The sequence below is a fragment of the Cornus florida genome, unplaced genomic scaffold (genome assembly GCF_030987335.1).
Source record: "Cornus florida cultivar Cherokee Brave unplaced genomic scaffold, ASM3098733v1 CherokeeBrave_3.0.0_Hap2_Chr04, whole genome shotgun sequence".
Lineage (NCBI taxonomy): Eukaryota > Viridiplantae > Streptophyta > Magnoliopsida > Cornales > Cornaceae > Cornus > Cornus florida.
Window position 1 is genome coordinate 82119620 of NW_026775574.1, and position 72089 is coordinate 82191708.

The window sequence follows — 72089 nt, forward strand, 5'->3', positions numbered from 1 at the left end:
CTGGACCTGCCTCGTCGTCCAAACTCTGCCTGCCCCTGCGGTGATTGTGTCCGCGAGCTACAGTCTTGACCCTAGCCATGGCCTGCAAAATAAAAGGAAAACTTGCAAAATGGGAGTCAGTGCCAGCATAAAGAATTAAAGCACAATTTATAGAATCATGTATGTTAAATAGGATAGATAAAACAGATAAGGAACATGAAGCTATGCAAGTGACAGGGAATGAGTGACATGATGTGAAGCATGCTAGACAGTATAAGTATGGAATGCATCCAATGTGGAAAACACAGGCATTGGGCATGTATGAGATAGCATGAAACACAAAAGATGGTGTGTGAAATGTGTGAAGTAAATCTGTGAAGTTCGATCGATTACAAAAATGTGAGATCGATGCAAGTTCGATCGATCAAGAATAAGTGATAGATCTGTGACGTGGATGGCACGGGGCCTTCACGAACATGGTCGTGGGCCCATCAACACAACAAACATCAATCCTAGTCACTGGATTCGGCCCATAACTCCAAAAATCAAATAAAATCCAAAATCTATACAAAACATAAATACATATATATACACATATATACACAGAGCTCAAAGCTTCATCAATGGAGATATTCATCATCATAACAACTTAGATCTAACATTTAGAGCAAGTATGCATCAAATCGAAGCTTGAAATCACAAGAGTAGGATTCGGATCTCACCAGAATCAAGAAAGAAGTGGAGATGCGAAGGGGGAGAGATGCGAATGAGATCTACTATGGAAGAGAGAGGATCGACGCCTGGGATGGTTGCCGGAGTCTCGCCGGAGATGGAGAAGAGTTGGGATGCAGCGGCGAAGGGTGAAACGAGGGTTTGAGATTGATTCATGTGAAATCGATCGAATGACCCTAAATCGATTTTTAAAAACATTCCCTTGCTAGTTCGATTGATCGAACTGAATCCTCAGATCGATCGAACTGACATCAATCTCTCCTTTTAAGTGACAAAATTTTTTTGGGATTTTTGAAAAATAAAAAGTAAAAATAAATAAAATAAAAAGTAAAAATATTTTTAGGATTTTTTTGAAAAAGATTATATATATATATATATATATATATATATATATATATAAAATTTATTATTATTAATTTATTATTTTTGGAAAATAAAAATAAAAATGACAATAAAAATTAAATAATAAAATATTTATTTATTATTTTTTTTTTGGAATTTTTGGAATTTTTGAAATTAAGAAATTAAAACAAAGTCAAAACAAAGTTAAAATTGAAAAAAAAAGAACAAAGATCGATCTCTCCAAGATCGATCTCAGAACGCCTTCGATCGATCAAGAATGCAAAGATTTGAAGAAATGTTCGATCGATGAGACAGAGAGGCTTTTGGATGCAGGTGATGCAGGTTCAAAAAATTTCTAAGTGTTGGAACTGCAGATTGATCCAAGATAAAGTTGGATCAATCGAAGAACTAAAGATCGATCTAGGAACAAGTTCAAACGATGGGACAAAGCTGAAATATGCAGGTTTTGTTCAAATGATTAGACAGAGAGTGATTTGGATGCAGGTTTGATGCAGGTGGGAAGTTCGATCGATCGAACTCATTTTGAGATCGATCGAACTTATGCAAAATGCTCAATTTTAAGATAAAAGTGCATGCAATCCTAATCATAGTTCCTAGCAATGCATATGAACCCAAAGCCAATATCTAGACTTCACAAGAAATGAAATTAAAGGTAGAAATGAGGGAGGAATAGGGTTTTAACACCCTACGAAATGTCTTACTAGTCTTTAACGTCTCTAGCAAGACGTTGGGCTTTTTTAGCCCAGATCAAACATCTTGTAGTGCATCCCCTCCTTAATGGGGTGATAAGTGCTTCGAACTCCACCCAACAAATGGTTCTTTAAGGAACTTGTTGGATTAAGCTTAAAAGACATTTTCTGTCCTTGGTCAAAACAATCTTTGGGCTTCCACGCCCTTTCAAAATAAGACTTTGAAACAACTTTCTTTGGTTTCAAGGTTGAAGGTGGACTTTTTGAAACTTTGGTCTCATATAAAAACTCAATTCCTTCACATTTAAGGTCATGACATTTCTCCACAATATTAACTTCTTCATGCTTGTCAAATTAATTGGGGGTTGGATTTAAAATATTCAACTTTACCTTCATGTGGCCAAATGAAATCTTCATTATCCCCGTCCTACAATTAATGTTGGCATTCGCGGTTGCCAAGAAAGGACGGGCAAGGATAACGGGAATATGGCTCTTAGGATTTGGAACCGGTTCCGTGTCAATGACAACGAATGGGAAAGAAGAATTTACCAATCTTAATCAATACGTCATCAATGATACCCCTAGGCTTTTTTATGGATCGGTTGGCAAGTTGCAAAACCACCGACGTCGGTTTCAAGTCTCCTAAGCCTAATTTGACATATATCGAGTTTGGAAGAAGATTAACACTTGCTCCTAGGTCAAGAAGAGCCCAATTAATGATATGATCTCCAATGATGCATGAAGTGGTAGGTAAACTGGGCTCCTTAAACTTTGGAAGAGTGTTATGTTGCAAAATTGAGCTTACTTGCTAAATTAAGACCACTTTCCGAGGTGCTTGGCTTTTGTTCTTCCTCTTTTGGGTGCACAAGTCTTTCAAGAATTTGGCATAAGCCAGAATTTGCTTAATTGCATCTAAAAGTGGAAGATTGACTTTCACTTGCCTAAACACATCCATAATTTCATTTGCTTTGACCTTTTGCTTGTCATTTGAAATGGATCCTTTTAAGGCATCCGGAAATGAAGCTCTTGGCTCAAAAACCTTTTCAGAAATTTTCTTTGAAGTCTCTTCAACACAAGAAGTTATGAAATCATTTTGCAAATCTTGCTTTTCAAAATCACTTTTCAAATCACTTTTCAAGATACTCTCATTTATATGGTCATGCATATGCAATGAAGGAGGAATAAGATGAGAAACGGGACGGGTGTCAACTTGTGGTTGCACCGGTTCACTCTCTTCATTGGACATACCCACTTGGTTGTCCACAATCTTCCTACTTCTCAAGGTAGTCACCGCATTAACATGCTCTACTGTGTGACCTTCCGATGAGGAATGAGTCTCCACAACGCATTATTGCTTTTGTGGGGCATTCAAAGGCATTTTCCCTTTCTCTCTAGCATTCAAAGTACTAGTTATTTGCCCTACTAGGGTTTTTAGCTTAGCAATGGATTGAGAATGAGAATGAAGCAATTGAGTGTTCGCCTCTAGAGTGCCTAGAGCGGTCAAAACTTTCTCTTCAAAAGCGGGACTCCTAGCATTTCCTTGAGAATATGATGGTTGATTAGGAAAATGAGAATTAGAGAATTGATTTCCTTATGATTGAAATGGTCTATATCCTTGGGAACCTTGGCTTTGCATTGGAGGTGGGACATATTTTCCTTGGAAACCACCTTGGGAGGGTTTGAGCCTTCCCTTTGGTTTTTCCAAGAGAAATTCGAGTGATTCCTCCAACTGAGATTATAATGATTGCCATAAGGATTGTTCACTTGACTAACGAAAGCTACATTGACTTGTTTATGATGCTCACTTTGCACATGTCCATGGGAAAAATTAGAAGTAGAATGTAAAACACTTGAACAAGTCATACATGTCTCATTAGATGCATGATGAGAATGGTTAGGTAAGGAAGATACGTGATTTGCCGAGTTTTGGTTGATCAAGAATTGATCAAACCTTTGAGATAAGGATTTCATCTCGGCGGCTATGTCATTAGAATGGTCGACTTGATGTAAGCCAACACTCTTCCTTCCACTTGAATTTCTACCATTCTTGGAAGATAAAGTTTGATGCAAAGAATTCTCACTCATGCTCTCATAAAGACGCCACACGTCATCCTCATGCCTATCAATGTAAGAACCACCCATGGAAGCATCAACCATGCCCTTGTAATCGTCCAATAAGCTCTCAAAGAAATATTGAACTAATTGCCATTTGGGCATGTCATGATGTGGACACTTCCTAAGCAATTCATTGAATCTTTTCCATGCCTCATGGAACGTTTCCCCATCCCCGTGTGAAAACTCTCGAATTGAGGTTCTCGTGGCATTGGTCTTAGAAACCGGATAGTATTTCTTCAAGAACTCTTGTTGCATTTCTGCCCAAAAAGTTATTGAAAAAGGTCTAAGATTGTTAAACCAATATTTTGTCTTGTCTTTAAGAGTGAATGGAAAAAGTTTAAGCCTTAAGATCTCTTTCGGCATGTCCGTGTATCTCATGGTGGAACATACTTCAAGAAACTCATCCAAATGCTTGTAAGGTTCTTCACTTGGAAGTCCATGATAGTTAGGAAGCATTTGAATGGTTTGTGGTTTGATCTCATAGTGGTGTGCTCTAAATGGTGGCAATTAAATGCATGTGGGTGCATTGTATTCATTAGGCACATAGTGGTCTCTTAAAGTAAGGGGAGGATTAGCAATTGGAGGTGCAACATGGGCACCTTGATTGTCTTGAATGATGGGAGGTGGTGGAGCATAGATTGGCCTTGGCATTCCCAATGGAACTTGGCTTTGTTGTTGTGGTGGATGAACGAATGGCCTCAGCATGCCTAATGGTACTTTCATGTTATCATAATGCACATTGGGGTGGATGATACCTTGTTGGTCTATGTAACCAAGGTCCTCCACGTGGTTCTCATTATGTCCTTCCATTGATGAAATGGATTGACTAGAACTACCTCTTCCCCTAGGGTTTCGAATAATGGATTCAAGATGAAAATTTAGAGGGACAAGAGTGGGTCTCAATGATCTACGACCATGCACGCACAATGCAACACAATAAGCAATAATGACAAACACTTCACCTTCATAACAAATCAACAATCAACAAACTTCCTCCACATACAATGTTCCCATACTCCCATGTTATCAACAATATGCAAGAAAAGTAAATTGCATCCACGTAGGCTCACGATTTATCTAAAAATTGAAATACAAGCCTCTACGCGGGCCGGCGATTTAACTATAAATTGAGTAAGAAAAAGCTCACAAAGGTCCTTTAGCACTTCAACTCCAAAAATTTTTAGCCTTGCAAATTTTTAGATTTTTGCCTTTTCCTTTGCTTTTGCTTAGCTCTTTTGCTTGGATGCTCTTTTGCTCACCTTTTTGCCCAATGCTCCTAATCAAATAAGAACCAACACAATAAGTAACCAAAATGAAAACAAAGTAAAGACACAATCAAAAGAGTACTAATCCCTAATTGATCCACAAATACGACGCTGCCTTCAATCAATCCCCGGCAAAGGCACCAAAAACTTGGTGTGGCCCGGGTCGTCACTCCCGAACCCACACGGTTTGCAATACCACCAAAAGATAGTGGTATAGAGCTATGATGAATGTGGCCAAGTTTTACATTTAGAAATTGCCACTACTACCTTTTACTAAAAATATAGCTAGGGCAAGTAGGGATCGTCCCAAAGGATTGTAGGTCGTACTAGATTAAGGAATCAAGATTAGGGTTAGTAGGTCGAGTGATCAAAAGATTGGTTGGTGGTTGAATTACACTAAGATGCAATTTAAACTAAAGTAAGCAATAAAATGTAAATAAGAGAACATAAGAGAGAGATCTTGGGGTTTAGAAATCACCACTAAGTATAGCTTTTCTACACCCTTAATGAATGATTAATGAGGGGGAAAACATGTATTGGAACAAAGTATGTGTATGTGGTTGTTTCAATAAGCATGGATGCCAAATTAAGCATATATTGTCTAAGCAGCATGGTGGATAGCACAACATATCAAATTAAGCCGTTAATCATTTCTTTAAGCTCACAACCAAACACATCACAAGGTTAGAGATATATGTTACTTGCTTTCATAAGTATAGAACATCAAACAACAAGCATGGATTGTCCTCCCATTTAACATCTAAACTACAACTACACTACAATTAAGCTAATGACATAAAATTAAACCAATTAAACTAAGTGAGAGGTAGAATCCATCAAGAAATGAGTATAAACCATTAAATAAACCACAAGAATATTCCATTGAGCACTATGTCTTGACAATCTCTAGATCTATAGCATTAATACACATAGGCATGTATCAACAACACAAGAAATAGAGACAAATACATGAATATCTATTCTAGCATACATAGATATATGGAAAAAATGGAATGATCAATTGGAAGCATTAAACCATACAAATCATTGAATAAATAAGATCTATATATATAAAAATGTCAAAACATATATCACAATACAAATCCCCTCAAAAATACATAAATTAAGATGTAGAAAGCATGCTTAAGGCTAACTCTAGCCCCAAGAGGATGTCTAGCCACTCATAGATGGTGTCTTCCAACCCTCAAGGGCAAGCTCCATGGAAGAAATCTGCTCCTTGATTAATGAAGAACCTCCAATGGTGTTTTTAGCCTCCTCTTCTCTTTTGCTTCCTCACTAAGAATTCTCTCAAAATCTCCCTCTATGGTTGTGTGTGAATCCCCCCTTCCCCCGGAAAAGTTGCTCAAATCCTCCTTTTTGGTAGGTTAGGTGACACCTAAAAATGATCTGGCACGTACTATAATATTCTCCCAATGATTAGATAAGGGTAACTTTTTATGAGCTGGCAATTTAACTTTTTTGCACTGGAGGAAGTTTGATCGATCGAACCTTGACCTTGGATCGATCGAATATGGCTGAGATCTATCGAACTGAAGCTGGATCGATCCTCTATAGCGGCGCCTTTTTGGTAAAAATAAATCTGAGATATTTTGAAGATATTTTTGGGAAAAGGACAAAAGTGGTTGGTAGGGTAGTACAGCTGGATAAGATCAATCATTTGAATAAGGACAAGATGGTTCGATCGATCAGAGAATGAAGTTGGATTGATCGAACTTTGAGATCTTTGAATAGGGACAAACATGACTCAGATCCATCTTAAAGTGCTAAGATCGATTAAAGTTGGATCGATCGAACTTTTCTTGAGATCGATCGAAGTTGCTGAAATTCCATCGTTTGCTTCTTTTTGCTCTACTTTGCTCCTTTCTTTGATTCATCCCAGAATTGCTTCATTTCTGCTCTTATTTGGCTGAGTTAGCTTATTTTGGGGATAAGTACCAGAAAATGGATATTACATGAAATCAATACAAAGCGGGAAAATAAGATAGATAAAGGTTCTAGAATACCTAAGCTTAAGTGGTTTAAATGCGCACTTTTCAGCGCTCATCAGCTAGACTTGTTGCCCAAGGTTACAATCAAGAAGAGGGAATTGACTATGATGAAACCTTTACTCCCGTAGCAAGGCTTGAAGCCATTAGAATGCTCATTGCTTTTGCATCTGATGAGCGCTGAAAAGTGCGTATTTAAACCCCTTAAGCTTAGGCATTATAATACCTTTATCTATCTTACTTTACCGTTTTAGATTGATTTCGTATTATTTTCATTTTCAGGCACTTATCCCGAAAATAAACTAACTCAACCAAATAAGAGCTTAATTGAAGCAATTCTGGGATTAAACAAAGAAAGGAGCAAAGTGGAGAAAGAAAGAAGCAAATGAAGCCAAAGGTAGGAAGCAACAAAGTTTGATCGATCCAACTTCAAGGTTCGATTGATCGAACACTGATCGATCTCAATACTTCAAGATAGATCTAAACCTTGACCCAAAGCAGAAAGTCCAAAGTTCGATCGATCCAACACCACCTTTCAATCGATCGAACACTTTTGTCTTTATTCAAATGATTGATCTTATCCACAGCTGTACCACCCACTAACCACTTTTGTCCTTTTCCCAAAAATATCTCCCAAAATATCTCGGATTTGTCTTTTCCCAAAAAACTCAACCAGTTGGATCGATCCAGCCTAAGTTCGATGGATCTCAGCCAAGTTCGATCGATCCAAGTCCAAGGTTCGATCAATCGAACTTCCTCCAGTGCGAAAAAGTTAAAAAGCCAGCTTGTTCAATCTGTCCTCTATCCAATCATTAGAGAATATACTTTGCATGACCCCAGCTCATTTTGTGTGTCACTTGACCTACCTATAAAAGGAATATAATGCACTTTTTGAGATATACACAATTTTAGGGATTATTCTCAAAGGATGCAAGCTTAGAGGAGGAGGAGGCTAGAGACCCCATTGGAGTTCTTCATCAACAATAAGCAGATTTCTTCCATGAAGTTAGCCCTTGAGGGTTGGAGCAACATCACCATGAGTGGCTAGACATCCTCTTAGGGCTAGAGTTAGCCCCAAGCATGCTTTCTATATCTTAATCTTATGTATTATTGAGGGATTAGTGTTGTAATTAATGTTTTGACACTTTGATATATATAGATCTTGATTGTTCAATGATTTGTGTGGTTAAATGCTTTCAATTGATCATTTTATTCTATCCATATGTCTATGTATGCTAGAATAGATGTTTATGTGCTTGTCTCTAGATTTTGTGTTATTAATGCATGCCTATGTGTATTGATGCTATAGATTTAGAGATTGTCAAAACATAGTGCTTAATAGAATGCTCTTGTGATTTTCTTGATGGTTCATACTCATTCCTTGATGGATTGTGCCTCTCCCTTAATTTATTTTCATGCTAGTAGTGTAGATGTAGTGTAGTTGTAGTGTAGTGTTAAATGGGAGGACAATCCATACTTATTGCTTGATGATCCATGCTTTTGAATGCAAGTAGCATATGTCTCTAACCTTGTGTTGTATTTGGATTGTGAGCTTAATGAAAGGATTAATGACGTGTTTTGATCTATTGTGCCTTTCACATGTTGTTTAGACAATATATGCTTCATTGCTTAGATATATTGTGCCTTTCACATGATGTTTAGACAATACATGCTTGACTAGTCATCCTTGCTTGTTGAATCAACCAAACACACAAACACACACCAATATTGCAACACATCATTTGCCCTCATTAGTCACTAATCAATGGTATAGAAATGATTGCTTAGTGGTGATCTCTAAACCCCAAGACTCTTTTCTCTCTTATTTGTTCTTAATTGCATTCTTTTGTTATCACTTAGTTTAATTTAGTTGTTCTCTAGTCTAATCAACCAACCAACCAATTGTTTGATCACTCGACCTACTAGCCCTAATAACGATTCCATAACCTTATTCGACCTTCACAATCCCTTGGGACGATCCCCACTCACCCTAGCTATATTTATAGTGAAAGGTAGTAGTGGCTTTTATAAATGTAAAACTCTTGGCCCTCGCCTTAATGCACACTCTCCAAACTTGACGGTAGTGCGGCAAACCGGTCAGTTTTTGGCGCCGTTGTCGGGGATTGATTGATTTGATTAGGCAACATCGGAATTGTGGAATCAATTAGGAATTAGTACTCTTTTGATCGTGTCTTTACTTTATTTTATTTTTCTTTTTGGTCACTTATTGTGTTGTTCTTACTTAACTAGGTACATTGTTGGAAATGAAGCAAGCAAAGGAGCATTCAAGCAAAGCAAAGAAAGTAAAAAGCTAAAATTTAAAAATTTTTTTTGCTAAGCTAAGCTTTAAATTTAGAGTTGAAGTGCTAAAAGACCTTTGTGAGACTTTCTTTACTCAATCCCTTAGTTAAATCGTCGGCCCACGTGGAAGCTTGTTTTTAATTGTTCTTTGCATCATTGTTGTTAAAGCATGAGAGAATGAATTAAGTGTTTGTGGAAGAAGTCTAATTGCATTGTTGTGAAGTTGAAGTGTTTGTTCATTCATTGTGTTTTTGTGTTTTTGCATTGTGCATGCATGGACGTCATTCATTGAGACCCACTCTTGTCCCTCTTGATTTTCATCTTGAATTTTTTGTTAGAAATCCTAGGGGAAGAGAAAGTTCAAATAGAACCAATCTATCAATGGATGACCATAATAATGATCATGTTGAGGACCTTGGTCACATAGACCAACAAGGTATTCTTCATCCAAATGTGCATAATGAAAACATACAAGTACCATTAGGCATGCCTTGGCCATACATTCACCAAACACCACAATAACAAGGCCAAGCTCCCTATGGAATGTCAAGGCCAATATATGCTCCACAACCTCCCATCATTAATCAAGGAATTCAAAACCAAGGTGTTCATGTTACACCTCAAGTAGCTAATCCACCTCTTGCTTTAAGAGACCATTACGTGCCTAATGAGTATAATGCACCTACATGCATCTAATTGCCTCCATTTAGAGCATATCATTATGAAATTAAGCCACAAACCATTCAAATGCTTCCTAACTATCATGGACTTCCAAGTGAAGAACCTTACAAGCATTTGGATGATTTTCTTGAAGTATGTTCCACCGTAAAATATACGGACATACCAGAAGAGGTTTTAAGACTCAAACTTTTTCCATTCACCTTAAAAGATAAGGCAAAGTATTGGTTTAACAATCTTAGGACTTTTTCAATCACTTCTTGGGTAGAAATGCAACAAGAGTTCTTGAATAAGTACTATTCGGTTTTTAAAACCAATGCCATGAGAACCTCAATTCGAGAATTTTCACATGGGGATGGAAAAACATTTCATGAGGCATGGGACCGCTTCAATGAGTTGCTTAGGAAGTGTCCACATCATGACATGCCCAAATGGCAATTAGTTCAATATTTCTTTGAGAGCTTATCGGACAATTATAAGGGTATGGTTGATGTTTCCATGGGTGGATCATACATTGATAGGCATGAGGATGACGTGTGGCGTCTCTATGAGAGCATGAGTGAAAATTCTTTGCATAGAACATTATCATCCAAGAATGGTAAAAATTCACAAGGTAGGAAGAGTGTTGACTTACATCAAGTCGACCATTCAAATGAAATAGCCGCCGAAATGAAGTCTTTATCTCAAAGGTTTGATTAATTTTTTATTAACCAAAACTCGGCGAATCAAGTATCTTCTTTCCCTAACCATTCTCATTGTGCATCAAATGAAACATGTATGACTTGTTCTAGTGTTCTTCATTCTACTTCTCATTGTCTTCACGGACAAGTGCAAAATGAACCCAATGAACAAGTCAATGCAGCTTTTGTGAACCAAGGGAACAATCCTTATGGTACTCAATATATGCTTCATTGCTTAGATATATTGTGCCTTTCACATGATGTTTAGACAATACATGCTTGACTAGTCATCCTTGCTTGTTGAATCAACCAAACACACACACACACACACACCAATATTGTAGCACACCATTTGCCCTCATTAGTCACTAATCAATGGTATAAAAATGTATTGCTTGGTGGTGATCTCTAAACCCCAAGACTCTCCTCTCTCTTATTTGTTCTTAATTGCATTCTTTTGTTATCACTTAGTTTAATTTAGTTGTTCTCTAGTCTAATCAACCAACCAATCAATTGTTTGATCACTGTACCTACTAGCCCTAATAGCGATTCCATAACCTTGTTCTACCCTCACAATCCCTTGGGATGATCCCTACTCGCCCTAGCTATATTTATAGTGACAGGTAGTAGTGGCTTTTATAAATGTAAAACTCTTGGCCCTCGCCTTAATGCACACTCTCCAAACTTGACGGTAGTGCGGCAGACCGGTCAGCATCCCACAAAAATTTTAAGTTATATCAAATGGATGTAAAAAGTGCTTTCTTGAATGGATTTATTGAGGAAGAAGTGCATGTAGAACAACCACCGGACTTTGAAAGCTATGATAGTCCTAACCATGTTTACAAATTGTCAAAAACATTGCATAGTTTAAAACAAGCTCCAGGAGTTTGGTATGAAAGACTAAGTGGATTTCTACTTGAAAATGGTTTTATTAGAGGAAAAATTGACAACACTCTTTTTACTAAAACCATTGATGGCAACTTATTGGTTATTCAAATATACGTTGATTATATTATTTTTGGATCATCCAATAGTGTGCTTTGTGAAAAGTTTGCCTCTAGCATGCAAAATGAGTTTGAAATGAGTATGATGGGTGAACTTACCTTCTTCCTAGGATTGCAAATCAAACAAACACTTGATGACATTTTCATTTGTCAATCTAAGTATGTTAAAGATTTGCTAAAGAAATTTGGTTTGGAGAAAGTCAAACATGCCAAAACTCCTATGAGTTCATATTTAAAACTTGATAAAGATAAGAAAGGCAAAGATGTGGATATTAAGAAGTACAGAGGTATGATTGGTAGTCTTTTATATTTGACCGCAAGTAGACCAGATATAATGTTTAGTGTATGCTTATGTGCTAGATTTCAATCTTGTCCTAAAGAATCTCATTTGTATGCCGTTAAACGTAATTTTCGTTACTTATTTGGTACAATAAATTTGGGTCTTTGGTTTCCTAGAAATACTTTTTTCAATCTTGTAAGCTATTCGGATACCTACTTTGCCGGATGTAGAGTTGATAGAAAAAGTACTAGTGGCACTTGTCACTTCCTTGGTCAATCTCTAGTGTCTTGGTTTTGCAAAAAGCAAAATTCCGTGGCTCTATCAACGGCGGAAGCCAAATATATGGCAGCTGGAAGTAGTTGTGCTCAAATGCTTTATATTAAGCAACAACTTGAAGACTTTAGACTTAATTTTGACCACATTCCCATAAAATGCGATAACACTAGCCCATTTGTATTTCAAAGAACCCAATCTTGCACTCTAAAACCAAACATATTGAAATATGATATCATTTCATTACAGACCATGTCTCAAAATGTGACATTAAACTAGTGTTTGTAAGCACCGATAAGCAACTTGCAGATATCGTTACTAAACCTCTTTAAGAGGATACATGTTGCTTCATCAAAAGAGAACTAATAATGGCCTTTGAGGAGGATGTCTTCTCCAGTGGGTGAAATTGAGTTAAAAGGCATTTCAGCTGGCCAAAAATTCCTTCTATGACACCAAATTCCTTTATAGAAAGGTTGCTCCTAGGAAAGTTTTATCAAAGACTGAGGGTAAATCCCTTGATCTTAACACTTATATATTGCCATTTTATGATAATCATTACTTCACTATGTTAAAGGATATATGCTAAATGAAGTTGCTTAAGCCTCCCACCTTTTTGAAATGACAAAGAGGGAGAAATATGTGTGATATGATTCAAATACTTAACAATCAAATGTTTGATGTTATATATATCATTATTTTTATATTTACATGATATATCCTTTTTGACAGAAGCATGTTGATAAGGGGAGATTTATAGAAATCTCTTAGAGCTTAAAATTAATGATCTTGTATGCATATAAATGTCTAAAGTTTATTAAGAATGTACAAGCATGTTATTTTATAACATTATGTTCAATGAATGCACTTTGACAGGGGGAGCATTTTTCAAATGCTACTCTATTTGCTTATGAACACATCAATATTTTGTTATCATCAAAAAGGGGGAGATTGTAGACCTTAAGAATTTCATCAAAGGACAATCTAGATGTTTTGATGATCACAAACAATTAATGGTGTTTAAGGACTAATGTTTACATTGAGTGTTATATACATTATTCACATTTAAGAATGATCTTAATGAAGCTATAAAGATCATTCCAAGTATTCCATTACTCAAAATCACATCAAAGAAAGAAATGAATACAAAAAAGACTTAAAGTTATAAGGAAAGATAGCATAGACTACAACGAGCAAGAAAGCAACTCTAAGAAAGGAAGAAAGCAAGACTACCTCAAAGCCTACATGATTATGGACAAATCATGAAGAAATGGGTAGATAGGTTGGTGAGTGTTTAGAATTCATTGTCAAGGTATTTATGAATCCATTTGAAACTCATCTCTATAGGACCATGTATATCATTCATCATTCATATATTCCTATATCCATTAACAATAGACTATGCATTCCATTTATATATTATTGACATATGGAGTTTTTGCTAAAGAATGAATTACTTCAAGCTCGCTTAAGATTTGAAAGAACTTAGCACTTGTGCTACAATGCTAGGACCATGCACATCAATTACATGATTCACTTTGGTCTCTAGAGAGTAAAGGTAATGGCTTAGAACTTATATTGCTCACCTATAAAAGCCTTCATCACCATGACTTGGTAACGGACTTTATGACCCTGGAATACGCCTCATGAAAAACTGTGTTTTTGGCTAAGTATGAAAAATGGCTAAGTGTGAAAAATGGATTTTTGAGATAATGATTATTTCAAAATAATTTTTCCCGGTAATAACTCCTTACACTTCAAATAGCCTAAACTGATTTTATGGAAATTTTTCATCAATTCTACATTAGCCTACACGGAGGATCAAGTTTTACTAAAATTGCCGGGAACCCTAATTTGTACTAAAACTGAATTTCTACATTTTGATTTAGTTGGATTTTAATTTTCTTATATTTTTTATTGAATCCAAATGGGGGGTACTTCCTTATTTATATTGTAAACTTAAAGTAAATGGACATATAAAAATAGTAAAGACATTTACTCAACAGTACTGTACTTAAATAGTAGTATACATGAACAGTTTTATATGAATAGTACTATACAATTGAACAATTTTTATTTTTTGGACAACAACAGTACTGTACGTGAATTAGTAGTATACATGAACAATGCTATATGAATAGTACTATACATGAATAATACCGTATGTGAACAATACCCAAACAGAAATACCGTACGTCATTGCATACCTCACCTCTCTGCAGATTTCATTGCATACCTTACCTCTACTAACTATATTGACCTTTTCTCATTATAAATATGGGTTGAACTTTGAGAAATAAACACATAACAATTGAGAGTATTCTTGAGAGCATTCAAGAGCATTTAAGAGAATACTTAGGAGCATTCAAGTTCTTATTTGATCATTCACTTCAAACGATTTCATTATCTCATATCATCTTCGAGATTTAAGCTTTATTTGATTCATATATCTACTCTAGTTGTGAGCTTACATTTGTACATCTATCTTGAGAGAGATTATAACTTTTATGTCAATTATATACTTTGCTGCAAACTTATAAGGGTTGGTGTGACCCAAAAGAAGCTTAGGAGAATGGTGTTCTCCTAGCAAGAAAGAGAAACAAGGGTTTGCTTCACGTGAAGGTTTGTTCTCCACCCTTATGGAGAAGCCATAGTGGATTGAGAAGTCTCAAGAGGGGTCTCGAGCCGAAGAGTAGTAGTTTCTGAACCTCGCTAAAATCACCGAGTCATTATTTGCAATTTCTCTTCTCTTATCTCTTTTACAATTGTACTATTAATTGTTTACTTTCATATCTTGATTATTGCATAATTACTTAAGTTGTTGATTAGAAATTGTAAATCTATAAATTGTAAAAATTGTCTATGACTTTATTCACCCCCTTTAGAGTGAATTAGTGTTTAACAGGCTACATTTTGCATAATATGTGGTTGTTTGTGCACTAAAGTTGTTGTTGAAATATATCAGATTTCCCTTTGTTTAATGATGTACATCTTGGAATTCCGAGCAGTGGAGGTTAGTGGTGGCTGTTGGCTAGGGGCAGCTCGATGTAAATCGGGGTCTTAGGCGAAAAATAAAAAATGGCATTTTCATATCATAATATGCAATATATTAATTATTAAATAATAATTAATTAAAAATCATCCTCCTTGCTTTTTGAAGGCGTTTTTATATCATAATATGCATTATATTAATTATTAAATAATAATTAATTAAAAATCATCCTCCTTGCTTTTTGAGGGCGTTTTCATATCATAATATGCATTATATTAATTATTAAATAAATAAATAAATAAAATAAAAATATAAAGAATATGGAAAGTTTCTTTACTTTCCCATACAATGGCTAAAAAATTTATTGCGGTGCAACTTACCAAAAAAATATTAAATATACAAAGTGTTGGTGTAAAAAACAAACGTGTATAAAACCATCTCCGATGCAAAAATGTCTATTTTGCATGCTAAATTTATATTTTAAGAGTAGCTACAGTGTCAAAATGCTATATTTTAGCAATTCTGCTCCAATTGTGCATTTCATCCAAAATGTTATTTTTTGACACAACAACCATTATTTTTCAACTATAATTTTCAACAACCATTTTTTTTTTTTTTTGTGAGTGTTTGTATTTTATTTAGATTATTAAAAATAAATAAATAAAAACACTAACATCTATATATATATATATATATATACACAAGTACAACAAACATATATATATATACACACACACATAACACTAACATATAGGGTAATTTACACGACCTCCCCTATGGTTTGACATAATTACAGGCAGCGCCCTTCCTATTTCAAAAATTACGCCGACCTCCCTTATGTGTGACGGACTGTCAAATACACTAACGGACCTGGCTAATTTACTGAAATGTCCTTAATTTTCTATGGTAAATTACTGAAATACCCTCTCTCTCTCTCTTTTTATATCTATATATATATATATAGAGAGAGAGAGAGAGAGAGAGAGAGAGGCGATCTGAAGAGACCGATGGTTGGTCACTGTCAAAAAATTTACCAAAAATGTCTTTGGCCTGATCCTAAACAGTTCGCTGTACCGATTTTGGGCGACTACAACGGCGACGTGATTTACGGCGGTGGTGGCTGTGAGGTTTGGGGTTAAGGTGACAATGTTGAGGTTTGGTTCATGGCGATGATGATCTTGGTCTGGGTTTTGCAACGATGTTAAGATGTTGGTTCACGATGATGGTCTAGATTTTACAACAATGTTTGTTCACGGCGGCCGGCGGTAATGATCTTGGTCTGGGTTTGCAATGATGTTGAGATGTTGGTTCACAACGGCCGGCGATGATCTTGGTTTGGGTTAGCAACGATGTTGAGATATTGATTCACGGCTGCCGGCAATGATAATCACGGTGCAGAAAAATGGTTTTGGTAAGGGAGACAGTATAGCTCAAGAGATGACGAAGAAGGTGGATTGCAACCTTATTGGAAAATCTTAATTTCGAGACCCATTACAGTGATGAAGTTGGGACAATTGATGGTCCCAAATTAGAAGTTAAAATTTTGAAAGTGCAATGAGGGGTTTCAATTGAAAATCAAGGATGTCGGTGATGAAGTTGGGACAATTGATGATGTTCATGTAATGGCTCTCAAAGATAAAATCATTGAGAAGATTTAAGATAATCGCGTCACTTTGATAGTCGGTGAAACTGGTTGTGGTACTTCCACACATACAAACACACACTCTCTTCTTCATTTACTCTATATTTACTTGTCAATTACTTTTTGTTTGATTTGAGTGGAGAAACATGGCTACATTTCTCATTCTTTCTCCGAATTTTATCATTATTTGTTGATTAATGAACAAAAATTACGAGAAAAAAAAAAAACATAAAAGATAAAAAAAATATATTATTTACTCGGAATTAAATGAACTGAAAGCAGGTTTTCAACACTTCCAATCGGTAATTCTTTACTCGAAATTTCTTTTTGTTTGTTTTTTTGTGTTGAAACAATGGGTAGATTTCTAGTTCTTTATCCAATGGTTCTGTTTTTAGGGTTTGAATTAATATAGAAGCTTCAAATGCTAGAAAATTTTCATTCATTTGGATTTGATGTGCTTATTAGTTGTTCATTCTACAGGAACTTTTCACTTTCAATTATATAGCATCAGTGTGTGTGTGTGTGTGTATATATATATATCAATCGGTAGGGATAAAGGTATTTTAGGAATTTTTAAAAAATTTGTAGCTGACATCATCAATTTTCATCGTTGATTACCGTCGACTCTAAGGGGGATCAAGGAAGGTTCGTGTAAACTCTGAAACAGGAACGGTGCTGCCTGTAATTATGGCAAACCATAGGAGAGGATTATGTAAGTTACCCTAACATATATATATATATACAAGCACAATTAACATATATATATACACAAGCACAAAACCAAATTGGCAGTCCATGCGAGAGAGAAGAGAGAAGGAATAGAGCAATAATAGATTTGACAATAGCTATATGTTGTGTTATATTTGGCACACCATTTGGCAAAGTTAAATTCACATACTAGAAATAAAATATTAATGACATATTTTAGAAGATAAATAAAAAAAAAAATGAGATATTTTAGGAGATAAATAATTTCTCTCTTGAATGATGATAAGGAGAGGGAGAGAGAGAGAAAAAAAAAAAAAAAGGAGTTATTTTAGGAGATAATTTTTTTAGAATTAATGTTCAATAAGGAAACAATTACAATATATCATATACTAGGCAACTATAATATTTTGGGGTCTTTTTATTGATTGGGGCCTTAGGCGGCTGCCTAACTTACCTAAGGCTCGAGCCGCCCTTGTTGTTGGCCTTTTAATTTTCCTTTTCTTTTCCTAATTTCTCTTATGCTACGTTTGGTGTGCATGAATGGAATGAAATGTAAGTGGGAATGGAATGAGAATGGAAATGGAATGGAATGGTCATTCCCATTCTATAGTTTGGTTGTAAATATGAATTGTGTAGGAATGAAATGATAATAACCATTCTAGTGTTTGGTTTGACCAATTTAAAATTTAGAATGGAATAAATTTCTAATTGAATTCTCCAAAATATCCCTCTTAGTAACAAATAAATTAAATTAACAAAATAATATTATCTAATAATTTTTTAAAAATAAATGGTGGCAGTGGCGGTGGTGGATGGTGGAAAGCGGTAGTAGTGTAGGTGGTGGTGTTGGAAGGCAGCAAAGGTGGCAATGGTGGAAATTGGTGGCAGCAGTAGTGGTGGAAAGTGGCAGTGGTGTTGGTGGAAGGCGGTGGTAGTAGTGTGGTGGTTGTGGTAGAAGGAGATAGTGGTGTGACTATGGTGGTGGTGGAAGGCAGTGGAAATGGCAGCGGCGGCGGTGGTGGTGGAAGGCGGCAGGGGTGGTGGTAATGGTGGTGGAAGGCAGTGGTGGTGGTAAAATGTGGTGGCAATGGCTGTGGTGGAAGGTGGTGGTGGTGGTGGTGGTGATGAAAGGTGGTAGAAGGCGATAGCGGTGGTGGAAGGCGATGGCAGCAGCGTTGGTGGTTGTTGAAGGCGGCGTTGGTGGTGGCGGCGGTGGTGGAAGGCGGTGTAGGGCTGAGGCGGCGGAAGGTGGTGATGGTAGTGAAAGGCGGTAGCAGTGGTGGTGGTGGCAGTGGTGAAAGGCGATGGCGGCGGTAGTGATGGAAGGTGGTGAAAGGCAATGGCATTGGTGGTGGTGGTGGAAGGTGGTGGCGGTAGCGGTAGTGAAAGGCGGTGGCGGTGGTGGTGGAAGGCGGTGGTAGTGGTGGTGGTGGTGGTAAAAGGCGGAGATGATTGTGGTGGAAGGTAATGGTGGTTTTTGGATTTGGAATATGAGGGTGTTTTGGGAAGTCGATTTTTTAAAATAAATTACTTAGGAATAGAATGGCCATTTCATAGGTTTAGTTGTGGAATAGATTTTTATTTCCAAGAATGGATTTTCATTCCAATGGAATGACCATTCTCACTTTAAGTTTCATACCAAACAAAGGAATGATTGGAATGAACATTCCATTCCATTTTTGCACACTAAACGTACCATTAGTTTCACTTGCACCGAAAATCGTGGTGCATTGGACAATTTCTCGGGCTAGTTTCTCTTATTCAATGTTCTTTACCTTCTAAATGGATTTGATGACTCAGTGAGCGAGTTTCTCCTTTTAAGTAGTTTTATGTTTTATTTTTTTTTCATTGTATTAATAAGAAAATGGCTTAAGCCTCTAGACAATCATCAAGGGGCACTCCCAGCTATAGAAAAAATCCAGCAATTCCAAGCACACCAGTGCTGTAACGAAAAAATAATAGCACCCATGAGCATCTACATGTATACAGTAAACGGGAATATCAACAAAAGCCTTAGTACTATGAGCAAAACAGTAGCCACACCCCTCAAACCACAAAAAATTATCTGAGATATCATAAGCAACTGGGGCAAATATAACAGGTATTTAAGAAGAGCAGAGCTAAATGATGAAACTCCATTTTAGTTTTATATTATGATATCTTAAAAAAGAGTTAGTTTTTGGCTTCTGATTTTAAAATCATCCATTTACGATGACTATTTGTCTATATGGTATATTTTATAAATTAAGTTTCATTAGAAACTTTCCTGAGTCATTTTATTGTCTATGGTAGAAATTCCTCCAAATGTAGCCATCAAATCTGTTTGGGTGGAGGTGGTGTGGTGGGGGAGGTGGTGGCGGGGCAGAGGTGACAGTGGCGGTGGGGTGATCACAGTTCATAGTTAAATATATATATTTTTATCTTCAAGAATGTATTCAGTATAGTCATTTCATAATTAATGGCTAATTAAAATAATATTAATTTCTTAAAATAATTATTCTCCCAATAGCTATTGGATTAGATTCTAAGGCTATGAGTAAAAGTGAGTATATTACTCCCTGCTCACCAGGGAGTAATTGAACGCTATTGATGATATACATATGTTTATTTTGTAATAAGGCCGTATAAATATAAGTGTAAATAAACATTAGTTGTACGATGCATTCGATAGTTTTGTTCTACAATATAATGGGGAATGGATGTTTTTCATTTAGTTTCTTGTTTTTGTTATTCAATATTATATTGGGTTTTAAATTTAAGGGAACAATATTTCTAACAGAAAAATATTCAATGTCTTTTCTTACTTCCACCCCTAGAAGACTCCGGGGTTTTTGATTCATCCGAATGAAAAAAATATATAATAATTGACAAAGAAGCCACTAAACGAAAATGAAAAAGTAAATTAATAAAATTCTAGTAAAAATAAAATAAATGAAAAATCTCTCTACTTATTTCCCAAGGTTCAACCATCCAACATATAATACCAAATAAACTTACAAGGGAAGGATGTACAAGCCATAGCTTATACAAGCATATAATTAAATAATTACCAAAGCTGCTCTAGCTTATACAAACATATAATTAAAGAATTACCAAAGTTGCTCTAGCGGAAAGTTTGGTGCCAAGGTCTCCATGAACTCCCATCGAGTTCCTATTAGAGGTGGTTGATAAGGATCAAAAGTAATCTTGAGAGCACTCTCTTAATTAAATACATTGCAAGCTCAACATCACTTATAAGCCCAACAAAATTAATTATTTCCACCACCTTAAGGTGCCTCAGAGCATGGGTTCGGTTGTCCAAGAAGGGCCAACGACGCAAAGGGAGAAGTCCGCGAGGAAGAAAAGATTTGAGATTCATTCCTCAACAACGGCGGAAGGAGAGCGCTCGAAACTCGCTCACAACAGCTTGAAAAATGAGAGGGAATGGAAGAAAATGACAGCTCTTGGTCCATTCAAAGAAGATGGTACGATAGGGATTTCTCTAAACATTCTTGGTGCTCAAAATCTTTGGACACCCTCGAACTGGCGCCTAGCTCTTTCGCACCGTTGCCCGTACTCGTTCCGTTAAGGGCACCTCTCGCTCACGACTCTTTGAAAAAGGAAGGGGGGGATCTTGGTAATAACAGTGATAGCTGCTGGCGGGGAGTTGACTTGAATGAACTTTTACTTTAGGCGCTTGAAAAGCCCTTCCATTTCTAATAAGTGGTCTTAAGCTGTTCGAAACGTCACAATAGTCTAGTCGATGGGGCTGAGATGTAAACTTACCTTGTTTTATTTCCCAATGGTCTCGCACCTTTGCAGCTGTAACAAGGAGGAATGAAGTCACATGGTGGCAGGGCCGGCCCTTGGGCCTCAAATTTTGAGGCCCATAGGGGATGGAAAAAAAAAAAAAATTTAGGTTAGGACACGTCTGGTTGGGCCTCAAATTTTGAGGCTAGGGGATGGAAAAAAAAAAAATTAAGTTAGGGCAAGTTTCAGACGACACAATCTGCTTCGACTCTCCGCAGCGCAGCCTCCGCTATCGCCTCAGGTGACAAGGTATATTCATCCTCTCTCTCTCCTTTGCATGAATCGATCTTTTATAATTGTTTCTTTCTTTCGTTCATCTCATCATTTGATTTGTTCTAACTTTGATTCGTTTGATTCGGGTCTTTACCTTTGTTCCAATAGTGAAAATTAGCTTCCAAACCATGGCGATCGAGTCCATTATCTATGACAGGTCCTTTTTTTTTTCCTCTCCCTAAGTTCACTCCAATCTCACAACAGCAGCAACCATACCCCTTTTCCTCATAATTTTTTGCATTTTCACATTCAATCCCACGAAAATTAAAGATCCCTTCTACAAGTGGGTTGAGGTAATAATTAACTTTTTCGATCTCTAAATTATGCTAATACTTAAAAGTGCCAAATTCAGGGTTTTTTTTTATTTTTATATGAAGATGCATACCACCATTATTGATGTTATTTGAAGTTGGCTCAGCTAGAATTTCGGTTAATAATACTGTCAAAGCACTTGCCATCAGAATGTACAAACACATGGAAATCAAGAGCAGGCTTTAACAAAACAAAAGTTAATGGTTTTCTATTAATTTGCACAGGTCTTCTGTGGCAATGATCAACCAATCACTGCTACTAAAGTTGATTCCTCATCCTGAAATCAAGAAAGGGGTAATTGGCTCCCAAAAAAAAAAAACAAACACAAAGTGTAGTGTAGTTAATACAATACTATATATGATAGTGGATGCCACATATAACCTAAAAGTCCCACTACTTCTTCAGTACTACAAGTTCAGCGTCCTATAATATATATAGTCACCTCATCTCCACATTCTGTAATCATCAAATTTTAGTAGCTATATAAAGAATGAATGTAAAAGAAGCTGCAGTTTTCTGTTCTCTAGTAAACTGTTCTCTTCATTTTTTATTTTGTGCCTGTGAAAATTTCGCACTCTTTAATTGATAGATTTATTGTTATTAGTTAGCTGTTTTATGTATATTGCACATGCGCATAATTATTTATTGGTGATGATAGATTCATACTTATTAATTAGTTGTCTTATGCAAACTGCACAAGCGCACAATTATTTATTGGTGATGATAAAAATTTATAGTTATTAGTTAGTTGTCCTATGCACACTGTACAGGCGCACAATTATTTGTTGGTGGTGATAAATTTATAATTATTAGTTAGTTGCCTTGTGCACAAGGCATAGGCGCACAATTATATTAGCTATAGAATTTGAAAACATCGTGTGAAAATTTCGCACTCTTATAATTTTTTTTTGCACGTGTGAAACTTAAGGGCCTCACATTTGAAAGTTCGCCTAGAGCCTCTCAAAATATTTGGAATCTCATGGCCGCCCTACATGGTGGGCAGATTATTAGCATACAAAACCAAATTACCAAGTATCAAATCATAATTGTTAAAAGTTAAAAACATGACATTGCTAGAATCAATGGAATAGCCACCACAAGCTCCAACAAGGCTGTTGTACATATAACTGAAGACCATTAGCATAAAAAACCAAATTACCAAGTATCAAATCATAACCGTAAGTTAAAATCACAACATTGCCAGACTTAATGGAATAACCACCACTGGCGAAATCGATCGCGTTAGATATAAGAAAACAAGGAATTCACACTGTTCTTAAGAGCAATAAGAAGAATCTAACCGAATAAGGTGATAGACCTCAAGAGGTCCTACTCCGGGAGGAGTTCTTGAACTATCATGAAAATAAAGCAATCTAAGAACATGCAACATATTAATGTCATCGAGAATTTAAAAAAAAAAAAAAAAAAACAAAACAAAAACACAAATTTTTAGAAAATTATAAAAGATAACTTGTTCTCTTCTAAGAAAAAAAGAAAAAAAGAAAAAAAAACAACAACAACAATTTGTTAAGAAAAGTATAAGACAGTTTTAAGTTTTAACGTGATCGATCGATCACGAAATCCGATCCACAAGAAGGAAAAAGAGCAAATACAGAACAAATTTCATGATGAAAGCACAACTTACAAGATCTTATATACTCCTATGGTAGATTCGCACTGCAGATGCCGCCTTAAGTCAAAGGCACATGCATGCGTATTATCATTACTCATTTAAAAGTTTTAATCCCATAGGAGTACAAGTTTAGCCCCAGCAAACATTATGAGGCCCAATCCATTAGAGATAAGGTTTAGAATTGACAATCCATTAGCCCATAATTCAGATAAGATTTAATCTCAGCCATTAAATTGTAATCCGTCTCAACCGTTGGTTTGCTAAACTTTAAGAGATAAGAATAAACCCTCCAACATCTTCTTCTTATTAAACCCTATCTTATTAAATATCCACTCAACGTTTTACTTCCTCTTCTCTTATTTAACTAAATCCATAGTACTAGCTTGTCGTTCATCCATTTTTTTTTTTTTTTTTGGTATACTTCAATATCTTAAATTGCATTTAACAGTTTGATCCTCAAAGTCATGGAACTTTGAGTAAGACATTGATTTCTCAAAATTACCAAAAGTATGTATTTAACAGATTGATCCACTACCACTTTTGTATTCTTGTATTTGAAAATCTACAATACAGAATTTTATAACCAAAAGTCATACTTCAATCCTCCATAATTCACACCAATTTTTTTATTTTTTATTTGGTATAGTACATTATCTTAAACTAAGTTTAATAGATTGATCTACCACCACTTTTGTATTCTTGTATTTTAAAAATTATTTAAAAAATCTATAATACAGAATTGGTCCGATCCTCCATATTTCACACCAATTTTTTTGTTTGCTATACTCCGGTATTTTTTTTTTTGTTTTGTCTTCTTGATTTAACTTTAGAGTATATTTTACAATAAAATAAATATTTCATTTATTATTTAAACAAGGACAAAAATGATTTATATTATTTTTATTCAAAATCCCATTTTAAATTCAATTTGTTTCAAATATATAAATAGAATTTCATTTTAATTGCAATTCTTATTCCTTTTTTTTTTTTTTTTTATAAGTAAAAATATATTTAAAAAACGATCAAAAGGAGAACGTGTCTTTAATACACAAAAACGAAAAAGCAAAAGCCAAATCTACGGACCAACAATAGAACAAAAAAATCATCAATCGAGGAGCAAGCGCTGCCTCTAACATAACAGAACAGAAAAGAGAGCGAAGAATAAGAGACTTAAGGTTTGCAAAAGACGATTCCTTCCCTTCAAAGTTTCTGTTATTTCTCTTTCCAAATACACCACCAAACACAATGTGGGGCGACCCTCCAAAAATCACGAGCATGACCAGAAACAGGGCAACTTCTCCAAGCGTTAATAAATTGGAAATAGTGCTTAGGCATTACCCACTGAACGCCAAAAATACTAAATATGAGATTCCAACAATCAGATGCAACAGAACAATGCATAAGAAGATGGTCCACGGACTCACCATCAGCTTTACAGAGACAACACCAGTTAACAATGGTATTACCTCTCTTACACATATTATCTAATGTTAGAATTTTTCCCCAGGTAGCAGTCCAAACAAAAAAGGCAACTCTAATAGGAGCTTTAGAGCGCCAAATACACTTCCATGGGAAATTATGCCCAATAAAATTAGACAAACACAAGAACATGGATCGAACTTCGTATCTACCATGAAGAGAGGGGGTCTACAAAATATCATCACAACCTCTGCCAACATCCTTCTGTCTATACAACAGGTCTAAAAAGACGCAAACTTCTGTTATCTCCCAATCTTGAAAAGAACGTCTAAAATGCACATCCCACGTAACTCCACTGTTATCAAGATGATAACAGTCAATTACATAAGCATGCTTATTCTCGGCAATGCTAAAGAGACGAGGAAAGGAAAAAGACACCAATTGATCACCACACCATAAGTCTTCCCAAAATCTAACATTCATACCATTACGAACCTTGAATCGAATATGGGTGGAAAACACATCCCAACCTTTCCGAATGAACTTCCAAATGCCAACTCTCCCAGTAATAGAAACAGGACAAGAGGACCAACCTCCACTCTCCTCCCCAAAACGACACGAGATAACTCTTCTCCATTGTCGATGACGCTCTTTACCGAACCTCCATAACCACTTCCCTAATAAGGCTTTATTAAAAGGGACCAACTTCCGGATACCTAACCCACCAAACTTCAACGGTTTGCAAACCTGCTCCCAATTAACAAGATGATACTTAAACTCCTCTCCTTTTCCACCCCAAAGAAAATCTCTCTGAATTTTTTCAATTCGTTCAGCAACAGAGCATGAGATTTGAAACAAAGATAAGAAATATGTGGGAAGGGACAAGAGGGTGCTCTTAATAAGAGTGACCTTCCCCCCTTTCGAAAGATACTGTTTTTTCCATCCCGCTAATCTTTTTTCATACCTGTTAATCACCGGATCCCAAGTCCCCATTCTAATGGAGGAGATTCCCAAAGGTAATCCCAGATAAGGGAGTGGAAAAGCACCCACTCCACACCCAAGAACAGCAGCTAAAGAGGAAATATCGGAAACCTCCCCAACTGGAACAAGCACACTCTTTCCAACATTAATCTTAAGACCAGACATTGCTTGGAAGCATGTAAGAATGCACCTCAAATACCTGAGTTGGGAAACATCAGCATCAAAGAAAACCAAGGTATCATCTGCAAACAACAAATGGGATATCGCAATCTGGTTAGCAATATCTCTACCAACAGTGAACCCCCTTATGTACTCCAAATCCTCTGCCTTTTTCATTAATCTACTAAATCCCTCCACGACAATAAGGAAAAGAAAAGACGACAAAGGATCTCCTTGTCTCAAACCACGCGAGCTCAGAAAAAAACCAGTAGGAGAGCCGTTTACAAGCACAGAGAACATAACTGACGAGATGCAAGATTCAATCCATTTTATCCATCGATCCCCAAAGCCCATTCTCCAAAGCAAGTAAAGAAGAAATTTCCAATTCACGTGATCATAAGCTTTCTCGATGTCAAATTTGCATAAAACACCAGGAACTTCACTCTTCAACCTGGAGTCGACACATTCGCCTGCGATTAGAACGGAGTCTAAAATCTGTCTACCACAAACAAAAGCATTTTGTGACTCTGAGATAATTCCATCCAAAACATTTCGCATTCTAAGAACAAGGACCTTGGCAATAAGCTTATACATACACCCCACTAGACTGATTGGCCGGAAGTCCTTAATGTCAGAGGCGTTGCCCTTCTTAGGAATAAGAGCAATGAAAGATGCATTTAATGATTTCTCAAATGTGCCATGAGAATGAAATTCCTGAAAAGTGCCCATTATCTCATTACGCACCACCTCCCAGCTCTCCTTCAGAAACCGCATAGTGAATTCGTCTGGCCTGGAGCTTTATCACCATAACAACTGGATAACGCCTTGAGAACTTCCTCTTCAGAGAACGGAATCTCAAGCATATCACTATCCAGCGTAGAAATGGCATCGAAATGCAAACCATCAAGTTTTGGTCTCCACTCTAAAGTCTCGGTATAGAGCTGCTGATAAAAAGAAACAATACCCCCACGCACCTCGTCTTCTTTCCGCAACTCTAAACCATTCACACGAATACGCCCAATGTTATTGTATCTTCTATGAGCGTTAGCAAGCCTGTGAAAGAATTTAGTATTGCAGCCACCTTCTTTAAGCCACAAAGCCCGAGATTTCTGACGCCACGAAATCTCCTCCATAGTAGCAATCTCAGCAAAATCGCCTAATAAGACACTCTTCGAGAGCGTAGAGATTCCGTGACTTGCCCTGTCTCATCAAGACGATCAATCTCAGCAATTTCAGCTAGGACTCTATTTTTCTTCCATTAAAGATTCCCAAATACTACTTTGTTCCACTTCTTAAGCTCAGATTTGAGAATCTGAAACTTCTTAGCAAGCACATAGCTATTAGAGCCAGTAAACACTGCTTCCTCCCACCAGGACTGGACCTTCCCTTGGAAGTCCTCAGCTCTCAACCACATATTTTCGAAACAAAATGGAGTCCGTCTAGATCTCATACCTCCACAATCAAGAACTAAGGGCACATGATCAGACGTGACTCTAACCAAAGCTGCCTGAGTGACATCCGGGAACTTCTCCTCCCAATCTCCAGAAATCAGGAATCTGTCGAGCCTCGATAAAGTAACTGATTCTCTGCCGCTAGACCAAGTGAAAGTTGCCCCTTGCAAAGGCAAATCAATAAGAAGGTGACCATCAATAAAGTCGGAGAACTGGGTCATCTCCGAAGACCACCTCCCCCCTGTGGATCTCTTAAATGGAGACCAAACATAATTGAAATCCCCGCCTAAGCACTAAGGCAACGACCACAATTCCTTAATGTAGCTAAGTTCTGGCCAAAAAACAGGTCTATCACAATCAATAACGGGTCCATAAACTCCAGAAAAGACCTAACTGAAATTATCATCTTCCATCTGAAACACACATGACAAAGAAAATAGCCCTTTCTAGATATTCGTTTGGGACATCCATCTACGATCCCACATAATAAGAATGCCACCTGATGTACCAGAGGCGTTCAAGGCTTCCCAATCCACGAACCTACTTCCCCAAAGGCTTCTAACCACATCATCAGAAATAGAAGCCAACTTGGTTTCTTACAAACAAATAACATGGGCATTCCACTTCTTCAAAGCAACTTTAACCACCTTTTTTTTGTCCGGATCATTTAATCCACGGACGTTCCATGTAATAATTCGTATCTTCATTGAGAACCAAAGATGATCAGTGCCCCTCCTCCCTGCTTTCCAATTTTGGTCCTTCCCCTTTCTTTATTCACCCCATCCTTCCCTTCGTAATTTACATTAGAAATAAGGTTCTTAACCTTTTGATCACCTTTCCGATGTGCATGTTTCCTATTTTTAACAACTTTTGTGCTTTTAGAGGTCTCTGTATTATTGTTTCCTGCCACAATATCATGAAGAATGGTTTGTGTTCGATCATCATCTCCTTCTGAGGAGACACCCAAAGCTTCGTTGACCTTGCCAATATTATCCAATACCCAGTCCATACCCAAATCGTTAACCGTCTCTAAGCAATCAGGGTGTACAGTTGCTAAGGGTTCTATAATGTCCACATCAGATTGATCAATATCCCTGGCAAGAGGACAGATCTGTTGAGACTGATCTTCAAAGTCCTCCCCTTTGCTTTCAACACTATTCTGATACAAGTTTAATTGCAGATTCAACTCTGTTCCAGGGTCATCCGTAAAATTTGTCATCAAATCATGGGTAGAGTTTGTCCCAGTAACGGAGGGTAGACCATTTAAGCCTTTTAGAGCAACACAGAGCTTGAGTTCATTAAGTAAAGACACGGCTAAATCATCTGTCAGCTTAAAATGAAGGTCTCATCCAACACAAACTGTCTCCCCTTTGGAACAACCAATACTTTCGGACTTAGTCAACAAAGACGGTGATTCTGCATCCCGTGGAACAATGGCTTCAGGAAGACCTCTCCTTTGATCCAAACGATCCTCCACTCCACCTTCACCATTTCCCATCACCTCACACGAAGAAGGGGTAGAAGATGAGCTCTTAGGATGAGATACAGAGGTCGAACCTGGAGAAGGAGAAGGAGAAGGAGAGCGCGCTACCCATTTCTGTTTTTCAGCATGAGTCCATTGGGTACCCTGTCGACTAGCTGAGGCAACCGGCCATTTCCACTTTTCTTTCTCAGTCCGACGCTGAAATGAAAAAGAGGAGAGATTTTGATATTGGGTTTGAGTGTGAACATGGGCTTTCCTTGGATCTGATTCGTTAAGAATTGAAACAGAAAATGAGTTGGGTCCTTTAAGAACCCGTCTTTTAGTGTGGGCTGGCTTAGGCCCAAAATCAGGCTTGAATCTTAATGCCTTAGTTTGCCCATAACCCCTCCGGCCCAAATCAACTTTAGGCCAATCTGTGAGGCCCAACCCAACTTCCTCACCCTTGTAGATAAGGATAGGGTTGAATCTGGAATTGAGGCTCTATGAGCACCACGTGTAAATTTATCCTTGTCAACTATAATCGGCGCGTGACCGGCGCGTGTCGTTTACTTGATCTTCCTCGCACCCATTCTTTCTCCGGCATATGATGAGGCCCGTCGCCGCCTTCAATACTCTCTGTCGAGGGAACCAACGCCGGTGCAATTTCTTCCCAGATCGCCACCTTATAACAGAAAGTATCATCATTAATAAACACAAATTGCGGACAGGTCGATCCTATTCTCACTGTAATCCAAACACTTTCGGCATCCCTTGTTTCATCAGCAACAGCTCCCACAAATCCGCCGCACAACTCCCCTACTTAAACAAATAAAGCATAACACCATAGGTGAAGGGGAAGTCCAAACAGCCGGATCTGTTTGAGACCTTTTTCTCTAAGGACGCCGCAACAACCAACCCTAAAAGACCATACATTGATCTGTAGGGTTGCAGATCCCTATTGACGTCGACCTTCCTTCAACACACGTTGGGCTTCGGTCTAAGAAGGAAACCTAAAAAGGAGCAGCGAATCAGATAATGGAGTAACCCCCACTCTATAGGACGTATTCCATGCTCTTGTAGCACATTCCTCCACACGATCACAACCCCCAACTTCCTTGTCAAAACGCCCGACCAAGCAAGATGAGAGAACTGATTTCCTCCCTGCGACGAACTCCCCGTCGATGTACAAAGACGGTCCTCGATGTGGAACTGCCGATTTCACATCCCCAGTTATTGAAATTCTTGGAATCTTTGCAGTCTCTAAATAAAATTTCATCATGAACGGAAACAAAAAAAGAAAGAAAAGGACAAAGTCACTATCGCCTTAAAATCGCCCACGGTGACGTCATCAAAAGAGTACGAGTAGCTCACTTGATTCCAAGATAACTGTTTTTTTTTTTTTTTCTTTTCTTTTCTTTTAATCAATTCTTATTCTTATTCCTATTCAGATTCCTTTTCCAAATCCTAAAATAATTGATTCCAAACAAAGCGTAAGAGATAAGAATCAACCCTAGAACTAGAAGTCTAGAGCGGGCATGTGCTCTTCAGATTCACCGGTACGATCTCGAGGGCAGCCATCCAAGTCTCTATCAAAAAGTCAAGCACTACATCATATCTGCAGATCGAGTCTGTGCAATCTTGTAAAAAGAGATGGATGGTGATATCGTGAAAACTGTGTCATCTATATATATATTTGTGAGAACCAACCTTCTTTTATAACTTTCTGAACATTGTTTTTGTTTTTTTAAATTTTTAGAATCGTTTTTCTAAATTTGATCTCAACATGTCATAGTACTTTTGAAATTCTGAAAAAGTATTCTCCAATCCAGTGCCCCTCTTCAAATTTACAACCTGAGTTAGATCTTTTCAATCCGGCCTGTGAATTCTCTGTCTAAGCAATTATTCTTTCCCGATTTGGGACCTGCAATGAACCCTCCTAAAATTAGTTAGTTATATATATTTTTAAGTTTGAAATTTTAAGGATATTCATTAAAAATTAGAAAAACCTTCTTTTGGCACAGGTATTGGGAAATAAACATACAAAAATAGTACTACAATTGTTTATTGTGCAAAATATAGTAGCTATTAGTTTGTGAAATTATCATGATAAATAACTTATTTAATTTATTTTCTTTCCCAATACTAACCTTTTTAACCTCTCATGGTAACTTAGTTACCTAATCCCAGTAAGATATGAAAAATGAAAAATAAAAAGTAAACAGAAAACCTAAACCTATTTCCTAAAAACCCAATTTAACATCGCTTTTAACATCGTATAATCAAATTTCTCTCTTTTTCTCCAAGCAAGTGAGCAAAATTGGTCTTTTTATGAACCTGACTTTTTTATTTTTTTATAGACAAAGCAAGCGTTCATCTTCTCCTGCTATCTGCGAAATCAATTCCCATGGAGAAAACAACAATATGGTAAAACATTTACACCATCTTTTCACTAATGTATTTTTCTATATTTATTTTATTTTTAAATGAAGATATTTTGTTACAAAAATTCAGCAATACTGTGGTGTTTCTGTTATCACACTTTCTTAATTATTTTTATTTATTTATTCTTTAATTGGAATAGTGAGAAGGCTGATAAAGGAGCACTGTGTTTGGAAGATTACATTAGTGGACTTCCTAATGTTCTCCTTGTTTCGATCTTGTCACTATTGACGATGAAAGAAGCCGCAAGAACTAGTCTGCTATCAAAGAGATGGAGGTATATGTGGACTTACATTACATGTTTGAACTTTGATGCCTCACATATATTAGATGGAATTCTATTGGGAAATAATACACATGAAGTCGAAAGGCCTTGTATTTGAGTTGGGTAAATCAAGTATTGAAATCGTACAACGGTCCAAGTTTAGATGAATTCAGAGTTCAATTTGATCTTGATGAACATTCTGCATTTGATATTGACAATTGGATTAATTTTGCAATCAGAAAGAATGTGAAAAAGCTTGAGCTAGATTTCTCGTATTGTTGGGTAGTTAAGTCCAATTTTTACAATTTTCCTGACATGGATCAAATCACAAATCACCTGCATTCATCGCCTCTTGCGTTTACTCGCTTCAACTCCCTAACTAATCTTCAGCTGGCAGTAGTGAATGTAACTAGACAAGTTCTCGAGTACTTCTTAACTAACTGTCCATTTTTGAAACAATTGTTTGTGACAAAAACCAGGTGTCTTGTAAACCTAAAAGTTCCTGATCTATCACTCCATTTGAAGCGTTTGGAGATATATTATTGCTTCAATGTGGAAAGTATTGAGATTTCTGCAATAAATCTCGTGGCATTTAAGTACCATAGACCAAAAATAAGCTTTCCATTTAAGAATAAGTCGCCTGTTGATTTGTATATGGGGGTATCGATTGCGATTATCTAATATATAACTTTTTGGAGATTTCAAGTTATCTTTCAATGTCTCTATACCAATAGAGCATACTTTCAATGTCTCTAGGCAAACAATTTTTCGCAGCATACCAATAGAGCATGTAAGGGCATGTTTGAAGGGGAAAAAAACTCGTTAAGTCAAAGGCACGTGCGTATTATCTTTAGTCATTTAAAAGGTTCAAGTCCATATGAGTGCAAGTTTAACCCAATTCCCACTATGAGGTCGAAAGAGTTGACAATCCATTAGCCCATAATTCAGATAATATTTCATCTCAGCCATTAAATTGTAATCCATCTCAATTGGGTTTTTAGAAAATTATAAAACATAACTTGTTCTAAAAAATTAAAAAAAAAAAAAAAAAAACTTCTTCTTTAAGAAAAAAAAAAAAAAAAAAAAGATCTGTTACGAAAACTATCAGACAGTTTTAAGTTTTAACGTGATCGAACGATCGATCACGAAATCCGATCTACAAGAAGGAAAAAGAGCAAAGGGCTCTTCATATGGTGATGCAAGGTGTCAGAAGAGGAATGAAACTTGGTCTCCAGAGAAAGGAAAGGTTTGAGAGAGAGAGAGATTAAGAGACAGACACAGATAAACGAAGAAAATTAAAATATATATATATATATTAAAGTCAGCATTCAATTAGCTGCTGACACGTCCCGCCAAACTACTTATGTATTATCTCTTTGGGCCTTGTTAATGAAATTATGCAAGTTGGGCCAAAATTAACGAGTTTGTTCCCTACAAACAGGACCTTAACGTCTTGTCTTTGTCATCTGTCGGCCTAGTGATGGCGTGAATGTGCTGCTGAGTTTAGAAGCAAAACAAAATAATTATAAAGTTAGTAAATAAATATAAATTTGTAAATTAATTTGTCAATTTTAAGTTATTCCCTCTTACATTAGAATTATTGCTCACCCGAGAAGTTTGTGATCTATGCATTGAATTCACACTCATTTTTTTAAAAAGATGTTAAATGTCATCTTCATGTTTTTCAAAATACGAGCCTTCACATAAAGAATCTACTATATCCTTATGAGTGTCGGATAAGCTCTCATAGAAATATTGAACCACTTGCCATTTTGGAATGTCATGATGTGGACCTTTTCTTAGTAAGTCATTCAATTTCTCCGAAGCTTCATGCAAAAGTTCTCCCTCCCCATGGGAAAATTCTCTAATGGCGGTTCTCATTGAATTGGTCAAGCTCACTAAGTAATACTTTTTCAAAAAATCATTTTGCATTTGTGCCCAAGAAGTTATTGTATTTGATCCCAAACTATTAAACCAATATTTTGCCTTATTTTTAAGAGTGAAAGGGAAGATAAGTAACTTAAGGACTTCTTTCGGTATATTCATATATCTTACAGTGGAGCATACTTTAAAAAACTCATCCAAGTGTTTGTATGGTTCCTCACCATCTAACCCATAGAAAAGTGGACACAATTGAATGGTCTCGGGTTTGATTTCATAGTGATCAGCTTGGAAATTAGGAAGCATGATGGAAGTTGGTGCATGGTACCCATTGAGATTGTAATGATCATAAATGATCATTGAAGGAATTAGAGCTTGAACTCTGGGAGGAAATTGGTCAAAAAGTTGATGTTCAATGAAGTTCGGGTCTAAATAACCAAGATTATCCTCAAGGCTTTCCTTGGAGTAGTGAGGATGAAGGGTGGGAATGAACCACACAAATTTTAGTCAACACACCAATAAGAGCAACAAAAACACAAACCTCTTCTCCACAACAAATCAATCAATAACAATCCTCCACATACGATGATCCCATACTCCCATGCTTTTCAACAAATAAAAATAAAAGTGCCTCCACGCGGGCCGACAATTTAACTAAGCAATTAAAAGTGCCTCCAAGCGGGCCGACGATTTATCTGCAAGAAAGGAGTTTAGAAAGCTCACAAAAGGTCCTTAAGCAACTTCAAGAATTTATAAGCATTTTTGTTTTGCTTTTGCAAGTTTTATTTTTATTTTTGCTTTTTGCTTTTTATGCTTTTTTTGCTTGATTTGAGGCTCCTTTGCTTTGCTTCTCTATGCTCCAAGTACCTAAGTAACAAGAGTGATAAGATGAGAACAAAATAAATAAAAATAAAGCAAGGATCAAAAGAGTACTAATTCCAATTCAATTCCTTAATATAACGTTGCTAATCCCTAGCAACGGCAACAAAAAACGTGGTGTGTCTGTGACCTTGTGCTCAAAATGATGTAAAAAGTATGAATGTGAGAAGTGGCCACCACATTTAAAATTTATAAAAACCACTTAACACTATACTATGTAGTATGAGTGAAAAGGGATCGTCCAAGAGATTTGTAAGGTATCACAGAATTAATGTTGGATTAGTAGGTCGAATGATCAAAAATAGGTTTGTTGGTTGAATTATACTAATGATTCAATTGAAAACAATGTAAATTAAAAGCAATCTAGAGATTAATTTGTCAATTTTTATATATATTAAAAAAAAAAAAAAGTGTTTGCCTAGAGATATTGAAACTATTTCACCTCTGATTTGTGAATGTTGAATTTTAACTTGATAAAAGAATAAAATTAATTAGTTAACCAATCAACCGATAAATAATAAATAAGCAATCTCAAATTTTTTAGATATCTAGTCATTACAACATTATTCGAAGTAAGTGGTCAAATAATATTTTATAACATATTATTCACTCACAGGACACCCTAGATTTAAAGTATGTTTTATAGACATAACAAAAAGGGCAAAAAAAAAAAAAACAAAAAAAAAAAAGAAACAACAACAACAACAATTTTGTCTGTCAATCTTACATTTTTTTACTAAACATGTTTTCATGTTATTCCATAAATTTTACAACAAATTTTACATTAGCAAACATGCTTTCAATTACTATTGAACACACTCCACAACAAATGATAAATTTCTATTTCGAATGAAAACATAAACGAATGAAAGAAGATTTGAAAGAAATCATAGAATAAACGATAAAGATGTGCAGAAATGGAGAAGGCGTTAAAAAGAGCTTTGCTTTACCATTAAGAAGGAGGTGGAAGAATCAACCATTTTGAAATTACTCTCGATTTTCATTTCAATCAGTTTCAGTTTTCGTTTCAATCAGATTCATTTTTATCCAATTTCACAATTTGACCATATTTTCTTTGGGAATTTATTATTTTCTAGTCATCGAAATTTTGTCATATAAATTAAGACACATCTTGCAATACCCAATTTTCTTTTACATTATGTTTATTATATGCAACCTCTAACTTCAAAAATAATTTAGAAACAAAGAAATTTCTTACTTCTCTGGTCAAATAATACTATAAAGAATAAATAATGTATGACTGTAATATAGTTTAGCCAATCAATGATGTTAATTTGCTTAATATGTTGGATTATTGAAATATATATTATATATATATGTATAATATATTATACATATTATAACTATATATTAGATTCAGTTTCCTTTCTTTCCTCCTTGATTTATTCTTTTTGTTTCCCTTCTTTCCTCATATATATGTATAATATATTATACATATATATTATATTCGGTTTCCTTTCTTTCCTCCTTGATTTACTTTTTGATTCTTTCCTCCTTTATTTATTCTTTTTGTCTACAACTTTATTTCCTATATATTGTGTATCAACACAATGAAAACATATTAAGAAATACAAGCAATAAGAGAAATGTAGGCCTTAGTGCCGAACCATGTATATACTGTGTTCTTAATCTTTCTCTGTTTCATCTTCCTATTTTACATCTTATATTTCTGCATCATAAATTTAACATGGTATCAGAGCAATGATCCAAGATCGTTTGTTTCTTTTCTTTTCTTTTCTTTCTTTCTTTCTTTTTTTTTTTTTTTTTTGCCCTTTATTGATTGCAGATAGCAGTAAAGGAGAAGACCAATAAAATCTGATCCATTTCTGGTTCAGATCTCTCTTTGTTTTCCTTTTTTGATCAACCACGCGTTTCCAAGCGACGTCCCGCATTGTCACATGCCAACGCTTCTGTGAAATAGATCTGACTTGTGCTTCACGAGCCCAAGCGACGCATGCTCCTGCGAGTAAATCTCACTCACGCTACACGTGCCCACGCGCTCCTCCTTCATCGACGATAGTCAACGCTCCAAAGCGGTGACCAACTATTTTCCGGCGTTGTTCCGGCATTTCTCGGCTTTGTTCCAACTATTCCCCGGCTTTGTTCCGACTATTTCTCGGCTTTGTTCCGGCCATTTCCCCGGTTGTTCATGCATTTCTCAACTTTGTTCCGACTATTCCCTAGCTTATTTCCGGCCTTTTACGGGCTTTGTTCTGAATCTTTTTCATTTCTCAGATGGATCACCCGAATGTCTCCCAGTGTTTCTCTAACCCATTTCTTAGCTTTGTTCTGACCCATTTCCTCGGCGTTGTTTCGACTATTTTCCCGGCATTGTTCCGATCATTTCCCTGGCGTTGTTCCGGCCTTTCGGATGTTTTTCGCTCTACCACCATTTTCAAGATTTCATCTCCAAACTCAAGTTGGCTTCGAGAAATCTATTTGAGAAAGAGGGTTGAGAGTTTTAGAGAGGGGGGGGGGGGGTGAAGAAGAAGATTAAAGTGTATTTTTTGTAATTTTAAAAAACTATTTTTATTTTAATTTAACATTAAATAGTAAGGTCAAATTTGTTATTTCATAGCCGGAGTCGATACAGATATTGGGGCAGTGTAATCATTTTCTAAAAGTGTAGAGATTTTCTAAAACAAGTTGGGATTTTATGATTTTAACCCTAAACAAAAACATATTGATGTCTTAAACAAAGCTTATTGGTTTTGCCATTATTAAGCTAGTGTCAATTTTAAAGAATCCAATAAATATACTTTGTTGTGAATATGCTAATATCATTCTTTTATTTTTTTGTTGAAATTTATTTTTCACATCATAAAAAATTACTATTGCCCCCTTGAAATTACTAAAAAAATTTAGTATTCCTTCTCCTCACATAATTTTCTGGGTCAATCCTTAAATAGAGCTTCAAAGATGTAGATTTTGAAGAAGATTCCGATTATAAAGATATCATTGTCTATTAAGTTTAAAACGATGGATTTTCACATATTTTACAATTATGGACGATCTCAAATTTAAAATAATGGATTTTGTTTTCATGGGTGTTTAAAATCTACTACTAAATTTCACATGATGAAAAAGCTAAAAAGAAATTAATAAGTAATATTCATACAATATGTGAATCGACCGCTAAATACTAAATTTATATGATCAAGTGATTCATCCAATGTTTAAAATCAGTATATAAATTAACCTAAATGGGTTAACATAGTAGCAAAGACTTTTACATAACATCCTGAAGGTCAGGAGTTCAAATCTCCTTGGGGCCACCGTAGGAAAGTTTTTGAATAATTGCCTTGGTGGTGGATTATTGGATGCTTTAAAGAGATTGCATGTGGGATGGGAGACTACATATGCCGGTGGAGGATTATTTGATGTTTTAAATAATCACTGGGCTTTGGTGAGGAATTTTCTTTTTGTGTTGGCTAATTTCGGTTCAAAACATTTGATAACGTTGTAATTTCATTTTTATTTTGAGTTTTGATCGTGGAAGCTAAACAAGGTCAAGAATACCATGATTCGATGTGAACATCACTTGAAAAAGGTAAGGAAAGTGAGGAAACGTGTCATATGAGTTTAAGTTTGGTTGGGATTGACAAACTAGGGTTTTTTTTTTTAATTAAAAATCTAAATTCAGCCAATTCCTATTGATCGCACTTTTGGTGATCAGTACAATCAGTCCGGTTAAGGAATTCTGCAAAGTCCAACTGGTCACACTTTTTGCAACCGGTCAGACTTGCCCATGTTTGAACAGTATTATGATTTTCAAGCTCTTTTGAACCCCTTTTTAAACCTAAATATGAGAGACGCCCTATAATGTTTTTAAAAGTCCCTTTCAAGTCAATTAAGAAATCATGTATATAAATATTATCTTAACTTAGCCAAATCTGCATCGCACAACTCACAATTTGTTGTGTTGCTTGTCGCATTTTGATCTCTCTTGGCTTCCACAGAAAAGTTGATTATGATTTAGAATTGAATGCTCTGGGTGTTCCTGTGTGTGGTGAGTGCTTTGGGTATTCCTGTGTGCGGTGATTCCATTCATTTGAACATCAAGAATGTTTCAGTTAGCCTTAATGTCTACTCCTCCTTCTGGGCTTGGGCTTGTGCTAATAGGTTAGGCATTGGCTAAGGTTAGCTGTTTCTTTTGTTCTTTATGGTTCAATTTGGTCCTTGCCTCTTAGGCTTAGTAGGTTCCTTAGGTTGTTTGTTGTATTTGGCCTCTCTCAATCAATATATATTTTCATTCACCTTAGGAAAATAAAAAAGAAAAGAAAGAAAGGATAACTGCGTAAGACAATAATAAGCTGAAAAAAATGTTAACTTCCAACAGACTAATACTCTTGATTCATATAATTTACTCTAGATCTTATTGTTAGAAACTTGTTGTGAAAACTAGTGTTTCTACATGTAAATGAAACTTGTCTATGAATATGGCCTGTTTATACCACGTTAGACTACAACGTGAATGTGAATTAAATATTGTTCAACGTGAATATATGGTGTGAATGGTTGCATGTTGTTCCATGCAGAGTTATGTATATCACAACATCCACAATTTAGGCCAAGTTGTTGACCATTTTTTTAACGTATCCTTTCATAGAAAACATGATTGATGCATGTTGTCATGGTTGTCGATGTATAAGCAATAGTTGTGATTGTTGTGGATGTACAAGCAACAGTTGCGAGGCTTGTCAACGTTTGCGAACATTTGGGAAGAAGTATGACAGTTGTAGGTGTGACGACCCTGGTTTTACAAACCCGGTGCGTTAATGATGACTCGAAAGTTAACCCGATAGCGAATCTGAAATGCAGAAGTGAAAGATAAAACTGAGTTCTCTATAGATATACCTTATCTCTAAGACGCCAAAGTGACTTTCTATGAGGTCACGGAACTCAAAGAGAACAAAAGCGGAAACTAGGGTTAAAAATAGACCAAGTGTGACCGCAAGGGTAAAATAGTATTTTTACATATAAATGGGTGCTACTATGCACACCATTGGAAAGACAATGAAAAATTAATAAAGTTAGACCCAAAAATCACCTGATTCGGAGTTCGGATGACAAAGATATGGGACCTCAAAGTTTGAAAAAAAAAAAAAAAAAAAAAAACTAAAAATTTAATCATGCCTAAGGGAATCTGTGATCGATCGTGGAATTCTGCGATTGATCACAGAATTCCACGATCGATGAAACTGAGACCAAAAATCCAACTTTTAGAAGTGAAGTGCTACTAAAGCGATCGATCGCCAGGCCTCTGCGAAGGGTCGCCAAGGGTCTGCGAACGATCGTAACCCTGTGATGGATAAAAAAAAATGAGTCTACAATCGGTTATGAGATTCAGCAATCAATCGCAGACCAGAAGGCTGCACCAGAAATTTAAGGCAAACGCGTGTTTTTTGACGTCAAAACAAATTTTTTTAGAAAAAGTTTGTGAAGCCCCCCCCCCCCCCCCCCCCCCCCCCCCCAAATATGGTTTTCTAAATGACCATGATAAAGCTAAGTCTTATTTTTCATATGAAAATGCCCAAAATGCCCTTATGTGCATACTTTGCAAAAATAAGTTCATGCTTGAAACAAAAAGTAACCATTGCATAAAATTAAGATGTTTGGCTTTTGGTCACATATCACACATATGAAATGAGTCTTGAATAGTATACTTAGGCACACTTTACATATCCCAAAATGAAAACGACATGTCATAACCAAGCTATATATTACAATTTCAAAAGAAAACAAAACATGTTAACACTTGCATGTATGTGAAATTACACAAAAGGTAATTCGATGCAACCAAGGCAACCTAAGGATGTTGTGCATCCCAAAACAAAGTCTCCTTACCTGAAAATAACCCAATCAATTACGGTGAGTAACTTGCATTACTAGTAGGAAGAAGCATATGTGTATACTCTAAAGTTTCAATGATTCTTTGCAACGAAATATAAACGGTTACATGTGGTGTATGCCACCTAACGTCTATGTTCAAAATGGTACTAAAGGATCATCCTAAGTTACCTTAGAACATTTTAAACACAAACCACAATAAGTAGAGCAATTAAACGGAATCAGAACCATCAAAGCCAACAACAAGTTACAACAATTTAGTGTCATCAACTTGAAACAAAATACGAGATCAACAATATAGATACAACAAGTTATAATGATTTAGTGTCATCAACTTGAAACGAAATGCGAAATCAAACAAATAATATCGACATCACGCCGGATCAAATCCAAACGAATAATAACTATTTTAGGTTACTAACCTGCCGGGAACTACCCTAGTGCGCACATGTGGGGAGGACTCATATCTTCTGCATTAGAGCCGAACTCTAACCATTTCAACAACGACGTCCCAACTTTCTAAAATCAACAATCAATGCAACAACTTATATACATAAGTAAACAATGCATTTAACCACCTTCCATGCACAACCAAGATTGGAACCCACACATTCCACGCACTAAGTCCTCAACTATAATGGCACTTGTAATGACGAATTTATAATGTGAATCAACCAAGTTACTACAATGGTGTCAGCAATTGAATTTCATCTATACTATCACAAATTTAGTCTCAAATCCATTATTTAAACATTAACATAATATTAAATACACAATTGAATCTTCAACCACAACAATGTAGAAATTCAATAAATACACAAATAATAATCACATGATTTCAAAACACTACTAAGTGAAACAAGATAAATACAATTATAAGATCATCAACATAATGATTTTTTTGTCATGCTAACATGGTATTCATTAAATCCCTAACTTAACAATGACATAGTACAGTATCACAACACAAATAATGACAATAATAATCTTATAACATCCTAGTAACAATAATAAAACAATACAAGATTTCCAACTTCTAGTATGTAAAACTACAACAACACAAGAGGATAGCCACATATAAGACTTGTGTAAAAATAAAACCCTAGGTTAAATATGATCAATATGCATCAAGTACAATCCTAGGACATCAATTTACATGCATACAATGTATATCAACAATAAAGGAAACAAGAAACAACAACAAGAGTATAAACATATGACAACCCCTACCTCACTAGAGGATTGTTCCTCCATAATCCAAGGCAAACGAACTCAAATTGAAAAACTATCAAAAGATGTTCTGGATCAAGAAGAGAAGAAACTTTTGTATTTAAGGTGGAAGACTAAAATTGTAATATCCCTAATTTTAAAAAGATAGTCTCGGCATTTTAATTCATGTTTTTATTTCATTTTTATTTGATTAATTGACTTATTTGTTTAATTGTTTAATTATTTAATTGATTTATGTGGTTATTTATGTAGTTGTTATTTATTTAATTAAATTCTTTGATTAATTGTTTTATTTAATTCAGTTATGTGTTTTAATTATTGTTTTTCATTAATGTATGCTTATGTGGAAATTTAATTGTTTGTTTTCATTAAGTGTTTAATTAGGGTTTTGTATTCGTTTAGATAGTCACGTTAGGGTAGCCAACTTAGAATTGGGTTGGAATTAGAATTAGGTTTTAATTAAAACTTATATATATACCGTTATAATCGAACTTAGGGTTTAGACGCCTATATATATATATTCTTGTATACGTCTGCTATGGTGAAACAAAAACCCTATTCACGTATTGGGAGGCAGAAAGAAACAGAGAGAGATTTAAGAGGAAAATAGAGAGAACCAGTTAGGGTTTTGACCGAAAATTTAAGGTCGGACCAAAGAGAAAGGAAGAGGTTGATTGTGGGTTAGAAACGGAGCAGTAGGAGGCTTGACGGTAATCAGAACTCGCCGAAAAAGTCTAGGAAGACGGCGTGGAGATTTTAATTCAAAATCTCACAGGCAAGTTTCTATTCTAACTCCTTCCCTTAAACCTGTGTTCTGTGCATGCTATATAGTCTCCAGGAATTAAATCAGACTTTAAAAACGAATGTTTTATGCATATTAAATCAGACTGTAAACTGTTTTATGTTTTGCTTAACTGAAATTATTTTATTGCATAAACTGTTATCGATTATGTTTCAAATTTTTGTTAGCAATTCATACTGGGATTCGATGAGTTTCTGGAGTCTTTGGGACTTGGATTGAACCCTAAAAAATCTAATAAAAAATCAGTACAGAGGACTCTGAACTTTGCCGGAGGCGAAGAAGATGAACAGGAGGAGCGTAGTACGGCTCTTAGGGAGAGAGCCGGCTTCCTAATGGAGGGAGCCGGCTCCCTAGGTGAGAAAGTCGGCTCTCCATGAGGGAGTGCCGGCTCTAGGTGTGTGAGAGTCGGCTCCCTTACTGTAACACCCTACGGGTGTATAATTTTGGTATTTTTCAGACTACAGGGGCTAAAGTGTAATTTACAAATTTAACTGGGGGTTTTTAAATGATGTATATAGCATATTAAAGACCCAAGACTATTGGTTTATGCTATGGTAGAGGATGTCATGAAATTTAAATACTAATTTGCATGTTGTCAGGGATTGTGGAAGCTTTAAATTGCTAGTTTTGTTTTAGCAAATTAAATGGACTAGTATGAAAGTATATTTGGAATTTCAGTATAATGTGCTCAGTTTATATTTCTGATTATCATTATATCATGCTTTGGATTTATAAATTGATGATTAAATTTAGCATTTATTGTGTCAATTATTTGGTTTGTGGATTGTATGCGCCGGTATGGGACGGTGGCATACTAGGGATGGATTAGTTCAAAATACTAAGTCCTACCTATTCTGGATTGGGGTATGGATTAACTATAAAAGTTAAGTCCTACTCATATTTGTGTCAGGTCAATAAATAATTGAATGACTTACTTTGATTTTTGGATGGATTGTTATACAGATGTCAGGCCACTGTATCAGATGGATGATATTTTTGTATTAGGCTTATACGGACTTTATATACATATAATTATGGTACCGTGATATGAGTTTGAGTCTCAGGATCATGGTTAGGGTGCGTATATCACCTAGGATGGATAATTGGACATAGACACCTGGTCCCCTAGTAGGTCTACGTATACATGCCCACATTACTTGCGATTTGCATGTTATCTCTACTCAGAGTAAAATAGACCTATAGGCTAGTGAGCGTCCTATAGTGTGTATGTATACATATATGGACTACTTTAGTTATTACTGAGCTATCTAGGATGTATATGCGTATCGGGTTTCTGTATAGATTGTAGTAGGATAGAACTTGTCGTAGGCTGACCCACTCTTATTTTTCAGGTGTTCGTCAGTTCCAGGCTTAGAGCTTGATCGTGCTGAGCAGATACAGTCACTCACTCCTTCGGCTACGTAGGATTACTTTTCATGTTTTAGTTTTGGATTTTGTTTCCGTACTTTACTTTCATTTGGGATGTTATTAGGGGTCCACCAGATGGATTCCCGAGTTGTATGTTTTTTGAGATATTAGAAGTTTGGATTTTATTGGTTTTATATTTTGAGGATTTTAATACTTAGAATTCTTTTCAGCGTATTTATTTATTTATATATTAATTCTTTTGTATTTTATATTCATTTAAATATTAATTTTTGGTATTCCCTTGGGTTTGGGCTTAAGCCTAATCAACCCATGTCTCGGAGTTGAGGGGTATCACAAAAATCCCAAAGGAAGGGGGTCGAATTTCAGAAATGGTGAAGACGGTTTTTGGTTTTCTCAAACTGCTTTAATAGAGGTTCATCCCTCTGAAATCCGAGGTAAACAAAGTCAAAATGAAAAACTGAAAAAGGTGTTCTAGATCATGAAGAGAGGAAGATTTGATCTTTAAAGTGGAAGATTAAATTCCTATTGGAAGGGGTTCAAATTTTGAAAATGGCAGTTAGTGTTTATGGTGGCAACAATGGAGACTTCGTGAGGAAAATGTAATTTCACATCTTTTCCCACTAACAATGGCTTTGTTAGCCAAACACACACACACCAATGCTACGTCACACACACACACACACACACACATCCACCCTCCACTTGTCACAAATTTAGGCCTCCTCATAAGGTTTAATTTCAAGCTTACACTTGTCACCAATCTAGGCTTCCAAGTGTCACAATGGTGAGTCAACAAATAGTCCAATGAATGAGTGACATTTGTTACTCTTTTCCCAAATTACAGAAAGGTTCTTCCTCTAAATATCTAGTAAAAGTATTTGCACAAAAGTCCTTAAGACAAAATATCTCAAAAACTTAATTACACAAAACACCCCTAGAAACAAAAATGTTTCAGAAGAAACTACGCATCCATGCCCCTATTAAATAAAAATAAACAAACATACTTTTCAATAAAATTAAAGACATAAGCGGGCAGCAAAAGACAATATAACGCAATGCATGTGGTGCCGAAAATCATCTCAGGGCACCGAAGCCTACCTCGGGCGCAACAAAACCCTAAGGCAACTCAGAAAAAGAATAAACCAAATAATTAAATAAAGAAAATAAATAATAAATAATAAAAATGAATGACGAAAAAATCAGAAAAGGAAAAAGAAGACACGGTCTTCAAAATCGTCCCACCCGAAAGGGAATTTGTCCTTGAAATCCATCCTCGACAAAACAGAAGGCCAACCCACGGTAACTACGGAGTATATCTCCGAATATCCCACACAACACGCTACATTGACAATCTCAAAACCAAAAGAAAATGCACAGACCAATGCCATTTGCACCCGCATGCTCATGACACAACACATTGAACAACCTGCCAAAAGTGGTCCCATCCCAATGTCATTTGCACCCATGTGCTCATGACATAACACACTCTTAAAAGAACGATAATCACATGGCCATACAACACATAAAATCTCAAGCACTAAACACAAGGTCACATCAAGGAACAGATCATCGAGTACTAATAGACAACTCCTAAAGTCACGAGATCAAACAAAAGATAAAGGAGATACAAAACCGTGAACACCACTCCTAACGAGCCAACATATTATTCTAGCGACAATCTCCAGAAAAACTTCAAGACAACCACATATCGGATTAAGGTATTTAGTTAAAGCAACATGGCAGTATGAATAGTGACTAGAACCCGCTCACAACGTACTCAAATGTATAATAGCATTGACAACGTTTAGTGTCCGCCCACGTTTACATTACTAGCTAGGTAATGTAAGGTAGCATCGATGACAACTAGCACTCGCCCATAAAAAAGTTCGGCTGGACCATCTCGGCCAATCCTAAAACTCTGGCAACAATGTCATAGGCACCTTCACGCTTAAGGCCTCAAATCCTCTATACAAATAAAACCAACAACACCTACATTTCAGAACGCCACTATCAATAACACCAGTCACGAATCCAAATCCTGACAAGTCTGTGCCCTCAAGCTAATGGATCGTACTCCACAAAATCAGAAAACATTTATATATCCTATGTCACGATAATCCTTCCCACAAGACAATACACTGAAAATCCTACGCATAAGGTCTTATTAATACAACAAGTCCCTCAAAATAACTTAAAAGCCAAGCTCTCCAAAAGAAGTCAACAATGATCATGAAACGAGACTCCATAAACAACCATATCCAAATGCGATCCCCCGAAACATCATCTAAGAGTTAACCACATTCAAGACTCTAACTTGAGACAAGTCTCCAAAAGACATCCTTAAAGAGCATCAAGCTCACACGACGAATCAAACAAATCCTCAATGATATGGACACAAGTCCCCATAAAATGACCTCACATCAATCCTCACTGGCAACCACAACTAAATTCCCCGAGGGAAAAACATGAAAAGAAGACCACCAGCCCCAACAAGGACAACACCGAAACTAACTCTGAAACGAAAAACACCAAGGTCAAAGACTTCACCCCCTATACGGAACTAAGTCGACCAAAATTAATCAAATCCTCACCAAGGACTCGAAACCACTATGATGATCTCCATAGATCAACCAACCTATAACTATACACAATGCAATGAAGAAAAGAAACTCACTCCTTGTGAAGTCCCTAACACGAACCAAGAAAAGAGAAGAAACCTTATTCTCCCATAAGTGTCGATAAGACAAACACGAAAAATAAAGCATTATTCCCACTTTAGGGAAGTGGACAGCCCGTGACAAAATCAAATGTAACAACTCCTTCACAAGGAATTCCATAATGTAACTAATGTAAAAGCCCGTAAAGACACTACGTGCAATGATCGGTTGGTCAATTAAACATCAACCTTCGCAATAGCACGAATCATTGTAAAATAGGGCTATTGGTCGGGTAAGTTGAACCATTGGGACTGCGCTAATCTATGACAACCTAAGTGTCTAGAGTCATTTTAGAGTGATAAGGTGTAATAAAGAGTTGTTGATTGGTTTGTCACTAAGCTAGAAATGTAAAGATGCATAAAATAATAACTGGAAGGAGATTAAAAGGAGTGAAACTTAGGTGGAGAGGACTAGGGAAATGAATCCACCACACACCTCATAAACATGCTAGCTTGCAATTAACTTGAGGAGCTACTTATGTAAATGACCATGATATGTAGAGATGCATGATAACTACACTATCTTCAAGAAGTTCATACAATCAAGAGCTAAGTATAAACCATCTAAGTATAATCCCCTAGGAATGGCCTATCAGATCCCTTACTTTGTATGGTAAATGCACATGTAATCAAAGACTAAGTATAATCCATCCACGGTTGGTATGAACCATCTACTTAATTACATTAATCTAGGGGTGTAGTATGGTTCATCGTTCCTAGGAATGGACTATCAAAACCTTCACAAGACATGCCAAGAAAACCATTTCATAATCTCATCTCCATTCCCACTATGAGGATGCAAGCTATAAAATCATGAGAGAATATAACCTAAAACAAGATGATAAAACTCAACATAATCATTAATAGAAATTAAGATCCATTACAACATGTGTAGAGCTCTAGATTATGAAAAATACCACATACATACTTCATTCCCCAAATTAAGAACAAAACTAGAGTATGCTTACAAGGGAGGCTTCATCACCTCCCTAGAAGAAGAGTTAGTTACCCATTGGAGCCTTAGAATGAAGAAGAAGCTTAAACTCCATCTCCAATTTTCAAGCTCCCCTTTGTTAGCTTGAAGAACTCCTTTCTTTCCTCTCCTCTCTCTCCTCTTATCTTCTAAAAATGAATGATATGATGCATGTGGCCCTTAGTTGCCTTATAACTTTCAACCAAGCTCTCTCTCTCTCCTCCAAAGACATTCCCAACCACTCCATAAAGAAGGAGGGTGGAAATGTGAAAACCAATGCACAAGTGGGCTGAAGAGGGATTCATTTCTAAGCTGTAATCTGGCTGATTTTCGAGCACTCGAAGAGTGGTCTCGAGCACTCTAAATTAGTGTAATGTGCAACATGCTCTTCTTGCTCAGCACTGACCTACTTTGGTAAAACTGCTATAACTTTGTGCCCCAAACTCCGAATGATGATCTGTTTGAATATTTGGAGAGCTGATTCAGTGCTTTAAAAACTTCATGTTTTGATGAAGACCCAATTCTCAAGTCTGGTTGGTCGAAAATGGGGAGAAAGGCAGTACTTCAGTGCTGCCAGGCAGTTCTGCGCACCTCTGTTAAGAAGATCATAACTCCCTGTTCCGAACTCCGAATGACGAACCGCTTGAAGATTTGGAAAGCTGATTCAGAGCTATAAATCTTTCATGTTATGATGGAAGTCCAGTTCTAGAGTTTGCTAGGTCGAACATGGCGACAAAAGTCAGGTTCTACCGCTGCCAGAAATTCAGAATTGGCACCCTTTTTGTTCATAATTCCACAAGGCATCATTTTTGCTTCCTTTTTGCACTTTAACCTGAAAATGCACAAAAACATGCAAATGGAGTTAATCTACATAAAATAATCAATTAATGGACTTTGTTAATGTAATTTAGGGCGCCTGAATATACAGTATTCGGCGCTTATCACACCCCCAAACTTACATTTTGCTAGTCCCTTAGCAAAACCAAAATGCAAAGCTCAATGGAATGAAAACATGGGAATGCTATTACAAAAATATTCACCATGGCAAAAATAAACATAAACATAGCTCAAATACAACTTGAAACAGATAAAGAGCTGGAGACGGGATCATTGGGAAGACTACCTTGCATATATGAAGCATTGATAAAAAAATTGGGAAAAACCATTTCAACATGCATGCATCAACATCATAGTCCATATAAATAATTCAATTGTCATCTCTTAAATGGAAATAACTCAAACTCCAGTGAAAGTGAATTGGATTCTCAACATGCGGCTTTTACTTTCTTTTCCAATTCCAAAGCACAAGTTTTCAAATCATTGAATTCCCCTTTAAATGAGGTCCCTAAGGCATGATTTTATTTACAAGACAACTTTTGTTGCTTGTTGACAATTTATTGCAACTCATAAGCGAAACATAGAATGGTTGTGCAATGCTGAAGTCCCTTAAGCTTTCTAACCAACTTATGTAGCAAGCGTTAGGCCAACAACTCCTAAACCAGATGGCTTTAGGGTGCTAAGTGTAGAGACACTCCATAGGGCTTAATAGCTCAAGTTGGAAAGGCTACGAACTCCAACGAACCATGTTTATTACAATTTTTTTTTTTTTTTTTTTGACTGACCGTGCAATGTTAAAGTCCTTTAAGCTTTCTAACCAACCCTTGTAGCAAGTGTTAGGCCAACAACTCCCAAACCAGATGGCTTCAGGGTGTTAAGTGAAGAGACACTCCAAAGGGCTTAATAGCTCGAGTTGGAAAGGCTACGAACGTCAACTGGTCATTTTTTTTTTTTCTTTCTCAGTTTTTTTTTTTTTTTTAGATAACTTAAATCATGCCAAAGATATTCATCTATTAGGTTCATCAAATCAGATTAACTAGGCCAAGGTCAAGGTCAATTAAGTTGCATGCCTCACAGTTAAGTTTCCAATGTGCATCTGTGCATTGTGAAGCTTATAAGAGTGTAAATCCAGCAAGAATCTAATTGAGGCATTTATACAGACTACATTGTATTTGCATGATCACTTCAAATTCAAATTTCTTTATTTTCAAAAATTTCTCAATTGCTTCTATACACAAGGTATTAAACATATGCTTTGTCTCCGACAAGTTCCAAGTTACACTATCATTGCTTTACAAAAAATATGATACCCAAAACTATGCTAAGAATGCATTGATGCACCCCCAAACTTAAACTACACAGTGTCCTCAATGTGGGACATGGATGTAAGTTAGAGACAAAAATGACAAAGAGTATAAAAAGGAACAACAATACCCAGGGGGAGGAAACGGCATGGTGATACAAAAACCCCCAAACTTGAATTGGACTGCGCAACCTGGAGAGCATCATGAAGAACAAAAAGAAACAACCACAAACAGCATTAATAGCACAAGTATAAATACAGAAAAAGAATGTACCGAAAGTTAACAGAACAGAAAGAATTTGTATTTCAAAAAGAGTTTACATGATTACAAAAAGAGCTGTACAGGGATCATGTCTACTAGAGCAACCTATACATAGCAAATTCTTACAGTTCAAAAGGAAAACAAAAGATACAAGAGAAATAGGTACATATGAAACAAAAAGATAAGGTCCAACACTCGCAACAAGCTACGGTCCAGAGGGTAAACGGGCGAGGATGGAATGGAGGAGAGATTGAGTCTTACGCCGTTCAGCGGAAGCTAAACGACGTTCCTCAGCTGCGACACGACGGTCTTCAGCAGCAAGACGATGATCTTCTTCAGCACGTGAAGAAGTCTCACATAGAGTCCGAGTGTACGCGGACAAAGAATTCTCAAAACGATCCAGTCGCTCATGAATACCGGCAATGCTAGCCCGGATGAAAGCCTGGTCCTGGTGGTTTGGTTGATGGGTGAGGCTCAGTTGGTTGCGTGGAGGGGTTGTGAGGTCGTGGGTGCATGGTGGCTGGGTTTGTAGATGCTGAGAGGTAGAGTTGAGTGGGTGCTTGGTGCAGTTGAGAGTTAGGGTTGAGAGAGGAGGCAGATTCGAGTGAGATGGTGTTTTAAAAGAGGGAGGAAGTGGGTATGGTCGAGTGCTCGAAGCTTCACTTCGAGCACTCGAAGTGAAGGCAGTGTGCTTAGTTGTTTGGTGTGGGAGAGCTCGAGCAGTGGCGAGCACTCGAAGCTTGGCTTCGAGTGCTCTAGAAACCGGCAGAGATTGAAAATGGAGCTAGCATGCATGGTTGGCATGATTGGTTGCAGTAGGGAGGTGGCTTGTGAGATGGTTGGTCGTGGGGATGGGTTGATTGTTGGTTTTGGTTGTGGCGTGAAGGAGGGTGGTATGCATGAAGGCATGCATGGTGGGATGGTTTGTATGATGGTGTAGTTGTGGATTGGTGTTGGAGTTGGCTAGTGAGATAGAGAGAAGTGAAGGTGGCTGAGAGGAGGTTGTTTGCATGGGTGGGGTTGGTTGTGTGGGGTTAAGGTGCATGGTGTGAAGAGTGGTGGTGAGGTTGGTTGGTTTGGGTAGAGAGAGAAAGTTGGCTAGTGGATGGAGAGAAGGTGCCGAGGGCTCGGCATGGTTTGGTGCAGCCGAGAGAGAGGGAGTTGAGGGGTGAGTTGGTGGGTTTGTGCTGCATGGGGGTGGTATGTAGGTGAAGTTGTTTGGTTGGAGCCTGAGGAGAGGGTAGGTTGGTTTTGATATAGGTCATGGAGTGTTGCATGAGAGGTTGGTTGCGGTTTGCATGGAGATAAGCCGAGAGTGATTGAGGCTGGGTTGGTGAGGAGGTTGATTCGAGTGCTCGAACTGAGCCTGCGAGCACTCGAATTGAAGGCAGCCGAGATAGGTTGTAAGATGGATGCAGGTTGGTGGGTTGTGGAAGTTGGTTTGCAGAGATGCCGAGAGGGGGTTGTTGTGAGCATGGTGGTGATGCTGTTGGATGCATGGTGAGTCATGCATTGTGGGCTGGAAGGTGGGGTTGCTTGAGAGTGCTCGAGCACTCAGCAGAGAGTTGGTGGAGAGGGTTGGGTTTGGTTGTGAGAGAGATGGTTAATGGAGCTTGAAGTTGCCGAGAGAGAGAGATTTGGAGGTGGTTGAAGGTGTGGTCGAGCACTCTAAGCATGGAAGTAGAGTGCTCGAAGATGGGATAGTAGCCTCAGCAGCTTTGGGGTTAAAACTGCAAGCCAGGTCGAGCACTCCAAATTGGAGTTTAGATTGCTCGAAATGAAGCCAGAGAGTTCGAGGAAAAATGCAAGGAAGCTCGATCACTCCAAATTGGAGTTTGAGTGCTCGAAATTGGGTCAGTAGGCTCAAAATGTTGTGGTTTAAAAGAGGTTATGCTTGAGCTTAATCTTGAAACCATGGAACCATCGATGAGCTTGCAGGGATGGAAGATGAGTGCATGGAACCATCCATCCATGGATTGAAGCTTACAAGGATGGATGGTAATTGCATGGATTGAAGGCATGCATGCATGAACTCATGAAAGAATGCATGAACTCATGGACCTTGAAGGGAGTTGAATGCATGCATGAAAACTTTGGAGGTTAAAATTTTGCGGCCATGATGCTTCCATTAACTATGCATTGCAGCAAAATTTTCAACTGTGCGCCATCATTTCATTCGAATGCAAGGATGGAAAATTGAAATTTGCCATGGGAAATGAAAATTTTTCATGGAAATTTCTCATGAAAAAATTTTTCTCTTTTTTTTTTTTTTTTTTTTTTTTTTTTTTTTTTTAATGATGCATGCATGAATGTAAATTGCATGGAAAAAATTTCCAAATTTTACAACATCACACAGAGCATGGATGAATGAAATTTCTGGAGAAAAATTTTAAACTTTGCAAATTCATTCCAATCCAATGCATAAGAAATTTTGAGAAAATTTTCAAGCTTTGGAACATCTCTTCAATGCATGGATGAGATTAAGAACATTTCAACAATGCATTGAAGATGAGAGGCTATGCATGTGAGTGACATGTCGAAAGATCCTATGAAATTGCTCGAAAGCGATTGAAATTTCCGGGAATGAAAATTAGAGCTGAGAAGGTCTAAGAGGCCAATCTAAAATTGCGAAACACAACTGAAAACCATTTCAGAAAAATCAAATTTTTGGCTTTTCGAAACCATTTCCCAGAAAATTTCAAGGCACGAGCAATTTGAAAAGGTAAGGAAGCTTGGAACATCGAAAGAATTTCTTCCCTTGCTTTACTAAATTTAATGTCGATAGCTAGATGAAGTTAGAGTTGGCACTAATCCTCATAAATTGGGTCCGCCAAGAGGACTTCCTCAACTTTTCGGGTTGGGATTGTGCCATCAATGCAAGGCTTAAGCCGTTGGCCATTAACCTTGAAAAGGGATCCTTTTGCAGGATCATGAAGTTCGATCGCTCCATGAGGAAAGACAGTAGTGACAATGTATTGACCATCCCATCTTGACCGGAGTTTACCGGGAAAGAGTTTCAAGCGGGAATTGAAAAGCCAAACCTTTTGTCCGGGGGCAAAAGACTTCTTGACGATGTGTTTGTCATGAAAAGCTTTAGTCTTTGCCTTGTAGATTTTTGCACTTTCATACGCGTCATTACACAATTCCTCAAGTTCATTTAATTGCAACGAACGATTAGAGCCGGCTTGTTTGAGATCAAAATTGAACCTTTTTATGGCCCAATAAGCACGGTGCTCTAATTCTACCGGGAGATGACATGCTTTGCCAAAGATGAGTCGATATGGTGACATGCCAATGGGTGTCTTATAAGCTGTCCGGTAAGCCCAAAGCGCATCGTTTAGCCTTAATGACCAATCTTTGCGGTCCGGCCTAACCGTTTTTTCCAAAATGTGCTTAATCTCCTGGTTAGAAATCTCTACTTGACCACTCGTTTGAGGGTGGTAAGGTGTAGCAACCTTATGAATGACGGAATACTTAGCAAGGACGGATTTTAGATAACGATTTCAGAAATGAGATCCGCCATCACTAATGATTGCTCGGGGCGTACCAAAACGACTAAAGATGTGAGACTGAATGAAATGGATCACGACTTTATGATCATCGGTTTTGGTAGCCTCGGCTTCAACCCATTTAGACACATAATCCACCGCTACAATGATGTACTCATAGCCATAAGAAAATGGAAATGGTCCCATGACGTCAATCCCCCATACATCAAAAATTTCAACAATTAAAATGTTAGTGAGGGGCATCATGTCTCGTCGGGACATGGATCCAAGTTTTTGACATCGTTCACACGATTTGCAAAAATTGTATGCATCCCGAAACAAGGTAGGCCAAAAGAATCCGCTTTGAAGAACTTTGTTAGCGGTTTTTTTGGCACTGAAATGGCCTCCACAAGCAAGAGTATGGCAAAAATTCAGAATGCTTGTGGCCTCGGTTTCGGGAATGCATCGCCGGATGATTTGGTCCGGGCAATACTTGAATAGTTCTAGATCTTCCCAAAAGAAATGCTTAACTTGGGAGAAAAACCGGTCCCTCTCTTGTTTGGACCAATGAGCTGGAATTTTGCCAACTGCAAGATAATTGACAATATCTGCAAACCATGGAAGAGTAGAATGTGAAACTTGAAGAAGTTGCTCATCCGGAAAGGAATCACGGATGGCTGCGAATTCTGAAGATTTCTCAATAAGCAAACGAGAGAGATGATCGGCGACAACATTGTCGGTCCCTTTTTTGTCCCGGATGTCAATGTCAAACTCTTGAAGTAAGAGGATCCATCGAATTAAACGGGGTTTTGTCTCTTTTTTTCGCTAACAAATGCCTAAGAGCGGTATGATCTGAAAAGACGATGACCTTGGAGCCAAGAAGATAAGAGCGAAATTTATCCAAGGCGTACACCACAGCTAGCAATTCTTTTTCAGTGGTGGTGTAGTTCAATTGGGCATCGCAGAGAGATTTGCTAGCATAATAAATGACATGCGGAAGTTTATCCACACGTTGGCCCAAAACCGCCCCTAATGCATAGTCGGATGCATCACACATGATCTCAAAGGGAAGAGACCAATTATGGGGTTTCATGATTGGGGCGAATGAGAGGAAAGTGCGAAGTTTAATGAAAGCTTCCATGCAAGCGTCATCAAAATTAAACGGAACATCCTTGGCTAAGAGATTACACAAGGGCCGTGAGATTTTGCTAAAATCTTTGATGAAGCGAAGATAGAATCCGGCATGGCCAAGAAAAGAACGGATTTGACGGACGGAATTCGGAGGAGGAAGATTAGAGATTAACTCAACTTTTGCCTTGTCTACCTCGATTCCCCGCTTAGAAATGACATGTCCTAAAACAATGCCTTCTTGGACCATGAAGTGGCTCTTCTCCCAACTTAGAATGAGATTCGTCTCTTTGCATCTTCGGAGCACAAGAGATAAATTTTTGAGACACAAGTTAAAGGAGGAGCCAAATACGGAAAAATCGTCCATGAAAACTTCCAAGAACTTTTCAACCATATCGGAGAATATGGACATCATGCACCTTTGGAACGTTGTCGGTGCATTGCATAGACCAAAAGGCATGCGTCGATAGGCAAAAGTACCAAAGGGACATGTGAATGTTGTTTTCTCTTGATCTTGGGGGGCGATTGCCACTTGGTTATAGCCGGAATAACCATCAAGAAAATAATAGAAGCTTTGGCCGGCTAACATTTCTAGGATTTGATTAATAAATGGGAGTGGGAAATGATCCTTCCTAGTTGATGAATTGAGTTTCCGATAGTCAATGCACACACGCCACCCGGTGGTGGTTCGTTGTGGCACGAGCTCACCCGCTGAATTTTCAACAACGGTGAGACCGGATTTCTTGGGGACAACTTGTGTGGGGCTCACCCACTTGCTATCAGAGATAGGGTAGATGATTCCCGCATCTAGCAATTTGATCACCTCTTTCATGACCACTTCCTTCATATTTGGATTTAACCGGCGCTGGACCTCTCTAGTAGGCTTTGCGTCATCCTCTATATGAATGCGGTGCATATAAATAGAGGGGTCAATTCTTTTCAAATCTGCCACTGTCCAACCAATAGCTTCTTTATGCTCTTGGAGCACCGCTAAAAGGTTGGTCTCTTGGTCTTTTTGAAGGTCCGAGGCAATAATGACCGGAAGGGTTTGCTTTGGACCAAGGAACACATACTTGAGATGGGCCGGGAGCGGCTTAAGCTCAAGTTGTGGCGGAGATAACAATGATGGGACCGGAGGAGTGGTGGAAAGTTGGGGAAGTGGTTCTTTTGGAATTTTCCAAGGAGGTACATCCATGATAGCATTAATATCAAGCAAGGAATTGACTTCTTGAATGGCTTGATCAACATCAAAGTTTGAGAAGTCAAAATGGGACATGCAAGTTTCAAGAGGATCTTTGCTTAGAATGAAGGGGAGAGATTCTTCGACCACTTCATCAATGACATCCACAAGAAAACAATCATCCTCATTGGAGGGATGTTGAGTTGCATGAAAGATGTGGAGTTTGACTTGCATGTTTCCAAAAGCAATGTCCATCATCCCGGTTCGGCAATTAATTGATGCATTAGCCGTGGCTAAAAATGGCCTACCAAGGATCACGGGAATGTGCTTTTTTGGGTCATGGACCGGTTCCGTATCAAGAACCACAAAATCTACCGGGAAGTAGAATTTGTCCACTTTGATGATAACGTCCTCGAGAATACCTCGTGGATGCTTGACCGATCTATCGGCAAGTTGCAAAACCACGGAAGTCGGCTTAAGATCTCCCAAACCAAGTTGTAGGTAGACTGAATATGGAATTAAATTCACACTAGCTCCTAAGTCAAGGAGGGCCCTCTCGATTTTGCTGTCACCAATGACGCAAGAGATTGTGGGGGCACCTGGATCCTTATACTTCAGAGAAGTGCTGTGCTGAATGATAGCACTAACATTTTCAGTCAACCTCACTTTTTTTTGGCAAATGATTTTTAGAAGTGAGCTTTTGAGTGCACAAATCTTTGAGAAATTTTGCATAGGGAAGGATTTGCTTGATAGCATCCAAGAGGGGCAAATTAATCTTCACTTGCTTGAAAACTTCCCACATGTCTTGAATTTTACAATTCTTGTTCCCAAAATGTGTCGACTCTTGAAGACGTTGAGAAAACGGAGCTTTTGGCTCATAAGTAGTTTCCACATTTGGGGTGACATGTGTGGGATTTCCGTGAATGGTATTTGGACAAGAATTTGGATTAGAAGAGCTTGGATTTGGATTTTTCAAAGGAAGGTTTTTCTCACTTGTGTCTCCATCAACCTTGTTGTCAACCACTCTACCACTCCGAAGGGTGGTGATAGCTTGAACTTGTTCATGAGTCAGCCCACTCGGAGGAGGGGTTTCATCAATCACATGCATTCCTCTAGAATTTTCAAAAGGTTGAGAGAGAAGCTTGCCCTTGTCCTTTTGAAGTAATTGATTCACCGAGTTAGCTATTTGGCCCACTTGATTTTCGAGATTAGCTATGGATTGAGTATGAGAGTGAACCATTTGGAGAGTAGGCTGTAAGGATGTCAAGAGTTGCTTGTTGGCATCCATTATTTGCTTATTTAATGATTCCATCATTTGCTTGTTTACAGCTACTATCTCATCAGTTGGACACACAGGTGGTTGATTGGAGACATTTGGATTGTAAGGAGGATGGTAGCTTGAAGAGGCTTGGAAAGGTCTACCTTGATATTGAGAAGAGGGCTGATTTTACCGCCCTTGGTTTTGGAATTGGGAATTTTGTGGGGCTTGTTGCCGCCACGAGAAATTCGGATGATCTCGCCAACCCGGATTGTAGGTGTTGGAATATGGATTGTTCCTGGGCCGCGAGAACATGGCATTAGCTTGCTCTTGGTTGGGATTGGGAAATTGCTCCGGTATGGGGCAATCTTCCGAGAGATGGAATGGACTAGTACATGAAGCACAAACTGCACTTGCCGAATTTTGAGACAATGAAGGAGGAAGATGTGGTGCCATCAATTGGTAGAATTTATGAGCGATGGCATCCACTTGAGATGATTCCTCCCTTATTGATTTTGGTTGACAAGGGTTGGTGTTTTTGCAATGGTTGCGGTCGGAGCCCTATGAGAATTATGTTGAAGTGAATTTTCGCTTAAATTCTCAAGTAGGGTCCAAGCCTCATCCGCATTCTTGGACATGAACATCCCACCACAAGAAGAATCAACCATGAATCTATGGGTTTCGGTCAAGCCGGCATAGAAAGCTTGCACTAATTGCCATTTTGGGATCAAATGATGAGGACATTTTCGAAGAAGATCTTGTAGCCTTCCCCAAGTCTCATGGAGTTATTCTCCATCAACTTGAGAAAAACTTAGAATGGAACGCCTCATTTGGTTGGTTTTACTCACCGGATAATACTTCTTAAGGAATTCTTATTGCAATTGAGCCCAAGAAGTAATGGAATTGGGAGCGAGGGAGTTCAACCAATATTTTGCCCTATCCTTTAGGGAGAATGGGAAAAGATGGAGATGAAGTGCATTGTCCGGAAAACCTCTCAACCGGATGGTCGAACAGATTTCAAGGAACTCATCAAGATGCTTATATGGATCTTCATTATCAAAGCCATGAAATGATGGAAGCATTTGGATGGTGCTTGATTTAATCTCATATTAAGCTGCATCGATGTTTGGCATTACTATACAAGAAGGAGAAGCATAGGTGGTAGGAATGAAATGATCTCTAAGAGTCATTGGTTCTACATTAGGAATTTCAGCCCTTTCATTTCCCGGATTTCCTACGTTATCCCCCATTGTATTGAATTCAGTTTCAAGATCCCTTGTAAGAGTGGGTTCCCTAAGATTCCGTCTAAGAGTTCTTTCAAGTGAATTTATATCAATAGGCGAGTCAAGTGTGGGTAGAGAGAGTGACCTACGGCCAAACATCAACAACAAAGCATATATTCAACAACACAATTCATCATCAATACTCCACATACGATGTTCCCTTTCTCCTCAATTATCAAGACAGAAAATAAATGGCCACGACAAGGACCGATGCTTGTACACGAAATTAAACAAGATAATAGCCTCTACAAGGGCTTCACAACTAAATTAACTACTTCTAAAATTAACACATGTACTGTATCTATAAGTTGAAACTAGAAGTCAAGAGACTTACCTAGGGTCCTCTAGACTTACAATTTGCTAGCGTTCCCACGGCGCTTCAAGTCCCTAGAATCTTACAACACGAAAATGGTTAAACCACACAAGAAATATTCACAAAACACAGTATTCACAATCAAACTAAAATTTACCCTAAACTTTGGTTGCTAAACCGTTTGCAATCCCCGGCAACGGCACCAAAAATTGATCGGTTGGTCAATTAAACATCAACCTTCACAATAGCACGAATCATTGTAAAATAGGGCTATTGGTCGGGTAAGTCGAACCACTGGGACTGCGCTAATCTATGGCAACCTAAGTGTCTAGAGTCATTTTAGAGTGATAAGGTGTAATAAAGAGTTGTTGATTGGTTTGTCACTAAGCTAGAAATGTAAAGATGCATAAAATAATAAATGAAAGGAGATTAAAAGGAGTGAAACTTAGGTGGAGAGGACTAGGGAAATGAATCCACCACACACCTCATAAACATGCTAGCTTGCAATTAACTTGGGGAGCTACTTATGTAAATGACCATGATATGTAGAGATGCATGATAACTACACTATCTTCAAGAAGTTCATACAATCAAGAGCTAAGTATAAACCATCTAAGTATAATCCCCTAGGAATGGCCTATCAAATCCCTTACTTTGTATGGTAAATGCACATGTAATCAAAGACTAAGTATAATCCATCCACGGTTGGTATGAACCATCTACTTAATTACATTAATCTAGGGGTGTAGTATGGTTCATCGTTCCTAGGAATGGACTATCAAAACCTTCACAAGACATGCCAAGAAAACCATTTCATAATCTCATCTCCATTCCCACTATGAGGATGCAAGCTATAAAATCATGAGAGAATATAACCTAAAACAAGATGATAAAACTCAACATAATCATTAATAGAAATTAAGATCCATTACAACATGTGTAGAGCTCTAGATTATGAAAAATACCACATACATACTTCATTCCCCAAATTAAGAACAAAACTAGAGTATGCTTACAAGGGAGGCTTCATCACCTCCCTAGAAGAAGAGTTAGTTACCCATTGGAGCCTTAGAATGAAGAAGAAGCTTAAACTCCATCTCCAATTTTCGAGCTCCCCTTTGTTAGCTTGAAGAACTCCTTTCTTTCCTCTCCTCTCTCTCCTCTTATCTTCTAAAAATGAATGATAGGATGCATGTGGCCCTTAGTTGCCTTATAACTTTCAACCAAGCTCTCTCTCTCTCCTCCAAAGACATTCCCAACCACTCCATAAAGAAGGAGGGTGGAAATGTGGAAACCAATGCACAAGTGGGCTGAAGAGGGGTTCATTTCCGAGCTGCAATCTGGCTGATTTTCGAGCACTCGAAGAGTGGTCTCGAGCACTCTAAATTAGTGTAATGTGCAACATGCTCTTCTTGCTCAGCACTGACCTACTTTGGTAAAACTGCTATAACTTTGTGTCCCGAACTCCGAATGATGATCTGTTTGAAGATTTGGAGATCTGATTCAGTGCTTTAAAAACTTCATGTTTTGATGAAGACCCAATTCTCAAGTCTGGTTGGTCGAAAATGGGGAGAAAGGCAGTACTTCAGTGCTGCCAGGCAGTTCTGCGCACCTCTGTTAAGAAGATCATAACTCTCTGTTCCGAACTCCGAATGATGAACTTCTTGAAGATTTGGAAAGCTGATTCAGAGCTCTAAATCTTTCATGTTATGATGGAAGTCCAGTTCTTGAGTTTGCTAGGTCGAAAATGGCTACAAAAGTCAGGTTCTACCGCTGCCAGAAATTCAGAATTGGCACCCTTTTTGTTCATAATTCCACAAGGCATCATTTTTGCTTCCTTTTTGCACTTTAACCTGAAAATGCACAAAAACATGCAAATGGAGTTAATCTACATAAAATAATCAATTAATGGACTTTGTTAATGTAATTTAGGGCGCCTGAATATACAGTATTCAGCGCTTATCATGCAAACAAAAGGAACACGACACTAGCTCGTACTTTCCCAAAATGAACCACAAGGAAAGTCCCGCCTAGACACCATATGTCATGCGAAAATGGTAATACTAAACATGGTAATCAATACATGTGACAAGGGAATGCACTGTTATAAAGATAAATCTACTCACATAAGTAAAATCAATGGTATGAGCAACACGTCTCCATATAGGCACAAAATCATGTCACCAATGTGCAATAACTACATGGCATCTTTAAGCATACAAATAAGGAATGTGAATGCCAAATGATAAGAAGAGACATGTGGATATACCTTTACCTACTCATGCATCATGATATCACAAATAATACTACTAACATGGTATTAAACGAAACTACAGAAAATGATACAACAATGAACCCTAAGGACATCGTGTCCTGATGTGTCTAAGTGAAAAAGAAGATCAGTCCTAACCACGATCTAACTCCAAGAACCACCAATTCAACAACATGTTTCAAAATGAACGTGAATCCTAACCATAATGGCAAAACCCAGACAATCGATCTCCAAACCTCAAGATGACACTGCAAGTGACCTTAACAACGTAATGCTCTCACTACCCAAAACATCAATTAATTGACTCAATCTCAAAAGTGTCTTCAAGCAAAAAAAACTCAAAGGAATTGGCAACTCTAAACACACCATCAAATAATCAAATCAATCACCGTCCCAACACCAGACACTCAAAACGAAATTCAAGAGATCCTGCATCTCTAACTATCCTCAAAACTCATATCATCATCATCATTGATCGAAAGGACTACGTCTATCAAAACAAAAGCTTACGCCGATTCCATCTAAATTATAACCGTATCTAACTAGTACGGTAGCGTGATGTGATACCCCTCGAATCCGAGACACGGGTTGATCAGGCCCAGGCCCAAACCCGAGGGAATATCAAAACAATTAAAGTATTTTAAAGCGAACACAGATGACAAAATGAAATAATAAAGATGGAAATAAAACTGAAAGAACATTTAATTATAAAACCCTCCATGCATAACTGAAAAATAAAACTCCAATCCTCCAAAAACTCCAAGGTTACAACTTGGGAATCCATTGGTGGACCCCTAACCAAAAATTCAACTGAAACTGAAAACTGAAAATAGATAATGCTAGAAACATCGAGAGAAGTCCTACGTAATCAGATGGATGTGAAACTGTCCTCGACAAGCACGATCAAGCTCTAAGGCTGGAACCGTCCTGTACCTGAAAAGAATAATGAAGGAGTGGGTCAGACCCACGAGCAAATTCTAATCTAACTGCAATCCATACAGTGACCCGATACGCAGATACACCGTAGACACCTCACAATATCTATCTAGTCCATACATAAAAATATATCCACACTAAGGGAAATTCACTAGTCTATAATAGGGGTCTCAACCTGAATAGAAGGCAACATGCGAATACGCACCCAAAGGTGGGCATGAGTACCTAAACTTAACAGGGTACACCTTAACCTATTATAACCAGTTACGCATCCACTGCATATACCTAACCAACGAGTCTGAGACTCAAGCTCAGCTCGTGGTACCATAAACATATATATAAAGTCCGTCCAAATCCAGGGTATGTAGTTCAAATATTTAATAAACTGACATACAACAAACCAACTGGTTAGATACTCAACTTATTCAGTTGATGTGATTGAACCACCGTCCATTAATCCAGGAAGCCACTCAACTTTGTTGCAGTTGATATGTCTTAACCAAAATTAGGATTCAATATTTATAAATCCATTCCTTAAATCCGTTAGGTTAGGTTTAGGTGTTTGGAGCTAAATCATTCCTAGTATGTCACCGTCCCATACCGGTACATACCATCCTCCATATCCAGGTAAATTACAATGTATACATAATGAACAAGTAATCTACAGTCCAAAACCACTGTCCAAATAATTGCAGATAGAAGATTAATAATCTAGCAATTAAAATCCAATATTAATCTATGTATTTGCATCAAAGAATTTAATATTCTAACCATTAACATCCAAACCATGCATAGTTCAAATTTAATATAACAATGACCCTAATAAAAATAAGTTTTATTAGGATACTGGATCTCTTTAAATTGATAAAATTTAATCAAGCAACTAATCCTTCCTCCATCCGTTAACAGCGTAGAAAATTTATCAATTTTATACTGTTTTTCCCATAAATCAAATTAAATCAATTCAAGGTTTTAATTACACCCAAAATTAACTATTAAATCCCTCTGTGAAGTTCCGTTAAATTTCTGAAATTTAATCAAGCCATTCAGTTCCTTTCTTTTGTTAATAGCATGCACGGTTGTATATTTTTACACCGCTTCATACAACAAAAGGTTTAATATTATTTAAAACTAACCCTTTAAGCCCTCTTTGAAGTCCCTACAACCCATCAGAACCATCCAAATGCTTAAATAGTGTCAAAAGTATCAAAAAGTGCCGTGAAAACAAATTTCAAAACTTACAAAAGGTTGGAGCCTGCTCTAAAATGAAAGAGCAGGCTCTTTCTCACTTGGAGCCGGCTCCACATTCCCTTGGAGCCGGCTCTTGTTGAAGGAGAGCTGGCTCTTGCTTTCCAGAGCCGGCTCTCTCCCTCTTGAGAGCCTCCCGTTCAGTCTCTGCTCCATTTCAGCTCATCTTCTCCATCTCCGATCCAGTCCTAACCCACTATTGGTCTCTAAAACTAATTTTAGAAGTTTAATTAACACCCAGTAGCTTCCTATTAATTTAATTACAGTAACTAAAATCAATTACAAGGATTACATTTGAAATAAAATGGCTACTGAACTGCATATACTTTAAAACCAAACTGAAATGGATTTACCACAACAGTTCCCTTCTAACTCTTTTGTTCTTCCTCTAAATTTGAATTTAAAGGACTTAAATTACTTCTAATATCCATTCAGATCTTGGTTCATCGCAGTAAGGTTCAAAACCAAAAGTAAAAGAGTGGAACGTTTCATGCCAAAACAGAGACAAGGAAAACATACATGCTATAATTGTTTTATAAATAAAATCTCACAGATAAAACGATCAAGTAAAACATATATAAAACATGCATGGTTCAGTTTAAGGCCAATTAATCTCCTAGAGACTGTCTAGGTGCACAGAACACGAGCCAAAGGGAAGGAGGAAGATAAGAACTTACCTGTAGTTTTAGACTCAAAACTTATTGCCGTCGTCCTAACTTCCGGCAACCACAGACTACCTTCTAGCCTCCTCTGGTTCTGGTCTAATCCACCAAAATCCTCCCTTGGTACTCACTGTTCTTCTCCTTGACAATTCTTACAGTGCCTCCATTCACAACCCTCTGTGCTAAGAATTTACTTCACGTTTATGTAATCTGAATTATGATTGCAAACCCTAGGCTAAAGCATAATGGTTGTATTTTTAGGTTTAACTCTAAAACCCTAATCCCTGTAATTTTAGAGACAGAGCCCTAATCTTAATCCTACTCGGCCCATAAACAAAACCCATGATTAAATTCTATGTTGATGTCCAAAAGAAACTGTGAGTCAATTAATGTATTTAAAAACTCACGTAACTTAATTTTAACATTACAAGAATTATAGTAAGTTAATATCCTAAGTTTAAAACAGTGAATTACAAATAATACAATTAATAATTTACGAAAATAGACACAACAATTAAGAATTTAAATAAACCAAATAATGCACATAAAACCAATTTAATTCAAATAATTTACGAAAATAGACACAACAATTAAGAATTTAAATAAACCAAATAATGCACATAAAACCAATTTAATTCAAATTTCAAATAACCAATTAAACAAATGAAAAATAATAAAATAAATAAAAAAGCGATAAAGACAATAAAATAAATAAAAATGCAATACAATAAATATTAAAATACCGAGACTATCCTTTTAAAATTAGGGGTATTACACATGACATTACCATGCACCCGCCCACAAACGTACCCGCCCACGAAAATCGTAATTTCTAAGGAATCAATCTAAACCCACAAGGGATAGAGGTCCACAAACTCATTATGGCCCAAAACCAACAAATCTAGCATTACGGCTGCGCATAAAGACTCACCTTACAAGAGCCTAAACAAAAGGTGTCTTTCCGCCTATCTCAAAATCAATTCTAGGTCAACACAACCTACTCCACCACGAAACTGTGACAATAATCACCATAACCTCAAAGAGAAATGCTTATATATAACCAAGCATATCTGTCATCACACCAAGTGTCTAACTCACCATATCATACCAAACATGCAATAACAATCATGCATATAGAAGTCTAATATAGCATACATCATATATCATGCTCTATACATTAAAATCAAATTATGCTAGACAAATAAGCTCATATAGCACATACAAGTAATCACCTAACTTGTTGTATTACAAAATGCACCTAACAATGCATGAAGACCAAAAATTGAGAAGCTCACATGCCTCTTTCACACCTCACTCGTTCTTCCAAGTTAAAGACAAATGAGCACCAAGAAATTTGACTAAGTCATTAATCAGATTCAAGTGCTCATAACCCAATGCACCCCACCAATGAATGCACAGATAAACCCCACATGGCAAAACACATAAGCACTAAAATCATATTAAGTCATGCAATAAAAGTTTTAAACACTTAAACAAATAAGCACGTAAATATGTGAACACGTCAAAACATGTCAACAAGAAGCATAAAATGAACTTGAACCCGTCGTCCTAAGGTTTTCGAACCTCAAGCTCTGATACCACCTATGATGGCCCTGGTTTTACAAACCCGGTGTGTCAATGATGACTCGAATGTTGACCCGATAACGGATCCAAAATACGAAAGTGAAAGATAAAATCGAGGTCTCTAGAGATATACCTTATCTCTAAGATGTCAAAGTGACTTTCCATAAAGTCACGGGACTCAAAGAGAACAAAAACATAAACTAGGGTTAAAAATAGACCAAGTGAATAGTCTTTTCACACATAAATGGGTACTACCGTAAATAAAAAATTAATAAAGTTAGACTTGAGAATCGCCTAATTCGGAGTCCGGATGACAAAGATATGGGATCTTAATTGTGCCCAAAGGAATCTGCGATCGATTGCAGAGTCCACAATCGATGAAACCAAGACCAAAAATCCAACTTTTAAAAATAAAGTGCTCCCAGGGTGATTTATCGCTACTGGTAGTGATCGCCAGGCCTTTACGATCAATCGCCAGGTTTGCGAAGGATCACCAAGGGTGTGCGAATGATCGCTAACCCTGTGATAGATAAAAAAGTGAGTCTACGATCGATCGTGAGATTCGGCGATCGATCGCTGATCGCAGACCAGAAGGCTACACTAGAAATTTAAGGCAAATGAGTGTTTTTCGATTTCAAAACAGATTTTTTTGGAAAAAGTTTGTGAAGTAACCCCCTCCCCCCCCCCCCCCCCCAAATATGGTTTTCTAAATGAACATGATAAAACCAAGTCTTATTTTTCACATGAAATGCCCAAAATGCCCTTATGTGCATACTTTGCAAAAATAAGTTCATGTTGGAAACTAAAAGTAACCATTGCATAAAATTAAGATGTTTGGCTCTTGGCCACATACTATACATATGAAACTTAGGCACACTTTACATATCCTAAAATGAAAACAACATGTCATAACCAAGCTATATATTACAATTTCAAAAGAAAGCAAAACAACATGCTAACACTTGCATGTATGTGAAATTACACAAAAGATAATCCGATGTAACCAAGCCAACCAAGGGATGTTGTGCATCCCGAAACAAAGTCTCCTTACCTGAAAATAACCCAATCAACTAGGGTGAGTAACTTACATTACTCATAGAAAGAATCATATACGTATACCCTAAAGTTTCAACGATTCTTTGTAATGTAATATAAATGATTACATGTGGTGCATTCCACCAAATGTCTATGTTCAAAGTGGTACTAAAGGATCATCATAAACTACCTTAAAACATTTTAAACATAAACCATAATAAGTAGAGTAACTAAACGAAATTGGAACCATCAAAGCCAACAACATGTTACAACAATTTAATGTCATCAACTTGTAGCAAAATACGAGATCAACAATATGGATACAACAAGTTACAACGATTTAGTGTCATCAACTTGAAACGAAATGCAAAATTAAACAAAGTGGATATACTTTGACATCACGCTAGATCAAATCCAAATTTTTAATAGCTATTTTGGGTTACTAGCCCGCCGTGAACTACCCTAGTGCGTACGTGTGGGAAGAACTCATATCTCCTGCATTAGAGCCGAACTCTAACCATTTCAACAACAACATCCCAAGTTTCCAAAATTAACAATTAATGCAACAATTTATATACATAAGTAAACAATGCATTTAACCACCTTCTATGCACAACAAAGATTAGAACTCACACATTCCATGCACTAAGTACTCAGCTACAATGGCATTTGTAATGACAAGTTTATAATGTGAATCAACCAAGTTACTACAATGGTTTCAACAATTGAATTTCATCTACACTATCACAAATTTAGTCTCAAATCCATGATTTGAACATTAACGTAATACTAAATACACAATTGAATCTTCAATCACAACAATGTAGAAATTCAATAAATACACAAATAATAATCACATGATTTCAAAACACCACTAAGTGAAACAAGATAAATACAATTACTAGATCATCAACACAATGATTTTTTTGTCATACTAACATGGTATTCATTAAATCCCTAAATTAACAATGACATAGTCCAATATCACAACACAAATAATGACAATAATAATATTATAACATCCTAGTAACAACAACAAAATAATACAAGATTTCCAACTTCTAGTATGTAAAACTACAACAACGGTCCATTATTGCTTTTACATTAAAATATGCACAAAATTGAAAATAACACAAAATAATCATCATAACTACATTAACATAATGTGATCACAACATATTGACATTAGTACAATCTTAGTCTAAACATAATAGGCATTCCACCAAGCCTTTGCGCGCAACATGATCCTTAGGCTTCGTTTGGATACACAGGAGAAAAAAGAAAGGAAAGGATAACATTAGTTATGAGAGAAAATAAATGAAAGGAAATGATAACTATAATTTATATTCATGTTTGGATAGATATGAAAGAAAAGAAAGGAATGGATAATATTCTTGTTTGGATAAAACAAATGAGAGAAAGGAAAGGTAAGGATAATAATTGATAAGGAGTCTTCACCCAGGAAGTATGACTGTCATTTAGCAGAGAAGAGTGAGAGTGGGGTCACCAAAGAGGAAAAAGTCCTTAACGAATAATGAGTGGCTCTATCGATATTTTGCTTTGCTTCAGGTAGAGCACACGACGGGCAAAAAATACTGTAAAAAGAAATAGATGTCATCTAGCATGTAATAAAACTTGCATGCATAAGTAACTCACCATTGAGGTCTAATTGACCCCAAGTTTAGGGAATGGAGAATCTTAGTTCGGCACTGGCATCTTGGAAAGAAAATTCCCAGTTCCTTCGTAAGACAAAGAAAAATCTACTTTTCCACTCCGAATTAGATTTGGATAGTCCTTCAATTAAAGGACACTCATATCGACTAATCAGGTTCCACCACCATCGATCTACCCTATTTGGAATATAAAAGAGTAAGACCTCCCTAATAGTTAAATGAGGGTTACCATACATTTTCCATAAGACAAGATACCCACTAAAACCTTCCAGGCATTTGGGGTAAGTTGTCCGGGTGTAATACAGAGCAGTGAGAAAAATTCCCTAATAAAAGGGGCAAAAGGTAAGTGTAACCCAGCAAGAAAGACACACTTAAAGAGACAAAGTTCACCATTTGGAGCCTCGGAAGCTCTTTCATGGAGAAAAGGAGCCCGGATATAAATACAAGAAGGGATAACGTACAAAAATTAGAAATTTATCAGATCAGATTTTGAAATTGAAGATTGAATGTTGTCTCCCACTTTTACATTAAAAATATCCACCACAAAGAGAAAAACAGTGGGAGAGAAAGAAAGTTTACCTTTAGGATAATGAAGGTAGCAAAATGTTCTTCCTCCACGCTTTATAAATAAAGAGAGCAGGTAAAAAAATAATATATATATATATATATATATATATATATATATATATTGAAGGTGTGCATTGAATGCTTTTGAAGCACACCTATCAGTGATTTAATGATTCTTCTGCTCTTGAAGCATCTTCAAGCTGCCTACTGCTTCTGCTCGTGATTCTTTTACTCTTGAAGCATCTTCAAGAAGCTTATCACTTTATTTCCTTATCTTCTTCTGCTCCTGAAGCATCTTCAAGCTGTCTACTACTTTCGCTCGATATCCTTATCTCCTACAACTTTATTTTATATGCCTACTACGCAGCTGTACTTAATTGATGGTACATGATCACATAGGTTGATAGTGCGTACTTGATCACATTGGTATACACTCTGTTATTTTAAGCCTGTTGGTTTCTACTAAAAAGTAGTTTTGATGCCCTCTACACTTACTATTAATGCTTCTGACTATCCATTCAAACATACAATGCCAGCTGCCACGTGGTAACCTCCGCCACTGCCACGTGGCAGCCTTACCTCGCCTACTGCATACCACGTGGCAGCTTCCACCTGTTAACCTCCTCCTTTAATTAAAAAAGATAAATTGAGTTATCGTTAGATACAACCTATGTGGAGTCATTTATGGTGTTTCTTAAATATAGGAACCATAAATATTATTTGATGATTTGGATTTTAGTGGAGCCCATACACAAAGGCTAGAGCACATGAGAACGGAAATGAATTTTAAAAAAAATAATAATTCAGAGTTTCGTAAATTCCGAGGATAGAATTCCTTTTGTTAGGGGAAAGAATGTAATACCCCAAATTTTAAAAGGATAGTCTCGGTATTTATTTATTTATTTTAATTACATTTTTAATTGTTTAATTGGTTATTTGGCTAATTGTTTATGTGTTTAATTGATTTAAGTGTTACTTGGTTAATTGGCTATTTATCTATATGTTATTTGTATTATTTATTTAATTAAATTGTGTACGTAAATGATGTGCTTTATTTGAGTAGTTGTTTGTAGTTATGTGTTATGTCAACGTTTAATTGTTTCTGTTATTTATTTAATTATTTTTATTTTAAAGGATGGATTTAGATAGTAGTAATGGACCAACCCAATGGGTCACATGGACTACTTGGATAGGTGGCTTGATTGGTATAGATAATTACCCATGGATAGTTATTTATGTATGTATGGTTAAGTGTGTGTGTGTGTATATATATATATAAAAAGGAAAGTATTATTATTAATAATAAGATAGATGGATAGTTATATATATGTGTGTGTGTGTGTGTGTGTGTTTATACGTGTATCATTACTCTTTTTATTTTAATTTTTTCCTTTTAGGATTTTTTTCTTCTTCATTAATTCTGAAGGTTGGTGTTGGAATAGGAATAGAAGTATGGTTATATAATAGAATATATATATTTATATATACACTACTATTATTTTCTGTATGGGAGCTTGGTTATTTCATGCTTTATACAGAGAGTAACAGAGAGATAGAAAATGGAGAGAAATCGAGAGAGAAAGAGAAGATCTTGGCCAAGGAGAAGGCTGAACCAAGGAAGAAGGAGGCAAGGGCTGTTCGTGTGTGTAGATCAGTTCCGCGGAGGAGGACGATGGCAACCAGAAGCTACCGGCGTTGAGGGATTGGTCGGAGAAGAAAAAAGTTGGGTTTCAATCTGAAATCCTTAAAGGCAAGTTCTATGCTCTACTTATCTTCTTTGATCTGGGGTTCAATGCATGTCTATGACTATTTTAGGACGATTTAATAAGATTAATTAATTTGTTTGCATGCTTTGATCGAATTAAAACAAGAACAAATTATGTATTTATTGTGTGTTGTTGAGTTTATGTGATTTTATAAATTAATGCATGATTTTTTGTTTTAATTGTTAAGGTGGGTGTATCTTTGTATTAAATAATAATCATATTAGACTTCAATACAACAATTTAGGACACAAACAGAGGAGTTGCAGGTCTGAAACAGTAGTCGTGATGGAGAAGACGACATTTTCAGTCGACAGATGGAGTGTATCGGTCGACCGAAGTGGGTGTTTTAGCCGACCAATGAAGTGTATCGGTCGACCGATATAGGTGTTTCGGTCGACCGAAATTCCCTATTAAGACAGCATATTTTGTTGTCTGTTTTTGGGTTTGTTCTAACGTTGTAAGTGGTTTTTTTTTTTTTTTTCCTAGTTGGTACTCACACACACTTGTCTCTTCTGAGACTTGAACCCCTGTCCTCCCTTTAGGAAGTAAGAGGCTAATACCGCTAGACCACGGTATTTTTGGTTAAATGGTGATTGGGTATTTGGATAACGTTGTATTGTTACATTTGTTGATACATAGTTTATCCTAAAATTGTTATAACCAATAGGATAATAACGTGTAACGTATTATGTGGTTAATTAATATAACCATTTTTGGACACTAGTTAGTGATTGGTTGGTTTTACCACTTTAGTGGAAAGTAAAGATAATGTTTAAATTGGTAGTAACGCGGTATTTATTTTAATACACGTAATTGGATTAACAAATGGTTTTTATTTAATTATTATATTATGAATCATTTGTGGGATAATGTTATATGTATTTAATTACATATGGTTGGATTAAATTATTTTAATAAATTATTTGGTTTTAGATAAGTTTGATCAGATTGTAGAGGAGTACAATTATTTGAGATGCATGTTAATTTTATGAGATAAATTAAATGCATGTTACTTAGAATTGTTATATTTTGCTCAATTAAATGCAAAGGAATATCTGTATGATTTATATCATGCTATGTATGGATTTATTTGATGTAATATTATAACCGTAGCATCATTTATGGATTGTATGCATTATATGCACCAGTATGGGATGGTGGCATATTAGGGACGGATTAACTAAAAATATTAAGTCTTACCTATTCATGTATAACGGAATGAATTTACTAAAATGTTAAGTCTTACATATTTTCATGTCAGGTCAACTGAATCAGTTGGATAACATATTGGATATTTATTTTATGTTTGGATATGACATATTTTATATATATAGTTATATATCATGATATGAGCTTGAGTCTCAAGATCAGTGGTTAGAATGCGCATATCGTCAGAGATGTGTAGCTAGATAAAGTATAGTTGTACGCCCTGGTAGGTCTAGGTATTCATGCCCATTATATGTGCGTTTGCGTATTACCTACTATTCAGGATGAGACATCCCTATAGTCTAGTGAGGTTCCTTTAGTGATATACGGACTACTTAGCTATTGCATGAGTTGACTAGAATATATTCGTTTCTTAGGTCTTTGTTAGATGTAGTAAAAATAACTTATTTGTGGGCCTGGCCCACTATTTATTTTTCAGGTCCATGTAGATTTTGATCAT

The 72089-nt window shown here is 36.9% G+C and overlaps 2 protein-coding genes and 1 pseudogene across 2 annotated transcripts; 2 read left to right on the forward strand and 1 right to left on the reverse strand.

The window, feature by feature from the left end:
• The first annotated feature begins 3978 nt into the window (after positions 1-3978).
• On the forward strand, positions 3979-4077 carry LOC132305827 (small nucleolar RNA R71; annotated as a pseudogene).
• A 22954-nt stretch (positions 4078-27031) lies between these two features.
• LOC132305222 (uncharacterized) lies at positions 27032-27942 on the reverse strand. The gene is made up of 2 exons (XM_059802896.1): positions 27560-27942; positions 27032-27470 (listed from the first exon to the last, which is right to left on the reverse strand). Exons 1-2 carry the CDS (start codon positions 27940-27942, stop codon positions 27032-27034), a joined length of 822 nt encoding a protein of 273 aa, XP_059658879.1.
• Positions 27943-30613: 2671 nt separating this feature from the next.
• LOC132303673 (putative F-box/FBD/LRR-repeat protein At5g22610) lies at positions 30614-44138 on the forward strand. Its single transcript, XM_059801031.1, has 4 exons — positions 30614-30823; positions 31541-31607; positions 31765-31899; positions 43903-44138. The coding sequence occupies exons 2-4, from the start codon at positions 31588-31590 to the stop codon at positions 43973-43975; spliced, it is 228 nt and encodes a 75-aa protein (XP_059657014.1). The 5' UTR covers positions 30614-30823; positions 31541-31587; the 3' UTR covers positions 43976-44138.
• The last annotated feature ends 27951 nt before the right edge of the window (positions 44139-72089 follow it).

Bases quoted from the DNA above. Each gene is read 5' to 3' on its own strand.
- LOC132305222 (XM_059802896.1), bottom strand. From the start codon at position 27,942: ATGACCCAGTTCTCCGACTTTATTGATGGTCACCTTCTTATTGATTTG. The intron at 27,471-27,559 runs GTGGAACAAAGT...TTGATGAGACAG, and splicing joins CTCAAATCTGAGCTTAAGAA to GGCAAGTCACGGAATCTCTA.
- LOC132303673 (XM_059801031.1), top strand. From the start codon at position 31,588: ATGGAGAAAACAACAATATG. The intron at 31,608-31,764 runs GTAAAACATTTA...TAATTGGAATAG, and splicing joins ATGGAGAAAACAACAATATG to TGAGAAGGCTGATAAAGGAG. The intron at 31,900-43,902 runs GTATATGTGGAC...CTTATTTTTCAG, and splicing joins CTGCTATCAAAGAGATGGAG to GTGTTCGTCAGTTCCAGGCT.